The following is a 70,412-nucleotide window of genomic DNA, read 5'->3' as shown; positions in this document are numbered from 1 at the left end:
TTTTTTCACAGCACAACAGAAGCAGCTTTTTTTCAAAGCACAGCAATACCAAACCAGCCCTAAGAGTTCTTACCTGTTTAAATCCGCCACCCTTCTTGCTATTTCCTTTGGATTCATGTACAAGGTTCACTGCTTCAATTTCCTTGCCCTTGTCTTGCTTCAGTCTTTTCTCTTCTTGAACGCATTGAACAATGAGCTCATCAAGTGTCCAGAGATTCCCTTGAGTGTTGTATGAGACTTTCAGTTGACAATACTTAACATGGAGTGCTTGAAGCACCATAAAGACCAATTGTGTCTTTGAAATATGTACATCCATTGAGTTGAGTTTCTCGGTAGCATCTGAGTGTTTTAAAATGTGATCCCTAATTGAGCCATTACTCCCACACTTGTATGTTGTCAAGAGTGGCATGTAATGCCCAATTTCAACCTTCTGTGGTACCTGGAACTTTTCCTCAATAGCCTTGAAGTAATCAACAATAAGGTCATGTTGTTTGATATCTCCTCTAAAATGATTAGTCATGGCAGCCTCCAAAAATTGACAATGTCAATTTATTTGATCTCCACAACCTCTCATGCTCTGCTTTCTCAGCCTTGGAACTCTTGTCAGTCAATGATGAGGGTTGTGGATTGTCAATTGCAATGTCAAATTTATTGAGTATCAGTAGGAACTTGATCTTGCATCTCCAATTCTTGAAATTACTTCCACCGGTGAGAATCGGAGCGCTTGCCAAATTCAAGGTTTTTAGTGAAACTGTAGTAGATCATAAGGAAATCAGTAAACGTGAACCAATTGGTTCCTGATTTCTCTACTATTAGTTAAACTTTACAGAACAAAATTTGAACCAATTTGACCATATATGTAGTCCCAATGATAAAGGATACACATAGATCAAACAATTCAAAAACTGTCCACTTTTCGGAATATGTATCAATAGATAGTTCAATACTCATCACACATAATCTTCAATAAACAAAAACCAAAACTGCAGTATATAACATGCATACATTTTTGATATTGAACTGTAGAGTTTTTGACCCATCAAGCAAAACCAATCAATTATTGGAGATGTCTAGATACAATAATTTAAGTCATGTTAATTAAAACTAGATAATTAAGATTTCAACTTTTAGCAAGATCTTATAAAAATAAAGAATCATAATTAACATGTATGCATTTTTAATTATTTTTTTTATTCGAGTTTTTTTTAACTAAAACTTAGGCTTTGATGCCACGTATAAGAATAATTAAAGTTTCCTAGAGATCTTAGTCAAGTTAAATAAGTCATGAATAACCAAATCGATAAATATACTGCAAGTATGAAATATAAACTAACCAGCAGCAGTGGTAGAAGATGAAGCCATAATCAAACAATTAGCAGGCCTTCTCCTCTCTATCAAAACCAATAATACTCAAAGTAACAATAGGTCTTAGTTGAATATTGAGCGTGTTTTGTGAGAGCAGAAACTACTATTTATACGCAATCAATCCACGTAATTCTCCTCTTAGAATCCTTATTCAATATTGAAAAAGTTACCTTAGTGCATACGAAGTGTTAAAACCAGTTTTCATACTTTCATTCAATCCTTCACAAATAGCAGGCTTTAGGACTTATGATCATGATCATATTCTAACAAAGTCATCATCGATGCGTACACTGAAGCTGGGCTTGTTCTAGAGAAAGATGCTACTCAGAATTTAAAGGTATTGATTGCCATCTTTAACTTTCTGCTGTGATTGATTTGCACTCTTTTACTTTTGATGTTTTACTTATATCTCACCGTAAGAGTCAATTAGGGATTCTTGTTTTTGTGATTGCAGTTGCATGCAACCGTGATGAATGCAAGGCACAGGAAAAGATCTACCGCCACCATATCGTCATCACCCACGACCAACCTACCTCACCGAATCGCCATCAATCCCCACCTAACAGCCCGGTAGCCACCGAATCGTCATCACCCACGACCAACCCAGTACGATTGCAGGCTGCGAATTAATTAGATTTCGATTATCGACTCCGTCTCAATTTCATTTCTAAAACGTTTGAATTCTGCATCGCAGCTCTCGATTTTTCTCATCTTGATTTTGTCCAGGTACAGGCGTGCACATAATTTTGTGAATTGAGGTTGTGTTTATTGCATTGGCTGGAAGATTGGATTATAATATTAATGGGAGATAAGAAGGAGGAAAGCAGAGAAAAATGGAGAGAAAGAAGAGGTTTTTTTTTTTTTTTTTTTCTTTTTCCGGCGACTACCAGATGGGGTCTTGTCTGCCGTGTTGATCTGGGTTGATATGGGTGTGCCCAAAGGATTTTTGGAACTCTATTTTAATAATACAAAATAGTAAAAGTTAACCGTGTTAATTCTACGTTAAATTAAAGAACACGTGTCAAGCAATTAAAAATGAGACACATAAGAGACTCGAAGTTAGGAGACAGCAGACCTGCAGCCCCATCTGATTGTTCTCCGGAATACCAAACCGCCGTTGATGCCAATTAAAGGAAAATGAAACATGGCCATTGAATTTCTGAAAGAAAATGGTTTAAATATTGCAATATTAATGTACCTTATTAATTTTCGATCATCGGATCGATGAATTGAAGAAGATCAAAAACATAAATTAATAAGATGTGTGAAAAGTAAAATAAGCCTCTACAACTTATACCGCAAGTCATTAAATGGGGTAGATGGGTTGACAATAAACTCATTGACACCCCAAACAAAAACAAATCTGGAACCATTGCTACTGGTTTGGTTTTGGTAAACCTAATTCTGAGCTGGTAGCTATAATTTAATGATTATGTATCTAAACTTGGCCGCATTTGTCACAAAAATGTGGTTTCTTTAGAAGAAAAAGAACTTCAACTCCCCAATTTTGTTTTCTAACAATTTGAACAACTAGTTTTGGACTTGATAGCACCAAAAAGAGGTCGAAATGTGAGTTGAAATCTTGTATCCTCGTCGAAACTAGATCCTGCTTCTTATCTCAATCTCACTAGGCTTTACTTCGAAATAGGTTGTAATTTGCACACCATTGTTTATTTTTGGCCTTTAAATTGAATAAATTAAGGGATGTGCTATTCACACATCCTATTTTACTTCTCACAGACCCCTTGATAATTTTTGTCCGTTGATCTTCTTCAATTTATCCGATCCGATGGCCGAAAATTAAAAAGGTGTGTGAGAAGTAAAATAGGGTGTGTGGATATCGCATCCCTAAATTAAAAGATAATTAAATGACAAAGATAAACAGAGTGCAAAAATCATTTCCCGTTCCAAATCATTCAAAAGACAGTTTTCTAAATTTTTGGGAAAAAATGGAGGTTGCTACTTAAGCAAGATCAAAGCTTACTTGTCCTAGCTTATTTGCTCCTACTGAAAATAGTTGCCTTGAAGCTTTTTCTCCACCCATGAAGGTGACAACACAGGGCTTGTCTCACACTCCACAATCTCTCTCTGTGGGTCTTTGGCAGCAGCAGTTTCATCCACCAAGTTTACCTTCTCAGCAGGAAAAACTTTAACCCTCCAAACCTTAAAAGTTTGATCCAAACTTGCACTGTAAACCAACAAACCTTTCACCCTTACCAAATTCTCCGTCTCCAAAGCCACTGCCAAGCATCTCACCGGTCCGTGATGCCCTTCTATCACGGAGAGACATGAGTGGAAGCAGTTCCCTTCCTCTCTTCTCCAAACCCTAATCGTTGAGTCCTCGGAGCCACTGAAAACTAGGTCTCCTAACGCTACCAAGCAAAGGACGGCAAAATGATGACCTTGCAGAAACCCTCCGTGGTTGTACCTCCCGGACATCTTCTCCTTTTCCCAAAAGTTTATTAGCCCGTCTGACGAGCCGGAGTAGAGGAGGGTGGTCGTGGATGACAAGCTCAACGCCAAGGCGTTCACCGGCGAAAGTTGGAACTTGAGAGTCATGGTTAGGATGTGAGAACTTTCACCGAACACCCTTCTCCAAATCTTGACTGAGCCGTCCGAGGAGCAAGTGAACACGCAGCCGTCTTCTTGGTTGATCGCGATTCCATTTACGTGGCCTTCGTGAGCTACAAACGAATCCACGCAGCGCCTTTCGTTGATCTTCCATGCCTTGACTGTTTTGTCCCATGAGCCTGTGTACAAGAGCTTGTCTTCCTTGTTGTAAGCTAGGCAAGAGATGCGATCGTTGTGCTGCTGGCTGCTCCTTTTTGAAAACAGCGAAAACCGGCCTCTTTGAGGAAGCGTTGTGATCTTCTTCGGTCGAAAATTCTCTGCATTCGACGCATTCCATATGCGAATTTTGCAGTCGCCGTGTGCGGTGAATAAGATTTTCCCGGAGGCCAAGATAGCTCGAATTTGACCTGAAGTAGCCTTTATGCAACCGATTTCAGTGCAATCTGGTTGCTTCCAAACATGAATCCGGCTACTCTCCGAGCTCGTGAATATAAAATCTCTTGACAATGTGATCGAGAAAATGTTGCCTTCATGGCGGTGAAGGGAGGCAATGCAGTGGTAAAGAAGGGATTGGGAGGGAGAGGTGCGCACCGGGGAGAGTGTCCACGGTGTCCCAGGGCTCATAGGCCTCGGAGGTATTGTTGGTTCGGACGCAGCTATGTCCGGTCTTGCTGCAGAAGCCGAACGAATGTTTTCGGGTTCTGATGAACTTAGTTGCTGGTCACCATCACCAAAAGAAAGTCTCCGAGGTAACTTGATGCTCTTTCGCTCTTCGTCCATGAAGCTCCATAGATTTCTTTCGCCATGAAACTCCATGGCATAGTTGAACAAGCAAACAAGGACGGAGTCAGAAATTTTCAATGAAGTACGTGACAGCAGAAAAATGGTATGAAAAACTAAGTTTTTAAAAGGGTGCTTGTTAGAAAAGTGCTTAAACTTACGATGTCAGATTTGGAGTTGGGGAGGTCGTTGAATTGTGGAGAAATTGGACAGGGGACCATTTTATACAAGGAATTGAATATGCCTATATATCTATATATATATATATATATATATATATGGTGTATATATACCTATTGGGATAGATTCGGGTCATCACTTTTTTACACAATTTTTCATGGTGCTTACACCGTAAGGTATTTCAACGATCCGAATTATCTATCTTTTAAAACATTACTCAAAATCATTTAAAACATCATTCAAAGATCATGTCTACCAAGAATTATCCAAATCTGAAAACCATATGGTTGTTGGATTAAGGGTTTAGGGTTCTTTGTATAAATGTATTTGTTCATTTTCTTTAATACAAATAAATGTTTTAATGGTTTTGGATTTGTTAATTTTTTGTAAGAATTATCTATGAAGGATGTTCTAAAAAATAAACAGTTCGAATCATTAAAATACATTAAAGAATGGGCTCCATAAAAACTTGTGTATTATAAATAGTGTTACGAATCCTCTCCATACATACATACATACATACATATATATATATATATATATATATATATATGTATTAGAATTTTTTGTGGATTTTATCGATAATATCAATGGTGTCTTGATAACACGTGGATACGTTTATAAATATTGGGACGATCTCTCCTTATATAGAGAATAGTTGTTCTATCTAGAAGAGGAGAACTGTACTACAGGTGTCATGTGTACGCACGCACAATGTCATTTGCTGGATTCAAGTACTATTTGGGTTCATTTGGGCCTCAGAACATAAGATTCAACGTATCTCAAAGTAAGAAACGAAGATATAAAGTGAAAGATTTTTCATCACTAATCCTCCTCTATTTTTAATTAGACAAAATTTGTTTATTTCTTCCTCCAAAATATCTTAAAACAAGTGGTTTAGCCAATCTAATCGTATGTAACGACTTAGGAATTATTGTCTGGAATTTTACTGATTGTGATAGTCAAATTTTTAACTGAAATGACTGTAGGAAATGAATTAATGATGGACCTTTTAAGTCCATCTAACGGAATTATTGATCTAAATAAAATAGACCCACTAATTTGATGGAGCAACAACAACTAAATATAAAAGCCTCTTCCTACCTCCCCATTTTATTAGCTACAACAATAACTCTTACTTGATGATATGAGGAAATGACAGCTGCCAAACATAAATTTTTTCTTTTTTTTAACAAACAATACTATTTAGACTAAAGGGGAGGGAGGTAACTTAGCCTCATAATGAGCTAACAATAATGTAGTTCAAATTCACATAATCAAATATAAGGCCTCTCACTTTGAAGTGAATAAGAATACTACTAGATCATTTCGTTTTTTATGCAAGCAATATTCTATTCTAAATCCATCTAAACTATAAAGAGAGATTCGAACTTGAGTGTAAATTGTAAAAAGAAGTACAATATTCTAACCAACTTGCCTAAATCCAGAAAAAAGGTAAATTACACAGAACTACCTCAATTATTGGGTCATTAACAGTTTCGTACCTCGTCTTTAAAAAGTTTCAATGTCATATCGTATCTTCGAATTTGTTGCAATGTTATACCTTCCATCAGTTGTTTGTCAATTCCTCTATTAAATATTGACGTTGCACACTTTCTATTAAAAAACTAATAAAATATTATTAAAAACAAAAAAATAAATCATTTAATATTTTTTAAATATTAAAATAATAATTAATTAAAGAAAAGTTATTTATAATTTAAAAAAAAAAAAAAAAAAAAAAAAAAAAAAAAAAAACCCCCAAGTTCGTCTTCCCCTTGCAACCCAAAAAGAAAGAAGGAAGGGATAAAAAAAATAAATAAAAAAAAAACCCATTTTCATCTTCCCTGACCCCTCTTCCCTGCAACCCACCCCTTTCTTCCTCCTCCTGTCTTCCCCTTCCCTCCCCCTCCGCACCCACCCTCGCACCCACTACCTATAACCCAAAAAAAAAAAAAAAAAAAAAAAAAAAAAAAAACCATCTTCTTCTTCCCCGATCCCCCTTTCCCTGCAACCTAGATCCCGTCTTTCGCCGATTCCGCGGGTGGAGAAATTGAACACTGAGAAAATTGGGGGAATGGGTGTGGATTTAAGGAGTGAGGTGTGTAGAGGAGGGAAGAGGGTGGGTGTGGAGGCTGGGTGCAAGGGTGGGTGGGGAGGAGGAGGGAAAGGGAAGACGGGAGAGGGAAGAAAGAGGTGGGTTGCAGGGAAATGGGGGTCAGGGAAGATGAAGATGGTTTTTTCTTCTTCTTTCTTTCTGGGTTGCATGGGGTTGGGGGGTCGGGGAAGATGAAGATGGTTTCTTCTTCTTCTTCTTTCTTTCTGGGTTGCATGTGGTTGGGGAGGGGGGGGGGAGGAAGACGAATTGGGGTTTTTTTTTTTAATTTATAAATAACTTCTTTAATTAATTATTATTTTAATTTTTTTTAAATATTAAAGGATTTTTTTTAGTTTTTAATAATATGTTATTAGTTTTTTAAGAGAAAGTGTGTCACGTCAACATTTAACAGATGAATTGACAGACAACTGACGGAAGGTATGACATTGCAACAAATTCGAAGATACGGTATGACATTGAAACTTTTTAAAGACAATGTATGAAACTGTTAATGACCCAATAGTAAAGGTAGTTTTATGTAATTTACTAAAAAAAAAAAAAACACAAAATTTTATCACAGACCACATTTTCTTACAAAGAATGAGTTTCAGGTGGGATTACTCGAACAAGTGAATCTTTTTTTTTTTTAACCAAGGGATGTGGCCAATAATAAGGTAAGGGATATTCTCCAGATCCCTTCCACCAAATTCATCAAAACAGATCCTTGAAATTTAATCAAACGACTAAAGTTATTATAACTTTTAAAATAGCCCTTGTTTTTAGCTGTTTGATCAAATTTCAATGACCCGGATTGGTAGATTTGGGGAAAGGGATCCGGAGACCCTAGCAATAAATCTTACTTTCGGCTTCCACGAATGCCCAAAAGTAATGAAAAAAATGCTACGTAATGCTTTCTTCCTCACAAACCAAAGGGTGGCGGATGCTGCCACAAACCCATACGGACGGTGGCTGCCATTCAGTTTTAATAGAACTGTTTAGTTTTGGTTGGCCAGCCTATTTAATTTATGCATTTAAGCTTCATCTAATATGACAATTTATGATTAGCTTAGGATGATGCCCCAATGGCATCATTGTTTACATATAAATTCTCGTTTTGTTAGGATACATGCCTTATTTAGGAGAGAGACTTTTACGAAACGTTTTGTCTGCCACCGTGGTGTCTCATACCATTAATATTGAGAGAGTTTTATAAACACATGGTCTGGTATTAGTAGCTTTAAATGCCATGATGGCGGAACTCCTCCTCTCACCCAAGTCTTTCTCCTAAATTTGGTTCAAATGAGTCTGGTTATGAATGATTGTAGACCTCGTTTGATATACTTGATTTGATTAGAATGGATAAACTACTATTTTCAAGGTCTATTGAAAGAAGAAGTGAACGAACAAATTGAAGGTAGGACATGAATAACTCAAAGAAGAAAAGTTATCCATTTTAGTCTTCCCCAAAATAAGAGAATTAATAGAAAAAAGGTTTCTTCATGTCTAATCCTCTACTAATCCCCTCAAAACGAAAATTCAGTCTCATGTCTCATCTATCCTTTTACCAAACAAGTCCTTTGTCTGATATTTTATGCTACTTGACAATCCTTATTACTGCACCAAACAAGGCCTATTTTGAAGCCCAAAATGGAATGCCTAACTAAGCCTCGTCCTATATGAGCTGCAAACAAGGCCCAACTTGAGTTTACCTAGTCATGGACAATGTTTGGGTTTTTAATTTGAATAATGTTAGGTAAACAAATTTTTTAAAATCAAATTTACAAATTAAATAATGTGATGGTAGATAATTAGATTATTAATTAAGTGTTGATTAATTTGCTTGTTTCTTATTGGTGACATATCATTTGGTTTTTACCCTATCTAGTAGTTTTTCCACCAAAAGCCATCTGGTTCTAATTTTTCATTATCACTTTTTGTATTATAGATAGAGTACAAGTATGTGGTACAAAGGAAAAATGAACAAGGGTAAGGAATGATGGTGGATGAAATGTGTATAGAATGATGCACAAAATGAAAACTAAAAACCAAAAACAAATGTTAAGATGTTTTCACTTTCAATTCTAGGTTTTATTTTCGTACAATCTTATGATTTCTCATGTCTCTTGCCCCCATTATTAAACCGTAGGAACTATATGATATATTCCACTGGTCATTGAAAGGTACAAAATCAAATCTTTAGGATCTGTTTGGTATTTTATGTGAATATAACTTTTTAAATTAAAAAATACTTTTCAAGTTTTAAGTGTTAAAAACTTGTTTGGTTGGACTTTTTTAAAAACTGAACTCAAAACTAACTTAAGAATTAGTCTATTTCTTAAAAACACCGGAAGTGTGTTTTTAGAGTTTTTAAATTTAAAGCTCACTCATTCTCTCTTCCCCTTCCTCTCACACCTAATCTCCTCATTTATCTCTATCATCTGTCTCACTCCTCCAATTTTCTCTCATTCGATCCTCTCTTATTTCCTCTCCTCACTCTCCTCCGATCCATTCTCCTATTTCTTTCTCATCTCTCTCTCATTCTCTCTTCTCTTCTTCTCTGCCCTCTTTCCTCTTCCTCTCTGTTGAATTTAGAAGTTCCCATTGTAGGATGGTTTTTTGTTTCTTTACAAACAATTGTGAATTTCATATCAAACAAGTTTTTGAATTCTTAAAAAATTGTTCTTAAGAGATGTTCTTAAGAAATATTTTGCAAAATAATGAATTTTTTTATTTTTTATAATAAGAATACCAAATAGCCCTTAGCTTTTCGTTTGACTCTTTGTATTTGGCCGTTCACTGCAATTATGATAAAAGAACTAACGACATAGATTTTTCATATATAAGAATCTTGTTCACCAAAAAAAAAGAATCTTTGTGCATCACTGATTCACTGTATAGGAACCTGGTGTAAAAGAGAACTATTGCAGATATTTTTCACGCATGGATGTTACATATTCTATCCCAGGTTTTCTACGGTTGTAATAGTTTAAATTTTTGGAGCATCAAAATGTAATTTACTCGAAAAGTTTTGTATGAATCCTGATACTTATTGTCAAGTAAGCATGCTAAAACATTGGTAAATAATCTACAAGTTAGCACTTTAAATCTCAATATATTTGTTGAAAGATATTTTAAGTTTGAATATTTATTCATTAATATTGTATATATTTATTAAAGGATATTATAAGTTCGAATTTGGACAAAAAATACTGCCTCTAACTCAAAAAACAATGCATGCTGGTGCAGCAGGTCATATGCATAATGCATGTCATGTGCACAGAGAGAACTACTATTTTTTTTTTTCTGCCAAATAAATGATATAATAAGGTAGTGGTATCCACACACATTTTTTTACATCTCACACACTTTTTTCAATTTTCAGCCGTCGGCTTGAATGAATTGAAGAAGATTAAATGACAAAAATTATCAAATGGTGTGTGAGAAGTAAAAAGTGGTGTGTGGATAGCATCACCTTATATATAATAGGATAGTCATATTCACATACCTTTTTTTACATCTTACACATCCTTATTAATTTTTGTAATTGATTTTTTACAATTCATGCGATCTAACCATCGAAAAAATGTGAGAAGTGTGTGAGACGTAAAAATAAGTGTATGAATCACACTATACCACATAATATTCTTCAACCTTATCCAAATAGATGCAGTAGTTCATTATAGGGTAAAGTACAAAAAACTACCTCAACTATTGGGATCACGACAGTTTCATACCTCATCTTTTAAAATTGACAATGTCATACCGCATCTTACGAATTTGTGACAATGTCATACATCCGTCAATTTTTCTGTTAGATTTTCTGTTAAGTGCTAACGTTGCTTGATTCGGGACTTACTTTCTATTAAAAAATTATTAAAAACTAAAAAATAATTTTTTAATATTTTTTAAAATATTAAAAATAAAAAATAAAAAAAAAACCCTCATTTCGTCTCCCCCCTCCCCCTCCTCTCTCCTCTCCCCATCTTCATCTTCTTCCCCACCTGCAAATCCCAACAAAAAAAAAAATATCCAATTTGTCTTCCCCCCACACCCACACTCTTCTCCCTCCTGCAACCCAAAAAAAAAAAAAAAAAAAAAACCCAGATCCTATCAGTGGGAAGATGGGTGCACAGAGAAGGTGGAGGATGGGTGCGGAAGAGAATGTGGAGAATGGATGAAAGTGGTGGATTTGGGGTTTGATGGGTTTTCAAAATTTTTTTTTTTTTCCTTCTTTTTTTCCTCTTCTTCTTCTTCTTCTTCTTCTTCTTCTTCTTCTTCCGCAGGGGAGTTGATGATTTAAAAAAAAATAATAATAATTTCCTTCCTCCTTTTTTATCTCTTCTTCTTCTTCTTCCTCCTTCTCCTTCTTCTTCTTCCGGAGGGGGGGTGTTGATGGGTTTTCAAATTTTTTTTTTTTTTTTCTTCCTCTTCTTCTTCCTCCTCCTTTTCTTCCTCTTCTTCTTCTTCCTCCTTCTCCTTCTCCCTTCTTCTTCTTCCGCGCCGACAGGGGGAATTTTTTTTTTTTTTTCCTTCCTCCTTTTTTTTCCTCTTCTTCTTCTTCTTCCTCCTCCTCCTCCTCCTCCTCCTTCTTGTTCTTCCGTAGGGGGTTGTTGGGTTTTCAAATTTTTTTTTACTTTTTAATTTTTTTGGGTTTGCAGGTGGGGGAAAGAAAATGAAGATGGGGAGAAAAGAGAGAAGGGGGGAGGGGGAGGGGAGGGACAAACGGATGGTTTTTTTTTTTTTTTCCTCTCTGCTTTTTATTATTATTTTAATATTTAAAAAATATTAAATAATTGTGTTTTAGTTTTTAATAATTTTTTAATAGAAAGTATGTCCCGAATCAAGTCACGTCAGCACTTAACAGAAAAACTAACAGAAAAATTGATGGAGGTATGACATTGTCACAAATTCGTAAGATGCGGTATGACATTGTCAATTTTAAAAGATGAGGTATGAAACTGTGGCGATCCCAACAGTTGAGGTAGTTTTTTGTACTTTATCCTTTTTTTTTTAATTTTACTTTTATTTATTATTTTAATATTTAAAAAATATTAAATATTTTTTTTTAGTTTTTAATAATTTTTTATTAATTTTTTAATAGAAAGTGGTCTCCGTCTCTTGCCACGTCAGCATTTAACAGAAAAACTAACAAAAATTTTGACGGAGGTATGACATTGTCATAAATTCGTAAGATGAGGTATGACATTGTCAATTTTAAAAAAATGAGGTATGAAACTGTCGTGACCCCAATAGTTGAGGTAGTTTTTTGTACTTTACCCTTCATTATAATTAGTAAGTTCAAAATTTCTCAGCATTTAATCTAAGAATTGATGTCTAGGCCAGCAATTTACTGAATAGTTGTAAGAGCAAAACTCAAGTGCGACTATGTTTTTTTTTCTTTCTGCTACGCTCTTCCCTTCATTAGAAGAGCGTAGAAGAGATAAGCAGCAAGAAAATACATCTCAAGTTATCAGCAAAAATCTTCCCCAGTATCTTTCACCCGTAACTCTCTTCAGTCTCTCCGAGAGTACCAGGATCCATTGAGGATTTCCAAAACCCCACCTTAGGTATCCACAAAAAAGGGGATAAAAATAAAAAAGACAATGAATAATTTTTTCTTTTTGAAAAACTTTTATCTCCGCTACTCAATACTACGATTCACAAATTCAAGAGAAAAGGTTCAGGAGGGGGCAAAGCTGCGAGAGACACAAGGTCGAAGATAGGCTTTCACATCCAAAGCCAATTCCGGAAGCAGTAGAAATTGCCTTCTTCTTTGCTGCTACAGCAGAACCTTTAAATTCAGAAGAAATTTATGTGGTATTCCTTTTTATTTGAAAGTGAGAGGTGTTAAATTAATTTTTGTGGTATTCCTCTTCATTTGAAAGTGAGAGGTGTTAGGTTCGATTTTCGTGGATGACGAATTTGATATCAAATTAGGCTGCCTATTGTGTGGCTTAACCGAACTCTCCCTCATTTTAATGTAAAAATATCCATGTGCTGGAAAAAAAAACTTTTATCTCCAAAATTAAACCAGTGAATAGGAGTAGGACATACACTTGAGATTCCTCTCTATCCTCCAATTAGGCAGCCAATTATTCACAATCTAATTAAAACCTAAAATACAAGTTAAATGATATTCCAAATATCTCCATAATATAATCCTCTCCACCCATTTTCAAACCTCACAAACCCTAATTGCCTATTTTTGAAATGAGATTCTCTTCTGATTTTCTTTGTGAGAATATTGGGAATTTTCAAATTAAGTCTGTTCATCGTATATCTTGTTGTCAATTTTCATCAGGTATATTTATATACAATTTTAAGTAAAAGTATCGTGGGTGCAGTGGCCCAATGTTTGTCCTGCCGTCCATCACTTCCTCTTATATATCATTATTATTTTTTTGGAGAACTATCATTATTTTCTTTGACCACCAAACTCACATACTTTTTCTTAGATTTAATTTCTACACCAATTTTAATTTCCAACACACTGTTTTTTATTTCAGTCATTATATGAAATAAATATAATAAAAACAACGAACTAATTAAATATGAAAAGATAAACAAGTGGGTTTATCATTTTCCTATTTTTTTCTCCATTAGACAGAAGAATAGTTGGTCACATGGTAGAGTCATTGATGTGCTACCAGACACATCTATTAAAGCATGTTAGTGACAGCTATGACTGCCAAAGAGACTTGATTGGATGTGCATCGCATTGGACATGGTTTGGCTCTACTCTTTCAGATATTCCTTTTTATCTTCTGAACATATCAAACATTTGCTGTGCAGCTCGTGCACTCGTAGAATTTAATAAAGAAAAATTAATGGAAAAAATTTGAAAATTTTGAATTTTAATGATAAGGATAAAATAAAGAATAAAGTGAATAGTACCATGATTGACATTTTAATGTAAAAATATAGTTTTTCGTTAAAATGAACAGTACCGCGAACTTTTTGTTAAAACTTCCATTTAATAAACCTTAAATATTTATAGGTTTAACTTGCTGTCTTGTTACTATATATACGTGACCTTGGCTACCTATCTTTCTACAGCCTTATATCCTCTCCTCCTTCGCAATCTTCAGTAGTAGCAAAGTGTTGCAATTTTCGAAAGATGGCTGGAATAGCATTTGGGAGATGTGACGATTCTTTCAGTTTGGGGTCGTTGAAGGCCTACCTTGCTGAGTTCATCTCTACTTTGCTATTTGTTTTTGCAGGACTTGGTTCAGCCATAGCTTACAGTAATTTGTTTGCCCTCATTACAGCTGTTTTTTCTTATTTATTCTTTTTATCAACTGCATCATCAGCTAGCTAGCCTTTTAAATTATCAAAATGATACGACAAATTCACGACTAACTTGAGTTATGATTAAAATAGGCTATGAGTTTGGTTTCATCTAACGTGGTTGAAAAAAAAAATCCATTCTAAGTGATTTTTGCAAACAGTTTTTCTCAACTTGAACACCAGGTTCTTGTTTTACTTTTGAACTGAATAAATTAAAGGAGAACTAAAAAATAAAAATAAACAAAAGTACGCAAAAGCAGAAAAAAGAGTGGACGAAACTCATTTATATAAACCCTAGCAGTTGATTTGTTGATTTTTCTATTTTAAGAATTTGGGATTTCGTTTTGTGTGTACAGACAAGTTGACATCCGATGCTACACTTGATCCTGCTGGGTTAGTAGCCATTGCCATTGCCCATGGCTTTGCTCTCTTTGTTGCAGTTTCAATTGGCGCCAACATCTCTGGAGGCCATGTAAACCCAGCTGTCACATTCGGATTGGCTCTTGGTGGACAAATCACCATCCTCACTGGCATCTTCTACTGGGTTGCCCAGCTTCTTGGTGCCATTGTTGCAGCCTTCATCCTCAAGTTCGTCACTGGAGGCTTGGTAAGATATTTTTCAACGTACCGAATGCAATGACAGTTTTGTCCATCTTAAACAAAGAATTCATGCACAAAACAAGGGAGAATTATGTTATTTTGGTGTTATTAATTTAACAGAGAGACTAGTCTAATGGAGGTCTAGGCTTAATTGGTTGTGTTGACATTCGTGCTAGATCACTTACTTAGTATGGCAGTCAGAGTTTGGTTCTCGCCTTATTCATCTCTAGACGAAGTAACGGATTTAATTGGTGGATTTATTAGCATTTTCTCCAATACAGTAGAGATTGTCAATAACTTTTCTAGTTTATGTAATGAACACTGCTAGAACACTAAAGTTACACAAACTAATGTTGATTGGTTCAAATCTAGTGCACTTTAAAATTTATTTATAACAAGTGTAAGGTAATGACATTATTTGGGTAATCAATTTGATGAATCTAGTATCATCGTTATTGTTTTGAAAAGATGGTTAAACTCCAATTATAAAATATTTTGGTAGTTTACATGTACAAAGGTACATTGAATTGTTTAAATTTTTGTGGAATTTTTGGCAACTTGCAACTAACTATGAAATCCATTTAATTTCAGACAATCCCCACCCACAGTCTAGCTGCTGGTGTTGGAGCCATTGAAGGAGTAGTCTTTGAGATCATCATCACCTTTGCATTGGTTTACACTGTCTATGCAACAGCAGCTGACCCCAAGAAGGGCTCATTGGGCACCATTGCCCCCATCGCCATTGGTTTCATAGTCGGGGCCAACATCTTGGCTGCCGGACCATTCTCCGGTGGATCAATGAACCCGGCCCGCTCTTTTGGTCCTGCCGTTGCTAGCGGTGACTTCCACAACAACTGGATCTACTGGGTTGGACCCCTCGTTGGTGGTGGACTTGCTGGCCTTGTTTATGGGAACCTATTTATGTACAGAGAACATGAACCCTTAGTAAGTGAGTACTGATTAATTTGATTGAGATTTGAGCATCGTTGCAAATGTCTTCCAATGTATCCTTTGTAATAACAGCAGGAGGAAGAGCAATTGTTTTTGTTCTTTACTTCTTTTTGTCGTCAAGTTTTCAATTATTTATTCTCACTTTCTCAGCTTGGAACCTCCATTTTCTTGTGCTGTTTGTAAAGCTCTTTTGTAGGTCACTTTTTCTTTGTGAAAAATGAATGATGTTGTTGAAGCACAGCTAATTTTTCTTAATTTTGGAGAAGGAGAAATTTCAGTAGATTCCTAACAATACAACTGATGAGCTTTTGTGTACATATGCATATTGAGTTTATAGAAATGTATTGTTCGACTGAGGAACAAACGTTCTGTCGATACGGCTCGAGAATATAAACATAATATCGAGGCATGTTCATTCTTTCTTGGCAATAGTTTCCTAAATTGTACAATTCTTTGATAACGATATAGAATTTAGAGAATTGGATATTAGGACTGACTATAATACTTATAAGCAATCACTTCTCAACAGTCAAATCTTAATAATGTCAATATATATGTTTAATACAATCATCATCTCACCGTTGAGATGATAATTTTATTAAATACATGTAAGTATTGTAACTAAATTCTTATTTTATAGCAAGTTAGTGAGTACAAGTAAGGTACATGATTTACAAGAATATAAAAACAATTAAAAGATGTAATGTTAACCTAATCCCTAAGACCAACTCCAATGGTTGGGCTAAAACCCAAATTTTTTAGCCCGAAAAATTTAGCTTTTAGCCCAGAAACAGTTTTTCTGCTCCAACCCTTCTGGCCTAAAATTTTAGCCCTGGATTATTAAAGAATGAACTTAGGCTATTTTTTTTTCTTAAATTAATTTAAAAAAAAATAAATATGTAGACTATCATAAATTAATTTTATGAACATTTTAATCTAAATTATTTAATTCCGATAAATATTGAAAAATCACTAAATTTTCCACAAAGCAAGCCTTCAACTTAATACAACCAATAATTCATAAACCACATAATTAATAAACTACATAAACTTAATACAAACGACAATTGATAAACTTAATTAATAAAACACATAATTCATACACTACATAAACTTAATAAATCATATCCACCATCTTCACTTGGTGATGGACTTCGTGATTGAATTGGGATATAGGGTTTAGAGGATTCATCATCTTGAAACATACTTCTTGAGGTAGACTTTCACAAAATTTCCTTTTACTTACCACGTAAGAACTTCTTCCTCTCTAAAATGTATTTGTTGAGGTCCTCCATCATCAAATTAACTTCAAACCTCTCTCGCTCCCTATCTGAGATTTCCTTCATTTACAAATGCATTCTGGCGAGCGCTATGGGTTTCATTCAATTTTGCAATTCTGGTAGCTTTGCTTCCTTTTGCTTATCTCTTCCCGAGTGCCTTGCAAAAGAAGGAGATGGGGTCATTTCATAGACACCTTCATCTCCAGCATTTGTCTATGCAACTTCACATTGAAATAATCTTCCCCATCGTTGGTCCGCATCGCGGTTCTCCACCTCGGACAATCCTTGAGGATGTCCCAAGCATATTGCAACTTAAAAACTTGATTTTTTGGTATTACTCTTGTCTTGTAAATTTCCATTGCTTTGTCACCCTATGCAAAAAATACATAAAAATAATTAGTTGCAAACTAATATTATGTACATGACAACTAAAATATCAAGAACAAAACTCACAATTTCTATAGTGCTCCTTCCACTAGGCATGCCAACCACAACTCTCTCCAAGCTTCCCTTCCATAAAGTGCATGTTTTGTTGATAGTCTTCCATCCATCATAAACACCACCACCGTCCCGCCCGCCGCCGTTGCAATTTTCTTGAAACTTTGCAATGATTTTATCCCACAAAACTTTTTATTTTGATTTGTGCCAACTGCACCATCTTCGCTAACAGAAACCCATGCCAAGCATAAAACAACATCTTTCTCACAGGTCCAATTACGACCTCTAATATGCTCTCTTGCCATGTTGAACAATTTGGAAATGGTAGAGAGATAAATTGGAAGAATTGTAGGAGAAAATTGAGTTTTGTGTGGATGTTTGAACAGATACATTGGCATTTATAAAGTTTTTGGGTGAATTTTGAGTTAGATAATTTTTTTTAATTATTTTAGTAATTGGATTTAAATTTGGGCCGTTAGATTTTATTTTTTATTTTTTTTACCATTAGATTTTATTATATTCGATCTTAACCGTTGGATTCAATAATATATAAATATAAAAACAAAAACAAAATTTGAATATAGGTCGTTGGATTAACCAACGGCCTGATGATCACAACCGTTGGATGGAAGGAGCCGTTGGGCTCATGCGGAACGTGGCCGACAGGCCCACATGGGTGGGTCCCCGGCGGTCGGAAGCTTCGCTCATTAGGCGCGTTGGGCGATTTAGTGGGCTAAATTTTGGGTGGAATTTGGCCTTAGTTCCCCATTTAACTTTTAGCCCAAAGTTTCCCTTTGGGTTGGATTGGGTTTGGAGGGAAATTTTGAGGGGGGAATTTAGCATTTAGCCCACCATTAGAGATGGTCTAAGAGGTAACAAAATCTTTATCAGATTTCTCTATCTCTAACACTTATCAACGCATAATATAAATTGAGATCCATATATATGTGTTTTTTTATTTTTTTTGTTTGATACATGATCCAATTTATGACAAAACTTAAATAAGCAGTTAACATGTTCCTATAGCAATTAAAGCATTATTTATGGGGACAAGTGGACAACAACTATACTGAAGGAATAATTTTATCCTGTAATAACTAATTACACTGATGATGCATCTCCATTTAAATAAATGAGTTAAGTACAAAAAACTACCTCAACTATGGGTCAAATGACACTTTCATACCTCATCTTTTAAAATTGACAATGTTATACCTCATCTTACGAATTTGTGTCAATGTTATACCTTCCGTTAGCTTGGCAGTTTATTTCTCAGTTAAATGCTAACGTGGCTTGATCCGGGACCCATTTTTAATAAAAAAATTATTAAAAAAAAATCATTTAATATTATTTAAATATTAAAATAGTAAAGAAAAGTTATTAAAAAAAAAAAAAAAAAAAAAACAACCAACATCAATTCGTCCCTTCCCCCCCTCTCTCCCTTCTCCCCATCTTCATCTTCTTCCCCTTTCTGCAACTGCAACCCAGAAAAACAGAAGAGAAGGAAAAAAAAAAAAAAAACCAACATCAATTCGTCCCTTCCCCCCTCTCTCCCTTCTCCCTATCTTCATCTTCTTCCCCTTTCTGCAACTGCAACCCAGAAAAACAGAAGAGAAAAAACAAAAAAAAAAAAACCAATTTGTTTTCCCTGCTCCTCACCCCCTCTTCTCCCCACACCCACGCACCCAACCTCCCCACCTACGCACCCCACCCTCTGCACCCAACCTCGCACCCACTACCTACAACCCCAAAAAAAAAAAAAAAAAAAAAAAAAAAAAACCAGAAAAAAAATCCATTCTCCTGGGCGAGGAGAAAATGGGCGGCGGGGGCGCGGGGGGGGGGGGGGGTGGTGGGGGGTGGTGTGGGGTGGGGGAATGGGTGTGGAGGGGAGAGGGTGGGTGCGAGGGGGGCGGAAGAACTGGGTTTTTTTTTTCCTTCTCTCTTCTTCTACTTCCCTCTTCTTCTTCTTCTTTTGCAGGTTGGGTGGGTGGAGAGGACGGGTTTGCTGTTGTTCTTTTTTTTTTTTTTTTTTTGGCTTCTCTCTTCTTCTGCTTCCCTCTTCTTCTTCTTCTGCGGGTTGGGTTGGGGTTTTTTTTTTTTTTTTTTTTTTTTGTTTTTCTTCTCTTCTCTTCTTCTTCTTCTTCTTCTTCTTTTGCAGGGGGGACGAACTGGGTTTCCCATTGTTTTTTTTTTTTTTTCCTTCTTCTTCCTCCTCCTTTCTAGGTTGCAGGGAGTTGGGTTTGTGGTGGGGGGAGGGGGGATGAACTGGGTTTGGTTTGGTTTGGTTTGGGTTTTTTTTTTTTTTTTTTTTCTTTTTTTCTCTTCTTCTTCTTCTTCTTCTTCTTTCTCCTTCTTCTTTTCTGGGTTGCAGGAAGATGATGGGGAAGAGAGAGAGGGGAGATGTACGAAAAGGAGAGGTTTGGTTTTTTTTTTTTTTTTTTTTTTTTTTAAAATAACTTTTTTTTTTATTTTAATATTTAAATAATATTAAATGATTTTTTTTGTTTTTAATAATTTTTTTATTAATTTTTTTTAATAAAAATTGGTCTCAGATCAAGCCACGTCAGCATTTAACTGAGAAATAAATGATCAAATCTAACAGAAGGTATAACATTGACACAAATTCGTAAGATGAGGTATGACATTGTCAATTTTAAAAGATGAGGTATGAAAGTGTCATTTAACCCATAATTAAGGTAGTTTTTTTGTACTTAACTCTAAATAAATTCTCTATAATTTTAAACTGGATTAATTTATTTATTTTTTTGTTTTTGTTGAAATTTATAATGGTAGGCAAAAATATCTTATGAAGACTGTGAAGGGTCTACTAGGACTTCTTCATATTTCCATTCATGTGCTTTCCATTCTGGCAGCTGTTGGACAACAACCTGAAATTAATCCAATCAGAAAACAATTACTAAAACATTTTCTCTAATTATTTGTTAAAACATGCGTGTTTTATACACAAGCGATAGTTTTAATATACAGAAAGAAAGATCCGATTCCAAACTCAATGCAAGAGGACGAGCAGACGATCCTAGTATCCTAACTCATATTTGCGACTTTTTCAAAACATAAAAGAATAGTGAAAGAGAGAAACCACAAACCAGCCCTCTGGAGTCAGGTTTCCCAACTGTGGTTTGGCAAGCAAGTCTCCAATTTTTTGGTTTCTGCAAGAATCCATTAATCAACAGGAATGTCAGCCTTCATTACAATTTTTTTTTTTTTTTTTAAATCCCCACCTCCCAAAATTACATTGGCTTAAGTTTAATTAATTAGTGATTTAAGTGATCTACTTAACTAGAAACAGTATGATACCTTTTTAAGATGTTCCTTTTCTTTGTCTGTGCGAGGGGTTAACAGCTCTTTTCCTTGAACAATCTACCAGCAAAATAGAACAAAATTGAAATTAAAATTCTATATTAATTAATAATAACAAGAAATTTATGCTCTCTCAGTGAGGCATATATTTGTTTAAAATTTTCAAATATATCACATGCTATATATATAAAAAAAAAGGGGGAGAATTAAAGAAATTGTAAAATCATCACCTCCACCATACATGTCCCGCAGGTTCCTCCTCCTGCACAATTCAACAGAACTCTACTCTGAACATTTACATACAACATAAACTTCATTATTTTTTTTACGAAAAAAAAATTTTTAGTAAGAATGATAAGAATTAAGTGGGAGGCATACTTACGTATGGTCCATACAAATTGATATTTGAATCCAGCATTATATTCCTAAGTTTCTGCCCTCCACAGGCTTGACGAAGATGCACATCTGGTGTTTGGTCAGGAAGTAAAACCGACTGAAAACCACAAAATACACAATTAAACAAGATACCCCAAAACAAAGTTTTAAGTGATGAGACTTCCTGCACAGAGAATTTCTATTGACATTTATATGTAGCTTACATTAACGAATGCGAAATCCACGGAAGGGGGTTGCTGGGGTTGAACGGCTTTGGATTGGCTCTCTTGGGATGTGCTAACTGCTCTAATTTTTGCTCTGGAGAAACTGATGAGGGGCTTGGAAGGTCTGAGAGTTGAATGGGAGCTGGTAATGTTGGAGTTGGATCAAGTTAAATGGGAGGAAGCAAAAAGATGAACCACAAGAGCTCAGTTGGAGAGTAACCATTTTTGAGATATTTTGAATTGATAAAAGTTGTGGAGTTGTTAGTGCTGGTTGAATTAATTGGATGGATGATTTGTATCATTGTATGGGGTTTAGGTTGCAGCATCATGTGTGGTGGATCATGCTAATTACCTTATCCAATCGAAATTTAAGTTGGGTTGGGGTGGACCAGCATGGACTAGAAGTCTAGACCCCAATTAAAATTGAAATTCATATTTTGACCCAGCAAAAATTAAAAACGCTAGAAGGAGGGTTCGAACCTCCGACCTTGTGGTTAACAGCCACACGCTCTAACCAGCTGAGCTATTCCAGCTTGTTGACATTCGGTGTAAAGGCCGATTCTTTACATAAAAAGAAAAACCATCTGAGTAAGAAGGCGTTATTATGTCTGGAAACCTGTCTAGGGACAATGAAAGAGGGAGAGGGTGAGATCCCAGAGAACCAGGTCCCAGAAACCAGTTCTCCCACTCTTGATTCCAGGTCCCAGACCATCATCGATATTTTATGTTATTTTACTATTGTTTTTAATATTTTAATATATTTTAGTTGTATAGACAGTAATGTTACCAATGTATGATGCAACTTTCAAGGTATGAAAACATGTCGAAGATAGAACTCGTGATATTCCTCCATCCCTCCCTCCCTCTATTGATATTATTAAGAATCTGTCGTTTTATTCTTGTTTATATGATTTTCTATTTGATTTTTGTTTTCTAAATTTTTCAGAATGGTGTGAGGGACAACACCGTCGTCACCCATCACCGCCGGCGATAACACTACCACCATCATCCTGCCAATTTCTACCGAGTTTTGTACTGAATAAAGAGTTCCTGAAAACCAAAAAGTTTGTTTGCGTCGTAATTCTAGAAAGAAGTGTTTGGTCCTATAATTCTTTTCTTTCCATTTCATTTTCAAGGTATTATATTTCTTATTTATGGTCTAATAATTTGCCCATGCAAACTCATTGCAGAGACTAGGGACTGGAGTAGATACTACATCTCCTTCGGTGTTGCTATTCTTTGACAAACAAAGATTTATATTTAATACTGCAGAGGTAAGTGTCAGGTACCATGATAGTTGCATTAGGAACTCAATCATATACATTTACTTCTGGTTAGTTTTGTAATATTAAAAAGGCCCTGATTCTATCATTATCTCTATAAAATAGTAATTACAAATCAATGATAAACCCTTTGTGGAGTAAATTGTCTCTTACTATATAACTCTCACTGCAGGGTTTGCAAAGGTTCTGCACAGAGCATAAGATTAAGTTGTCAAAGGTATACGATATCTGAAATCGTTACCCATTTTCTGCTGTTGGAACTTGGAATAAATGTATAAAGTGCTCTCCGTCTTCATTCATGAGGCTCCTTCCTATTGTTGAGATGCCTTATTGATGTTCGTGATGCCTTTTCAGCTTGATCACATTTTTTTCTCTCGCGTCTGCTCGGAGACCGCAGGGACCTACAGGTTTGTTTCTTGATAGATTAACTATTATGTTGCACACTTGCACTTGCAGTTAAAGATTGTTTATTTTGTTTTCTGTTATCACCAGTAAAATGTTTAGTAAGTCTGTGATGAAGTTTTTAAGCATTATTATTGTGCTTTCAGTATCTGCATTGGTTACTCAAGAGGTTGTTCTCGCCAATCCCGAATTGCTCAACTTTTACTTGATCACACTGGTTTGCTGTTAACTTTGGCTGGCATGGATGAAGAAGGAACGTCTGTGAGTATCAGATTAACTTCCTATTCATTGTCTTCCTTTCATTTAGATCCAATCTTCTTGATATGAGCTTAAATCACATTTTCTGTTGTTTTGACGGTCAATGTACGGGGTCCGTTAGGTCTCAAGTATTTGGTTGATGCGACATGAGGTGTTTCATCCCAAATGCTGCTATGGTTCACACTCAGAGCTTTGGGCCGACACTCGGTTCTGTGGGAGGTTCTATGGATGATCAAATTAAGTTTAAAGCGCCGATTGTTCTTGTTGATGATGAGATTGTCAAAATATAAGCCATTCTTCTACTTCCAAATTTCTCAAAAGGGACTAGGCTCCCAAATGAATGAGTAATGTTTTATTACGTGGAATGGACTCATGACAAATTGTTCTCTCAGAATATATAGAAGTTTCTAGCATTAGTAAATACATGATGATATCATGTTAATTTTCTTCGATTGTTTTATCACACTTTTGGCATTTAAAAGGTATAAAATTATAAATACATGGTAAGGCCTTACACAATGACACACCCAACCCTGATATTCTCCAAACACCAGGGTAGGCACGTGCTGGCCGACACCCGAAGGTGACGAAGCCATATTAGGATGCATGAGAACTAGAAACAACAAACTGACATAACTAAAAATTGTAAATTTAATTATAATGAATATGCATTTATGGAACATATTCAAAGTATACAACTAATTCGAGACCAAAAAAAAAGAATAATATAAATTTGAATGAACAAAGAGATGGATCCTAACCGAAAGGACTCGAAGATGCCGATGTGGGAGTGCCTTGACGTTGGAATTGTATGCCTCGAATCTAAGTCTTGAGGGGGCCGCAAAACAAAACATGAGTGGACCAAGTTGATATATAAGTAATACTAAAACAGTTAATCTTTAACGTACTAACCCCCAGGTTTAGAAAACTTGTATAGCATAATAAGTAATAAGTTTTTCCGAAAACCCTAGCATGCCATAAAACCTTTCATAAAACATACATCGTATATAGGTTGCTTAGTAGTGGTAGCACAAGGCATAAATATATATATATATATATAAACATATATCTTCATTCGCCTGAAGGCACTACATCTCCCGACCGAAGCCAATATAAATATCTTGCGGTCGAAGCCACCAACCTACGCCCGACTGAAGCCAATATAAACATCTTTCACCTGTAGGCACCAACCAAACGCTTGGTCGTAGCCAATATAAATATCTTCCTCCCATAGGCACCAACCAAACGCCCGGCCGTATCCAATATAAATATCTTCTGCCCATAGGCACCAACCAAACGCCCTGCCGAAGCCAATATAAATATCAATCGCCCGTAGGCTTCTACACCACCTGACTCGCCCGACTGAAGCTAATATAAATATCTTCCACCCGTAGGCACCAACCAAATGCCCGACCGTAGCCAATATAAATATCTTCCGCCTATAGGCACCAACCAAACGCCTGGCCGAAGCCAATATAAATATCAATTGCCCATAGGCTCCTACACAACCCGACTTCTACAGCACCCAACCAAAGCCAATATAAAAGTATCATTCACTCGTAGGTAGATCATTCACTCGTAGGCAGATCGTATGAATAACCACTAAATAAGTACATAAAAATATTAACATAATATTCCTAATATATATATCTTAATCGAAGTTCAGTAGCTAAAACGTCATATTGTAAAACCATGTTCATAAGTGGGTATATAGTCATCAATCATATATACCACAAAGAACGTAAAGTCGATAAAGCATGATAATTCATAAAGCGTGAAGCTAATTTACTCATAAATGTAGCCATGAAATCATGTTTTTCATGTATGTATTTCTAATAGTAAAATCATGCATTTTAGAAGGGATCCACTCACAGATACTTCGCCGTCGAAGTGCCATGCAAAAAAGAGAGGACAGAAACACCATACACAATTGCACCTAAGCACATAAGGGTACTAATTAGTAAAACTATACTAAAACGGTTGAATTTCAGGAAACGGACGTCATAAACAGATTCAGGACGTCCAAAAACATAAAAAATGATCTCAAGTACCCCCATGCATCGCCAAAAGGCGACGGCCAGGACGGCCATACGCCAGCCAAAACAGACGCCCACGCGCCAACCCACACGTCAACTAGGTTTTGGTTTGGGCCGGTTCAATTCTGGGTTTTAAGATTGAGTTATTTAGGTCTGGGCTTAGAGTTTGGGTCGAGTTCCATGGCCCAAAAGCCTGGTTTAAGTTTTAGGGTTAATGGGTTTGGGCCTTAGGCTACCGGGTCGGGTCGACCTGGTTTTCATAGGGACAAAAGTCCATTCCCATCATCATATTGATGATAAATCACCTCGTGCTCTGCCATTAAGAACTTGGAGTCTGTATCATGGTGAAGGTAAGGTAACGCTGTGATTCTTGCTAAAAAAACAGACCAAACGCGTTCGAGTTATTGGCTCATCTAACCCGGCTGCATTCATGAATCGCCTGTTCAACTGTCCCTCGGAGACACGGTCGAGAAATACCATGTATGGTTGCCCCCCGTCCTTTCTTTATCTTGGTCCCACCCAGCAAGATACGGCTCAGCCAAAAAACGGCCCCTGCGCGAGCCTTTTTTTTTTAGCTAAGCCCCAATCAACCTCGATTCTCTACCATAACCTACGATCTACCCACCAAATTGAAGACAAATAAGAGTAGATTAGGATTATACCTTTGGTTTCCCAAGTAGTGGCCAGAGTTGGCTAGAGAATGACCTGGAACTCACGGCATTCTCGTTGGAAATCTGGGGAAGTCTCCCTGAGTATTTTTCTATCACAAACGTCCCCTAAACAACTTAAATCATCTCAAACTCGCATACAAAACACTATCCAAGGGATACTAGGGGCTTACTTACGTCAAGGGTTAGTCGGAGGAGGAGGTGCACAATGGTAGCGCCACGGTGCCACAAGACGCAGAGAGGTTTGAGTGTTCCTCCCTTGCTTCAAGGTTCGCAAAGCTTGTATGGCTAAAGGGTGAAGGTGGTAAGTGATGCACGAGGGAAGGAAATGATGCAACGATGGAGAGAAAGAGGTCAGAGAAGGAAATAGACATAAATGGAACAGAGAGAGACAGAAAGGAAGAGATGACCTTACGGGGAGAGAAAAGAGAAGAGATATTTTGGGGGGAGGGGTTGTGCCATGTGGCATACAAAGAAGGAGAGGCGCCGGGGGACCAAAAAGTAAGTGGGCCCCACCCGACTCACCATTTAAGACCTAAAAGCAAACCTATTTCAAAATAAATATCCCAATCTTAGTGAAGTTACAAAAATGCCTTTTCATTCGTTAAATTCCTGGATGGGTTGTTACAATCTACCCCGTCTCGAAATTTGAAATAGCGTACTGATAGGAGCATATTTAGGCGACTTACTTAGCTTGTTTTCGTGCATCTATGTTGTTAATTCATAATTGTTTTAGTAGTTTAAGCCATTTTCGTGTGTTTTTAGGTTCATATGGCTAAGGAAGCAAAAAGATGCATTTTGGAGCATTTTGGAGCAAAATTGGGCTTGGAATGGATAGCATTTGCTTGGAGCCAAAGTGTTGGACGAATTTGAAAGCCTTGTATGCACTTTGGACATAAAACAAAGGGCCTAGCCCAATCAAACAATCCTTTGAGCCATGCAAAACCTCTAGCCCAATCAACAACCCTTAGCCACATGCATTCACATGCATCACAACCCCAAAACCATCAAGAAACACCATTCACACACACATGCACTTATTCTTTCATCATTGCACCACCATTCACACACACATGCACTTATTCTTTCATCATTGCACCACCATTCACACACACATGCACTTACTCTTTCACTTATTCTTTCATCATTGCACCACCATTCACACACACATGCACTTACTCTTTCATCATTGCACCACCATTCACACACACATGCACTTACTCTTTCATCATTGCACCACCAATTCAACACATGCATTCACACACCAACAACCTAGCTCTTTTTCCATCATTATTTCATCCACATGCACTCTCAATCATAACAACCACATTCACTCTTAAACAATCACCCACATATTCTCCCATTCCCCCTATAAAAACCCATGCATTCATACACAAAAATCACATCTCATTTTCATACACAACACACCACAAACACATCCAATCTTCCCTTATAATCCAAACACCACTCCTCATCCATTTCCATAATTCCCCAATCCATTCAACACACCAACAATATCCCTTAGACCTTGTGCTACGACGAAGAGGAAGATAAGAGGGCCTAAACGTTCATACAATTCAAGTTTGAGTTGTTGGAATGTTTAGGTGTTTCTTTGATTCTCTTTGTTTTGTACCATGAGGAACTTCCTCTTTCGACATCAGTTTTGCTTCAAGGGTTCTTTCTTCTTAATCCTATGTTCACTCATGTTATATATTTTTATGTCAAACCTTTTGTAAACATGAAGTGTAACTAATCTCTCTCTAGGGATTCGATGTAGCCTTGCAAGAGTGCCATGTAGTTAATTCAGAATTCTCATTTAATCTATCTATTTCTTGTTTCATTCTCCGATTTAATTGTGACTTAGTGTGTTGATTTTAGTGCTTGATCATCATTTGAATTAACCACAGGTTGTTTAGCCAAGATTAAAGCACACATCATGCATAATCTTGGTGGATATGTGAATGAATGAAGGGAATGTTTTGCAAACATCCTGCCGAGTGTTCCCTTTGGTTTTGTGAAAGTTTCTTATGCACTACATATTCTTGATTAGGAACCAAAGTTGCACATCACAATTAGGTTCATGATTAGGGACATTTGATCAAGTCCACACATCATATGGCTGATCATATCTAAGTGAAACAAACCCAAGAAATAAGTAGAGGGATGAGTATAATCTGACTTAACAAGCATGGACTTGGCTTAGCAATGGTGAAATCGAATCTCTAGCTACATCTCTATTTGTGCTATCTCATTTCATTAGTTGTTGATTCATTTATTTGTGTCTACTTCATTTTCTTGTGCTTTCAAGTTACAACAACAAATCTGCCTAAATTGATTAGTTTTATTTCTCTTATAGAGTTTTTGCAAAACAAGTAGTTGTTTAGGTCCAATTAGTCCCTGTGGATTCGACACCCTTATTTGTGCCATTATACTAAAAATATTCTAGCACGAAGAAGGAAAACTTCAACACCATTTCATCAATTTCATATTTACATTCTGTCTTAGTGTTTTAACATTTAGTTTCGCATTCTTTGAGTCTAGTTTAGTGTTTTATATTGTTTTTACGTTTTTGAGTCAGTTTCCAAGTGATTAACAATCCCTCCTAATCCCCGGTCCAGAACGATCTCTACTTATACTTATACTACAATTGATAAAAAGAGGGTTTAATTTGTGTGCGTATAAATAACCGCATCAAATTTTGGCGCCGTTGCCGGGGATTAGCAACTTTGCTAATCCCTTGGATTGTTTTATTTTCGTTTGTTTTTATTTTTCCAGAGTCTTAATTTTGTTTTGTTTCTTGTTTTAGGTACTAGTTCATGACTAGGAGTTCTCATCCGATTCGTGAACATATCCTGGAGTGATTGGGTTCTTCGTCCGGCTGCAAGACGTAAAAGAAAGCGCTACTTGGGAGGCAACCCAATGCATTGAATAAAACAAAGCATGTTCATAATAATAAAAAAAAAAGAGATACTAAACATGGAGAAAGGTGGAGCTTCACAAAGGTTGTTTACGTGAAGCCCCACTACGAGGCGTCGGAGCGGAAGGCATAGAAGCGGAAGGCATAGAAGCAGGAGGCATCGGAGCGGGAGGCATCGGAGCTAGAGCATTCCAGGCCTCAATACTTGGCCAAGCGCTGGATGACCCAGGAAAAAGGTGCCTCTGGAGATAAGCAGCAAGCTTTTGACGGTCACTTTGAATCCGACCTTCAGATTCTTGCAGCTCATCAAGCTTCCTCTTCATACCCGCCGAATAGTTATTTGCAAGCACATGCAAACTTCTATTCTCGTACTTAAGCTGTTTGATCTCCTGCTTAAGACTTTCCACCTCTCCCATCAACGATTCCACTTGGCGGGACCGAGCAAGCAGGCGTTGGCCCATGTTGGACACAGAGCTCGCACACTGAACACTAAGTGCGAGGGACTCTTGAACGACCAACTCATCGGACCGTCCTGACAGCAGCCTACTATCTTTTGGAGTGAGGAGGTTCCTAGCTACTATTGTAGCTGTTGTGGCGTCCTGCATCACGGAGTCTTCACCTGTAAGAAGACCGTTAGAAGATAAAAAAGAAGGGCGCCATACATTACTTTGACGGGGCGCAACCGGATCGCTGCTGAGACTCAAATCTAAGCTAAGGTTCGATGAGTTTGCCATTTTTTCAAAAGTGTTCAAAGAGATGGGGTGGATGGAGTTAATTCTCAAAGGGCCGGAGTCGATTTTCAGGAATGGGAAATCTTCAGAGTGTGTTTGTTGTGGTGATCAATAGCTCTATAAAAAGTCAAGGCGACGCGTCCACCGATTCAAAAAGCCGGAATTTCCGGCGTAATTTTGGCGACGCTTTCTCGGCTTTTCAGAAGACGTGTTCAACTTTGTCAAAAGATTTCTTATTTTCAGAAAACACGTGGAGGCCATCATCGCAACTACACATCTTTTGCTGACAAGCGCAAAGTCCGGCGACGCTTTCTCTGCTTTTCAGAAAACGCGTGCAGCTTTGTCAAAAGGAGCCGCATCCGCACTACTACGTGTCGTTCAGAACGAAAAAGGGCGTCGTTCAGAAATCGAAGGGGCGCCCGCTCAGAAATCGAAGAGACGTCTTCAAAGATCGAAAAGGCGCCACTATTTCAAAAAGCCGGATTTGCGGGATCAAAACGTTTGTCGACAAGGGTAAAAGTAGAGTATCACCACTTGATATTATCTCTATATATGTCGACCTTCGTCTTTTATGGCAAGGAAAACCTGAAGAAAATGCCCAACTCTCCCTCACCTCTGAGGGCGCACTCCCAACAAAGCCTTTCGAAATACTCTAATTCTTCTTCTTCCCCAAAGATGATACCAGATGCCTGGAGTACAGATGACCCAGGAGGAAACGCTGGATTGAAGTGTGCTGATTCATTCACCGCTTCTTCAAAAGCAAAGGTATCTCATATCATCAAGGTCAAAAGCAAAAGTATCTCATATCATGCTCTTTCCCTGTCCTTTTCTTTGTCCTTGTTCTTACTCGCATGGCAAAGTGAAAGAAGCAATCAGCCGGCACTTGGAGTCAGTCTTCCGATCTGGTTCCGACTGCCTGGAATTTATTCCTGGTTGCTTACCTAGCGTTGCTCTCGAGTAGTCATCTTCAACGGTTGATACACTTCCGGAGAAGGGACCACTCCTGCAAAGATTGAACAAAGAAACAGATAACAGGGGTAAGCTCAAACCTTCGGGGAAGACCAAAAGAATCCTGCTGCCCAGTTCAAGAGTAGCACAAAGGAAAATCAACGAGTTGGAGGAGACCAAAAGAATCCTCCAGCCCAGTTCAAGAGTAAGCCTGTGGAATCACCATGATCAAAGCCTCAATGCAATCACCAAGGAGAAGAGGGAATTTACACTCCATAACCAGATTTGCGTCCCTAAACTCTTCTCTTTGTTAATTACATTCTGCCATGTTTAGTAGGTTTAGTTGCTTTTTGTGTGTTTACTTATGTTTTGTGTGAATCTATGCTTAAAACATTGAGGGCAATGTTTGATTTAAGTGTGGGGGGGTAACTAAGTATATTTGATGCAAATTCGTGGGATTTTATCACCCATAACTTCAAATGTTGTTCCTTGCTGTTTTAAGGTGTTTTTTTTTAAGTTGTTTTAGAGTGTTTTAGTATGTTTTGTTTTTATAACTCCGAAAATCACATAAAAATTTGAAAAACATGTTTTAAAAAGCCTAAAAAGAGTGTTTTGAGTCGTTTTTGTGTGTTTATGTCTTAGGGTACCTTCCAACACAATGACATGGATTTGGTTTGTAATTGCATGACGGTTAAAAAGAGTTATAAACATAGAGAAAAGTTGGATTTACTCTTCGTATATGCTTGGTTATGGTTATAATGTATGACTTCACATGCAATCATAAAAGAAAAATTCGTTTTTGTAACATGCTTGAAGGAAGGAACTCAAACAAACGCTACAACCCTGTGAGACTTGAGCCTAAATGTTCTTTGGAGAGTATATTCTGTGATTCTTTGTTTTCTAAAGTTGTTGCATGATCTCATTATTCCTTGCTTGGTTGCTACTTAGAATGCAATTGTATCATGATAGAACTAAATGCTAGAACTTATATCCGTTTCATTCAAAGCATGACATTGAATTGCATAACTTATATCAAGATAAAGTTGTGTAGTTGCCACCAAAGCCAAATAGCCTTACTTCCCATATTTCGTATTTGTTGTAAGTTTTAACCCCTTTGAGCCTTGTTTAACCTATGTTCTTTGTTAACCCATGTTATCCTTACCTAGCCTAGAATAGGACCATCCATGCCTTTGTTCTTAAAGCATAGTAAGCATGACGGAAAATGAATTCCTTTTAGATTAATATGTTGCTGAAAATAAGTGTGGGGGAAGGATTATTGATGAGAGTTGTTGTGCCATAGGCACGGCTAAAAAAAAAAAAAAAAAAAAAAAAAAATTTGAAAAAAAAAAAAAAATGAAAAAGAAAAGAAAAATAAGAGTTGTTTGAATTTCCCCTATTAGTCTAAAAGTTGTTTTCCGCGCTCTAAAGGGAATTCTAAGTGCCTAATTCAATACTTTGCTCACTTTTTCTTTAAGAATGTTTGTTTATCCTTCACCTTTCATTGTTAACCAGTACCCTAGCCCCGTTACACCCCTTTGACTTCTATCTTGATCGTTATGTGTTCAATAATGTGGAGTTTGGATTTGATATGAGCTTATGGAATCACTGGTTCTCATTCTAAGTAGTAGCATTCCATTCATGAGATCATATTCATGTCATTATCGTAAATCCAGAAAATGCTTTCTTTGTTATAACATATGTGAGATACTAGTCTTTCATGTTTACATCAATCTCTCACATATAACTAGTGTAGGGTGTGTAGTCAGAAAATCTGTGTGAAAATAGAGTGCATTCTAGTAAGGAATTGAGTAAATTCTCTAAAGCATGTTACTACATTTGAAATGTGTTTTAATTGCTTAATTGTGAACTAGTATGTGGTGACTATGATTAAGAATGTACTTAAGTGTAAAGATGGCTAAAATCTGTGAGAATAATGATTTTTAACTTGTCATGTGCATTGGAAATCCCTAAGACGGTTGTTGGAAGGTTTAGGTTGTGTTTTACTTGTTTAGTGTCGTTTTGTTTATTTGTTATTATTTTGTTTTGCTCGAGGACTAGCAAAAGCTAAGTGTGGGGGAATTTGATAGGAGCATATTTAGGCGACTTACTTAGCTTGTTTTCGTGCATCTATGTTGTTAATTCATAATTGTTTTAGTAGTTTAAGCCATTTTCGTGTGTTTTTAGGTTCATATGGCTAAGGAAGCAAAAAGATGCATTTTGGAGCATTTTGGAGCAAAATTGGGCTTGGAATGGATAGCATTTGCTTGGAGCCAAAGTGTTGGACGAATTTGAAAGCCTTGTATGCACTTTGGACATAAAACAAAGGGCCTAGCCCAATCAAACAATCCTTTGAGCCATGCAAAACCTCTAGCCCAATCAACAACCCTTAGCCACATACATTCACATGCATCACAACCCCAAAACCATCAAGAAACACCATTCACACACACATGCACTTACTCTTTCATCATTGCACCACCATGCACTTACTCTTTCACTTATTCTTTCATCATTGCACCACCATTCACACACACATGCACTTACTCTTTCATCATTGCACCACCATTCACACACACATGCACTTACTCTTTCATCATTGCACCACCAATTCAACACATGCATTCACACACCAACAACCTAGCTCTTTTTCCATCATTATTTCATCCACATGCACTCTCAATCATAACAACCACATTCACTCTTAAACAATCACCCACATATTCTCCCATTCCCCCTATAAAAACCCATGCATTCATACACAAAAATCACATCTCATTTTCATACACAACACACCACAAACACATCCAATCTTCCCTTATAATCCAAACACCACTCCTCATCCATTTCCATAATTCCCCAATCCATTCAACACACCAACAACATCCCTTAGACCTTGTGCTACGACGAAGAGGAAGATAAGAGGGCCTAAACGTTCATACAATTCAAGTTTGAGTTGTTAGAATGTTTAGGTGTTTCTTTGATTCTCTTTGTTTTGTACCATGAGGAACTTCCTCTTTCGACATCAGTTTTGCTTCAAGGGTTCTTTCTTCTTAATCCTATGTTCACTCATGTTATATATTTTTATGTCAAACCTTTTGTAAACATGAAGTGTAACTAATCTCTCTCTAGGGATTCGATGTAGCCTTGCAAGAGTGCCATGTAGTTAATTCAGAATTCTCATTTAATCTATCTATTTCTTGTTTCATTCTCCGATTTAATTGTGACTTAGTGTGTTGATTTTAGTGCTTGATCATCATTTGAATTAACCACAGGTTGTTTAGCCAAGATTAAAGCACACATCATGCATAATCTTGGTGGATATGTGAATGAATGAAGGGAATGTTTTGCAAACATCCTGCCGAGTGTTCCCTTTGGTTTTGTGAAAGTTTCTTATGCACTACATATTCTTGATTAGGAACCAAAGTTGCACATCACAATTAGGTTCATGATTAGGGACATTTGATCAAGTCCACACATCATATGGCTGATCATATCTAAGTGAAACAAACCCAAGAAATAAGTAGAGGGATGAGTATAATCTGACTTAACAAGCATGGACTTGGCTTAGCAATGGTGAAATCGAATCTCTAGCTACATCTCTATTTGTGCTATCTCATTTCATTAGTTGTTGATTCATTTATTTGTGTCTACTTCATTTTCTTGTGCTTTCAAGTTACAACAACAAATCTGCCTAAATTGATTAGTTTTATTTCTCTTATAGAGTTTTTGCAAAACAAGTAGTTGTTTAGGTCCAATTAGTCCCTGTGGATTCGACACCCTTATTTGTGCCATTATACTAAAAATATTCTAGCACGAAGAAGGAAAACTTCAACACCATTTCATCAATTTCATATTTACATTCTGTCTTAGTGTTTTAACGTTTAGTTTCGCATTCTTTGAGTCTAGTTTAGTGTTTTATATTGTTTTTACGTTTTTGAGTCAGTTTCCAAGTGATTAACAATCCCTCCTAATCCCCGGTCCAGAACGATCCCTACTTATACTTATACTACAATTGATAAAAAGAGGGTTTAATTTGTGTGCGTATAAATAACCGCATCACGTACTGTACATAAATACTTGAAGATAGGAAATAATATATGTATAAAGAAGAAATCAAGTCAGAGTGGTTGCATCAGAGAGAATATGCCACACCGTCACGAACGGGTTGCCAAATCCTTTTTCATGCCTTCAAGCTCCTACTTTCTTCCCCCATCAACATAATAGTAGAAATATACTTTAAAAAGATATGAAGTTGTAATATATAATAATGTAAGATTAAAAGTATGTACGTATAATACGATAACATCAAAATAGATATGTACTAACATAGAGGTCGAAAAACTACTGAACTTAAAACTGAAAGTGGAAAAGATTCAACCAAACATTTGTAACATCAAAAATACAAATATATTACTATAATAAGGAAAGTTAAAATACTGTACTGAAAATCAAAATAAAAAATGAAAGTGGGTCTCGCCCAAGCATTCATAACGTCACGTACTTTGAAAGCAGATGTGTCTTTGGGTCGAGCCCCAAAAATAACTAAATAATAACAACTATCGTACGTGGGTCTACCTCCCCACTTGCTTAATGAACTCAACGAATATGCCATCGATATTACAGTCGGCCGTCCGTGATATCGACAACACATTGTTGTCTCGATAAGTAAGTAGTAAGTTCCCAAAGGTGCAAACATACTAATTTGTCCAACCCCAAGTCCACAACAACACAAGCCACTGTCCAACCAATGCTGCCAATAAAATCTATCAAACCAAGTCTCAAATAGTGTCATACACAAACTGAAAATAAAACTATCGTTGTAACTACTCCAAAAAGATTAGTGCAAACTCTAATCATTCAGAAACCACAAATTGAAAGAACGCAACATGTCATTCAAGATCTAGATAGTTCGTTCAGACTGTCCCACAGTCTGCAAAAAAAAATACGATATAGGACAAACAACTTAGTACTCAAGACTTTCACAAAAACTTCACAAAACTTAGAAGTGAAACATGCATCACGATGAGGTACAAAAGTGACGATACACCGAAAACTAGAACAATGTGATTCGCAATGCCTAAGTAAGTTGATTCATTGAAACTTTTTCTCGGATTTCACGAATAGCTATGCTGAGAAGGCTAAGTGAACACTCACGAATTTAAGGGTCAAAACAAGTCCAACAAATGTAAACTAAATGATAACTGGAGTGAATGTGTAGCTTAGATGCAAGAATAAGTGTAAATAACTTGATTCTTTGGTGGTAAGTCGAGATGGTTGAGTTCGAACTCGACTCGGTGGTAATCTAAAGTAATATGATAGACGGGAACTCAAACTTTTTCTCCATTCCAACATTCACAACAACTTGTTACAATGATAAACTCAGGGATATTCAATCACCATTGTAATGATTCGCTCGTTAGGATGATAATAGGTGATTGAATGACTAGCGGTCCTAGCTAAAACTTTTGGATTTGAGTGGTTCTCCTGAATAATCTCTCTGCTATAGAAGAGATACAAAGTGAAATGATACGAAGTGTCGTAGGGTGAGCACAAACCCAAAGTTGACTAAAATGCCTTCTAGTACCCGAAGGTGAAACAGAGATTTTGATCGAAACCAATGTCACTCAAGACGTCAGTCCAACGAAGTCTAGAATGAAGATTTTGCCAAGTGGTCGAATATGTAGTCCTCTCGGACTGGTAGATAATACGACAAGTGAGTTGATCAACAATTACCAAAACGTCATCATAGACTCCACGTGTACAAGGTGGTTTGTACCGGAAATATATGGTGACATTCACCCATTTCCATTCACATCCTTAATGGGTCCCTAACAACCTAAGACGGACAATTATGGGAAATGGATGAAAACAATGGTACAATGGTACAATTTAATACTGCCAGCATGCATGGCATACATTGAAATGTAAGCCTTTCCTTTTTCCAACTTCATCACCTTTAGGCAAAAGCAACTTGCTTCGTATCAATAGAGTTCTAACTCCACAAAGAGAAAATGATAGTGGGACATGGATAACTCGGATAAAGGTAAGCTTTCTATGGGGTTTTCTAACTAAAGTATTAGCTATGACAGTTACTTGACCATGATGGTACTTAAAGGTGCAATTAACTCACCGATGAGTTCCATCCACCTTTTCTCCAACTCAACTATTGCTGTGTGAAAACACACCACAACTTCTTTGGTAAAAAAGGACGTAACATTTCTCATTTTAGAGAAAATGTCACCAGATTTTACAGCAAGGAAAATCGTTATCAACTTTAGGTTAAAGATAAGATGATTCACATCTAGCGGTTCTAATCGTCGAAAGGCACACATGTTACTTGATCGTGCTGCATCAACATGCGGCCAAACATTTAATAATATACCACCACAGAATTCGAAACGTGTAAAAGCTACGATCAGATGAGACAAACCCCTGTTGTCAGAAACTTCGTTCATCATCAGCCTCACAACAAAATTGACTGGTTCCTTAGCCAAAAAGGAAATAGGACTAAACTCAAAGAATAGTTAAAAACTGTTGATAGGATTTGACAAAACCAATGACATTTTGTATTTCACAACACCATGTGAGGATTTTCAATTTCCGATGGTCGTAACCTTTTTTGGAAATTGAGGAAAATCGCGTCTGCTGCCAAATAATCCCTCAAGAAGAGTATTTACTCTAAACAAAAACAACGTTCGAAAAATTTGATGTACAACTGACTATCGATTTTTAGTGAACTTGACCTCGTGGTTGGAGTAAGCAAAAAGGTTATCGATAGAACAATCATCGAGAATTGTTCTAAAGATCCACACGAAATTTCTAAGCGGGAGCGAGTCCAAGAACATTGATTCGATCCCACTAACTAACACTTATGAATCTCCCGGCCGAAGCCAATATAAACATCTTCCGCAAGTAGGCACCAACCAAATGCCTGACTGTAGCCAATAAAAATGTTAAATATCTTCCACCCGTAAGCACCAACTAAACGCCCGGTTGAAGCCAATATAAATATTAATCGCATGTAGGCTCCTACAGCACCTGACCGAAGCCAATATAAATATCAATCACTCGTAGCTCCAACAACACCCGATCGAATCTAATACAAAAGTATCATTTGCCCGTAGGCAGATCATTCACCTGTCAGCAGGACATTCGCCCGTAGGCAGATTGTATAAATAACCACTAAGTAAGTACATAAAAATATTAACATAATATTCCTAATATATATATATATATATATATATATATCTCTCTCTCTCTCTCTCTTAATTGGAGTTCAATAGCTAAAACGTCATATCGTAAAACCATGTTCATAAGTGGGTATATGATCAATTATATATACCACAAAGAACATAAAGTCGACAAAGCATGATAATTCATAAAGTGTGAAGCTAATTTACTCATAAACGATTCATAAAACTTAGCCATTAAATCATTCTTTTCATGTATGCATTTCTAATAATAAAATCATGCATTTTAGAAAGGGTCCACTCACAGATACTTCATCATTGAAGGGCCATGCAAACAAGAGAGGATGAAAACGCCATACATAATTGCACCTAAGCACATACCAATTAATAAAACCATATAGAAACGGTTGGATTTCAAGAAACAGATGTCATAAATGGATTCAGGACGTCGAAAAACATAAGGGGGTACCTCGGGTACCCCTACACGTCGCCGCACGTGCCTCCACACGCTAGCCAAGACAGACGCCCACACGTGCCATGTGCAGGCCCGTGTGGGAACCCATACGCTAGCTGGGTTCGGGGTTTGGGCCGGTTCAATTTTGGGTTTTGAGCTTGGGCTATTTAGGTCTAGGCCTAGAGTTTGGGCCAGGTTCCATGGCCCAAGGGCCTAGTTTGAGTTTTAGGGTTAATGGGTTTGGACTTTGGGCTAATAGGTTTGGACTTTGGGCTACCGAGTCATGTCGACCCAGTTCTCACGGAGACGAGAAGCTCTGGTCAACCTCGATTCTCTACCATAACCTACGATCTACCCACCAAATTGAAGACAAACAAGAGTAGATTAGGATTATACCTTTGGTTTCCTAAGTAGTGGCCAGAGTTAGCTGGAGAAAGACCTGGAACTCACGGCATTATTGTCGGAAATCTGGGGAAGTCTCCCTGAGTAGTTTTCTATCACAAACGTCCCCAAAAGAACTCAAAATCGTCCTAAACTCGCATGAAAACACTATCCAAGGGATTCTATGGGCTTACCTACATTGAGGGTTAGTCAGAGGAGGAGGTGCACAGTGGCAGCACCACAGTGCCACGAGACACGGGGAGGTTTGAGTGTTTTTCCCTTGCTCCAGGGTTTGTGGAGCTCGCAATGCTAAAGGGTGAAGGTGGTGAGTGGTGCACGGGGGACCAAAAAGATGCATCAATTGAGAGAAAGAGAGGGAGAGAGACAGAAATGGAACATAGAGAGAGAGAGAGAGAGGAAGAGATGACCTTACGGGGAGAGAATAAAGGAGAGATATTTGGGGGGAGGGAGGTTGTGCCACGTGGCAGACAAAGAAAGAGAGAGGTCGGGCAACCAAAACGTAAGTGGCCCCTACCCGGCTCACCATTTAAGACCTAAAAGCAAACCCATTTCAAAATAAATACCCTAATCTTAGTGAAGTTACAAAAATGCCATTTTGTTCCGTAAATTCAAGGACGGTTTATTACACACAGTGCGGCCAAAAATTGATTTTGACACTAATAATATAATAATTAAACTCTTACGGTGCGTTTGTTGCGCTGGACTATTTCGGACTGGACTAGCTTCAGGAACTAATTTATATTGGTTTAGACTAGACTAAGCTGGACTGACTTAGTGAAGCGTTTGGTGCAATGTCGGACTAAGAAGCAGGATAATGAAAATAGTATTATCGCTAGTTTATTAGTGTTTACTCGGACTGAGACTAAATTATTGTTTTATTTTAATTTCTTTTCTATTAAACATATTATTATAATTAAAATTATTGGATAAGAGTGATAATAAAAAATATAAACCAAAATTTTAGCCAACGAAAGAAATACATGATTCAAGAGTAGAATCAAATTGTAGGGTCAAGAGCAAGAAGAGATCCATTAGAAGGAATTACACCATCCTCACAGCCCAAAATCAAAAGAAAAATGAAAAGCAAAATAAGAAACTACTAGCTTGCAAAGCAATGCTAAACTACCTGATTGCTTTCAAAATTGAAGTCAGAATTCACATTTGCTTATTCTGGTTTTGTTTCAATTTTTACAAATCAACAATATGCTGTGAAATTTGTGCAGTTGCAGGCTAGGGAGGCTCGCTTAATCAGTATTTTCTTCCTTAATTGCAACTTTTTTTCCCTTTGCACTTTGTGCCGTTCTTCGTTTGGCTTGGTTTAGCGTATGCATTTTGCTTTTACGACATGGAACATTGGAGCAAACTTACTTGATAAGGTATTATTAAGGCCTACCTTCTTCAAGGCCTTCCTGATATTCTTCCGATTCATTTGGAAGTGAGAAGTACAAAGAGAAGGAACAATAGATCTTAGTATTGGCTTCCCACAGGTTATTGCCTGAGCACTACAAATTAGCAAATTAATTAACAAATCTGGTAGTTGAATGTTCAGTCATTTCCAAACCAATTAATTTTCAGTTGAAGAATCAATCTCTGTCATGAATATACACAAGGTAAAAGAACAAAAAGAACCAATCAATGCTTCATGTATCATAATAGGCATAATAATTTGAGACGAATCATCATGGGACAACTACAAAGGAGATGCCTTGTATTTCCTAAAACAAAAATATCCCAGTACCACAAAATAACATATATCCTTATACGGACACGGGACACCTCGACTTAGATGAACTTGATTTAAAAAAAATTCACATCAAAGATGCACAATCAATTAGGATCTCTTTGATCTATTCCTGTCATTTATCAAGTTTGGATTAGAACAAAATTCCCAAGTTAACTGGAGTAAATGAGAGCTATAGCAGCAAAGAAGTAGCACCTACTAGTTCTTAAATGTAATTAAACATTTACCCACCTACTTGAAAACATTATGATAGTGCTAATATTTCGTCAAACACCTTTTGGGCACTTTCTAAATCACCTTTGTACACATACCCATTGATCAAAAGATTGAATTCACAATCATAAAGATGAAAATATTTCACTCATTTGGTAATGAATTTCTTTCTCATTGGTCATGAATTCACAATTATAGCATAACAAAATCAAATTCAATTTGAAAAATTGAAAATTGTATGCTAAAAAAGAGAAGCTTTCACTAGGTTTTGGCAATGGCAGTGGACTTGACGAGCTTGTACTGGTTTAGACATGATGGGGAATGAGAATCAAGGTTTAGCAGCGGTTGAGCCGGAACGGCAGAGATTGCTCTGCAAATGCTCAAGAGTTGTGGGCTGAGATTGCAGTGAAGGATTGTGGAGCTGGTGTGCGATGGTCAAAGTTGCTTCAGGAGATTCAAAGCCACAACCATGGCAATTTTGTTAAGAGAAAGAAAGAATGAAATTAGAACAAGAAGAAGGGAAGGGAATCGGTGGACTCTTTATCAGTTTTTGTTAAAGATCTGGGTTTAGCTTTTAGGTAGGATGGTGAAGGTGAAGGCCCAAGGTAAAGGGTGCGAAGTCGTGAAGGGGAAGGGAGATGGGGAAGGTGCGAAGGAGAAGAAGACAGATGGATCATCTGCGAGAGAGAACAGGATTAGAAGTCCGCTCGAAATCGAGGGCTTTCACTAAGAACGACTCGCGAGGTGTTCAGTCGGGGCGAGTCCCCTTTAGTCTCATTAACTCTTGTCCGTGTAAATAACAAACACCAGATTGCACTATCATTTAGTCTAGTCCAGTCCAGTCCAATGAATGCTAGTGAAGGTAAACAAACATACCCTTATAGTCTTAGTCGGTAGGAACATTTGAGAATTAAGAGAATGATAAAAAGAAAAAAGGTAACCAATTATATATATATATATATATATATATATATAAGTAGATGGATACCACATTTAATATATTATACTCACATCTATCAAACTCCCACCACCGTGGCAATATGGCAATAACGTAATACGAATCAAATCACGTTACATGATTCTTGTATATAGACATCACACTCATCCAAATTACCCTAAAAGTCATAAATGATCAATAAATAAAAATAATTTTTTTTTTTATCACAATGGTCCCTGAAGTTGACCTAATCGAGAAGTGGTGGGAATGGTAGAACCTATGAATGCATAAGATTCTATTGAAAATGAATCCTAATGATTTATTGAGCAGGATGGCAGAACAAACTAGAAGCCTATTCATTTGATCCCTCAATTTGAAAATTGATTAATGTCATCTTTAATTTCACAACTACGCATCAATGTAGTACTTCCCGTCAAAATTCTTTAAATTTTCTATTAATTTGATGACATGGCATACATAGAGTCTATACAGCCAAATATTGAAGACTAATACATGGAGCCTAAAATATATAAAAACCAACAATATCTTTTCTCTCTGAGTGAGAGAGCTTTTCTTACTGTGTGTAAGTACTTCCAAATCCAATTTCCAGTAGAGCCGTCGACCTTAGCTTCGGCCTAGGTTAGTGGCAGCCCATTTTCCTTGGGTTTTTCTTTTGTTTTTTTTCTTGGTTTTTCCTCTCTGTTTCCTAGCCCTTAACTGTTCCTTGCCCTGATAAAAAATTTTCCTTTTTCCAATCTCCCTTTTTCTTCTTCACTCCACTGCCTTTCCCCCTCTATGCGTTCACTCTTTTCCTATTCTTTCTCTCCCACTTGGGTTCGGCCTCACTCAATTTCACTTTCGATCCAATTTGCCTCCATCTTGTTCCTCCATATTCAACGGCTTTATAGGAAGTTGCGTAGAGTTTCAGCTTGGGTGTTCACACCACCACCTTTCACCTATGTGTCGGTTTAGGCACTGTTGTCAGTAGTTCCACTTACTTCCTCCCTGATTTTCTACCATTGATGGTGGAGGATAGGTTATTTGTGGAGTTTGATTGAGGACGACGACTTCTTTTTTTACTGTTGGGGCTTAGTTGGGTTTCATTTCTGACGTTGGATGGGAAACTGGTTTATGGTCGTCGAGGCATGCTTCGGTGGCAGGGAAACCAAGCGGCTAAGGTTTGATCTGTACAGTGTTATGTGCTTTTCTTTTTCGGGCTCAACATTCGGGTTTGGTTGTCTAATTGTTTTGGAAGCCCATCTTTTGTTTGTGTTAGTTGTGTTTATGGGCCTTTGTTATGTATTGCTAATGAAATTTACCTTTTATCAAAAAAAAAAAAAAAAAAAATTAAAAAAAAAAAAATAAATAAAATAAAAAAAAAATCTTCAACCTAATACTTATTAGCAAACCAATGATGAGGTCCAGCGAGAGTATTTGTGTTTGTGCGTAGGGCTGGGCCCATGCCAGGCTGGCCCTAAAATGAGAGGAATCAGATCGGCCTTGTTTGAAAATAAAATGGGGCAAGGCAGAATAGAAACAATCTGATTGAGCTTCAAAATTAGTTGGGTTTCATATGCATAGCCTAATCTCTCTTAAAAAAAATAATCTAACAATCATGATGAATAAAGAAAATAATAGATCTAGAAGAGGGGTTTCGAGTTAATTTAGGTGGAGATGTAGTGTAGTACGTTAAATTTAGTGCTGATTTGTACTGCTACTATGATATTGATAAAAATTTGCATAAACCCAGAAAGCATTTCGCATAAAACAATTGACATAAAACCCAGAAAGCATTTCGCATAAAACAATTGACATAAAACCCAGAAAGCATTCCTTTGGAAGAATCAATTGTGGAGATGTCTCATAGAAAGTATTTTGCATAAAATCCAGAAAGAGTTTCACATCTACAAAATCCCATAGAGAAGCAATTCCCAACCAGGCAGAGAAGCAAACCCAGATTCTAGTTGAGTTGAGAGGCGATGAGGGAAGGAATCGACAATGAATGGTGGACGGTGTGTGAATTATGGAGAGAGAGAGAGAGAAAGAGAGAGGAACTGAGAGAGTGTGAATTGTGATTTGTGATATGTGTGGAAAATATGAGTGTGGACAGTTAAGATTTATCAATAAAAAATTGAACTATTGATACGATCCAAGCTGGGGGCCTGTGCCCTCAATATTTGAACCCGCCCACCTCGTCCCACCCGCCCCGCCCGTTTTGTATATAAAATGTATGGACCCATCTCTAATCCGCCTCGAACCTCTTGGACCCGCCCCGACTGCAAGTCCAGGGCCCGTTTGCCCATCCCTATTGAGCGTGCCAATTTTAGGAGCAATTAGCGATAGCGCGCATCAAATTTGCGCAACGTTAGAAGCGGACAGGTGGAGGCGAGTCAGTCTCCCCCTCGTAACTCCTCGCCGCTTTCCTAAAATTAGCTGTTTTCTTCTTATCCTTCCTCCTCCATTTTCCACATCACCTTCCAACATCTCTCTCTAAAACCCTAATTCTGTTCCAAATCAAATCCAATTCTTCGATTTCTCAACGCCAATCTAAACAATCCATCAGTCTACCGATTCAATCCAATCCAATCCAATTCATGCATATCTGACCCCAAATTTCTGTTTTCTCCGGGGCTGCGATCCAATTCGAGTGTAACGTCGATCCAAGGACGCACCTTACTCGGATTTGATCGGGATTCGATTGGATCGGATCTTTTCGAGCCCAATTAGGAATCATGGATTCGAGTCGAAGAGCTGTGGAGTCGTACTGGAGGTCCCTGATGATCGATGGGGCGACTTCCAACGAAGACAAGGTCGCACCTGTTTACAAATTGGAAGAGATTTGCCAGCTTTTGCGATCATCGCATGTCAGTATTGTCAAGGAGGTTTCTGAGTTTGTATTGAAGCGTTTGGACCATAAAAGTCCAATTGTTAAGCAGAAGGTATACAAATAATTCTTCTTATATAGTAAAATTTTGTTGCGAAATTATGGTTTTTTATTTTATTTTTTTTGTATCTGTTAAAATGCTTGTAAGAAGTTGATTAATTGGTTAATTTGATTTTATTCTATACTAAAAAAGTGTATCGGGTGTTCGGTTTAACCTGAATGTATATTCTTTGGTGATGCTAATAGTTTGTTATCAACACACACTGAGAATTGAAGATTAAGATGGTGACTTTTGATTCGATAACTTTGATAGTAGTAATGGCTTCCATTCATCAATGGTGTGATCGAAGTGGAGAAGTGTAATAGTGTGTTTATAAGTTTTCTTTATGAGAGAGAGGCTTGGCACTAATTCTATGTAGATTGCAGTGGTTTGGTTTCTATAACAGAGGCATATAGAAGTGAGACTTGACGAATGTCAGGATATTTTTTCGAGAATTTACTTAGAATTGTGATTATTATGCCCAAATGTTCTGCAGGCTCTGAGATTAATAAAGTATGCCGTGGGAAAGTCTGGTTTGGAGTTCAGGAGGGAAATGCAAAGAAATTCAGTTGCAGTGCGCCAGTTATTTCACTATAAGGGACACCCGGATCCTTTGAAAGGAGATGCACTTAATAAGGCTGTGCGGGATACTGCTCATGAGGCTATTTCTGCTATCTTTCAAGAGGAAAGTAATGCAGCACCTGCAGATGATCTTAACAGAAGAATACAAGGTTTTGGGAATACAAACTTTGAGATGTCATCAGATGAAAAAAAGTCTTTCATTAGTGAGGTTGTTGGTCTTGGAAGTGCATCTATCAAGCAGGGACTTAGTAATTTCACCCAGAGTCACTCATTTAAAAAGAATGACAATGGAAACTACAAGAGTCCTAATCTTCATAGATCTTTGACCATTGAAAGCGAGCAGGCTGATAGATATGAACCTGCTCAATATCGCAATGAGGCTCAAAGTAGTTTTGGGTTGTCAAAGAATGTGACTAGTGGACCATGGAATGAGGATTCAAGGGTAACCAAGACTGCAATAACCAATGGAGATTCCAGTTCAAATTACAGAGAGAGTAAAACTTGCGAGGAGATATTGTTGGAGACCATTGTGACGTCAGGTGGTGTACGTTTACAACCCACTCGAGATGCTATTCAGATTTTCCTTACGGAGGCAAAGAAGTTGGATGCTGTAGCTTTGAGTCATGCCCTAGATGTAAAACTACAATCTCCATTGTGGCAGGCAAGTTGCTCATACTAATGTGTTAGCGAAAATTCTTCCACATACTTATATGCAAAATTGCCAAATAATTGAACACTTGAACATTCGTAAGAATTATATTATTCTTGATTATAAGAATTTTATCAAAAGATGAACGAATTGTTTATTTTTATTGTATTTTCATTGTAATAAGATTAATTGTTCAATCAGTATTGGTTAAGAAAAAAATTGGGTGGAATTTTTGTTGTATTTATAGATCTATTTCTTTGTCTAACTTTCTTTTATGCGATTATTTGTGTGTCAGGTACGCATGAAAGCTATTTGTGTTCTTGAGTCAATTTTGAGGAGAAAGGATGATGAGCATTTTGCAATCATAGAATCATATTTTATTGACAACAGAGATCTTGTAGTGAGATGTTCTGACTCTCCCCAAGCTTCTTTGAGGGAAAAGGCTAACAAGGTATTCATTTATTTCCTCATACTTAAGAATATATGTGAGATTCATCCATTTATTTGTTTCTTAAAATACGTATATTGGTGATGAACAAGTAGTGATTGTTTCTGTTTGCTTAATCAACACTTCAACTCTTCCACGTCATTTCCAGGCAGTCATTGCTGCTCAAGTCTAGAATTGATTTTAAATGTAAAAAGAACTTGGGAGCATCACATTCTTTGCCATAGTAGGATCAAAGGATTTTTTTTTCTTTTTGTCATAGTTCTTGGCTATTTCATATTGAACGAAGAATTAAAAGAGGACTAACAAAAGTAATACATTGTTACGTGATTGTCATGAAGGGAATGTGGAAAAGAATCTGTACTTGCCCATCGTGACTTTTTCTAGATTTGATTCTTCTTATTCTTTCGTATTACATAATCTGAATGTATATATCTTGATGAAATCATGCTTTATAATGTTAGGAAAATGTAACCTCTCTAAGAAATTACATTTCATGTCATCAAGCACAAATTCATCAAGAAATATGCATTCAAACTGTGTGCGCGCACACTTTTTTCCTTGAAAAGATACAGTAGGTCATGCAGCTGAATAGACACTGTTCTCGTAATGAGCAGGTTTTAAGCCTCTTGGGTGGAGAACAAACAGGCAGTGTGACAAGTAATTCAGAACAGACTGTGAAGTCTCAGACTGCTACTTTTGTTCAGATGCCTGACCTTATAGACACCGTTGATTTAGATGATTATGATTACCACGTGACCAATGCTGCAACTGACAACCCAAGTGATCAAGTCATCACAAACTTAACAGCACCAGCACCCCAACTAATTGATGATTTATTTGGAGATGGCCCAGGGACTGCCGGAAGCACCAGTGAACTAAAAAATGATGATGACCCTTTTGCAGATGTCTCGTTTCACACTAATGACAGTAAAGAACCAGCAGATGATCTCTTCTCTGGGCTTACCATTGATAATAAACTAGATCCTCATGAGAATTTCGTGGCAGAAGAGAAAAGTGGAACTGAAATGTTTGATATATTTGGGCCCAATTCTGAACTTCTGCAGGAACAAGATCATAAAAATGATTTAAGCAATTTAATGGGTGGTTTATCCATTGATAAAAATGTCCCAAAGATGGAGCAGAAAGGAACCCCTCCTGGACAACTATCCGAACTTTTGTCGGATTCAACTAGTCATCCCAGCCGTCAGGCCTCCAGCAATGATTGGAGTGGCATTCTTAATTCTCAAACAGCCCTGCCGAATGGAAATGCAGTGTTACCTCCTGGTGGTATGCCTTACAATATACCTCCTGGAGTTATGTTCAATCCAGCCTTTCCTTCTCAGCCAATAAATTATGGTGCCATGGGAAATCTTCTTGCTCAGCAGCAATTCCTAGCGACAATGTCTGGCCTTCAACACTTTGGAAACCTCAGTGCGCAAAATATGAATTTAAGTAATGTTGCTGGAACAAATGGAGGATATGCTTCTGCACTTCCGGATATTTTCCATGCAAATCAACCAAATCCAGCTCCCGGTGCGGTGGTGAACAGTTCAAAGAAAGAGGATACCAAAGCATTTGATTTTATCTCAGTAAGTTTGATTTCCGAAAGCTGATGTCTTACGCAGTTTCATTGATTAATGTTTCCTTCATTCCGATTTTGCATGGTTATATCAACTTTGAACCTGTATAGAACATATGGATGATGTATTGAAGGCTGATGACACCTAAACCTGTATGGATCAGATATCCAGAAAGAGAAACAAGAAAAATTTCTGTCTTGTATTTTTTGCTAGTATTAAGTTGTTGAATCCTTTATCTTACGGATTGTTTTGCAGGACCATATTGCTGCAGCCCGTGATCCAAAGAGGGTAGTTTAAGGCTGTCATCTTGTGTTTCAAGACCAAGGACCACCCTGCAGCACTCCGATAGCAATTACAAAGCAGGTCCATCTCTTAGAACAACAAAGCTAATATTTTGTTGTGAAAAGAATGAAATTTGCATATATTGCTGAGACGTTTCCATGATAAAATCAATTCAAAGGGATAAAAACCAAATCATCTCGGAACCGGGATGAAAAGAGTAAAGAACATATTTGTGCTCGTTTTCGGTATTGGAGATTGAAGAGAATGAATGTTGTGTAGTTAGCTTTGCTAGTTTTACAAGTATGTAATGTAATGCAGGCGAAGATTTTCCCAGCCCTTCCTCTTGTAATGAATTTGTAGAGTGCCTCTTTAGCCCCCCTTCTTTCTTCTCTCCTGTTTTTTTGGTTTTTTTTTTTTTTTCTGTTTATTTATTTTTCTCTCAGAAAATAAATTGTGCTACATGCATATTTGATTTGGTCATTGTAAACCAATAATAGAACATTCGACTGTTTATCTTTATCGATCTAACAGTTACACTCCCACGCGAACGATTGTCAATTCGAGTTTTTACAACTCACATATATGCTTGTTATTGTCACGACGATGATCGAGTTCCTCGTATCAGAATAGAAACGCGTAAAGGATGAGTTTTCTCTCCGTTTCGTGTCTATTCGTGTCTTTCACTACCCTACCGAAATTGACCCTAAAGATACCTACGGCAACAACCCCAAGCCCTTCCCAATTCTATGAACGAAAATCTCCTCCCACCCTTTTCCCTCAACTCCTTGGTGCCTTTGCTCTCTAACACACATGCCTGAGCGGCTAAGCAAAATTGTTGTCATGGGTTCTGTTTCGAAAGTTCGTAATGCATTTCAAAAGTTATTTATGTTTGCATACCTTATCGAGGCATGCGATTATACGTCACGTCACATTAATTCGTGATATTTATTCGTTTTTAACTATTTACAAACACTAGTTTCATATTATAGGACAGTTTATTCCGACTCGGGTTGAAGTGACAAGCAATAACCTAGGTTATTCTAGAGGATGGATCTTCAAGGTTGTTCCATCTCCTAATTACTTCCATCTTCTTGCTTCTCTTTAGTTGTTTCACAACATCCAGCCGCTCCGAAGAATATGACGACGGGATCTACGTGCGGTAAATCAACGAATGATTTCGCCAAATCGAGACACATAAAAACTACGATAATAAATTACAAAATACACTTTTCTTTAGAAGAAAGATGCATCAACTGCAGAGGTAAGTTTAAGTTACCAGGCCCGGCATGTACTTGTTGATTGCTGCTAGCATGGCAGCATGACCTACGGCAGATACCTTGTCACAGAAAAGGAAGAAAACGGTTAACTTCTGTATAATTCGCTTACTAATCGCCTGGGATAAAATCTGATTCTCGTCTACAAAACGTAAATAGAGTACAGTCGCAAGCATATGAACACATCACAGAGAACAGCATGAGCTAGCTCGAAATGCAACTGCGGTGAATGCAACCAATAGTTTTAAGTAGCAGCTATTCCATCGATGTTTTTTTTTCTTTTGGTAAATCTATATCGTGCAAGTAAATGAAAATACTAGGCAATCTTATGAAAGAAAAGACGGTCAAATTATTGCTTACGGGAAGTAACATGAGAATTGTTACTGGTACAAGTGAAGCTATGTCGTTTAGCGTTCTTTTTAACTTATTTCCTTCCCTCCTTGTAACCTTGTGGCCGCGCAATTGTTTAGCATCGAGTTAAACATGTATTCAGCAAGACATAGAATATACATCCATCTCTAAGAAGCAGGGGATTATTAGACTTACGGAGCTTGCAGATACCAGCTTGTTGCTATACATCTTAACTAAACTTCGCTGATGATATTTTGATCTCTTGGCACTACCCTCCTCCATGGAGCTTATAGATTCCGCCCCGGGAAAGGGGGAATCCTTCCACTTAAAGAAACAAACGGTCACAACAATGTAATAAACAGTTAGACTATATGCAACGGTTCAAACCAAGTAGAGAGTCTAGAGACCATGCAACATTTTTGCTCAATTAACTTATATTTCTCCGAGATTAATAGCCTCTGGTAAAATTATCATTATAAATGAAGCCCTTTTATTCTTAATTTATTTATTTCATTTGATTATTTTAGTAAGATTACAGTAGTAGTTGTTTTGTGAAAGTAAATACCTTTCTGAGGTTAAGCCTGCGTTCAGGCTCATAATTTTGACAATCTTCTGATGTTGTTAAGGTACTTGGCTCTTGTTGTGCCTCCATTGTTACCGATAACTTGGATGCAACTATAGATCCTACAAATGATGCTCGACGAGCACCAGGTTCTGTGACCTTTAGTAACTCACTGCTTGAAGAAAGGAAAAATGAGAACGAAAAACAAGCACATTTATCTCCTTCCTCTCAGTAGCTGGAAAATAAAACGTAACAACCCAGCAGAGAGATAATATCTTGATTTATCATAAGCAGCCCAGTAGTCTTCCAAACAAACAGTTAGCAAGCTCTGGCTGAAAAATTAATGTTTTTGAAAACCTTATTGACCACTTTAGCAAATAGAAAACTTACGGAAGCAATCCTCAACGACAAAAGATGGGAATGTTTTACCTGTGGAGCAAGAAGTCTAGCAAATGAGTGTCTAAGGACTGTTGAGTTGAACGACTGAAGTGAGCAAATCCCGAGAAAACATCATAGCATACAGTAAACACAGCAGATAGAGCAATCTCCTTCTCTGCCTGGATGGCATGCAGTTTACTTTTTTGTCTCTCTTGACTTCTTTTTGGAGGACATGCAGCGTAGAAATCAAGCCATGCAATTTCATCAGTCACCACCTGTAAACTTAAACTTCTCAGATTAGCAAGATTTGCGCTTTTCACTTGCAACAAAAGAAAGTTGGGAACAGACCTCCATGAAGTGTTGATAAACTGCTACGGAAGAAAACTCTGGGTGAATGAAAAGGCTACCACACTCCAAGTAGCTGCAGACAAACAATTTAACCTCTTATGTCCTCGGTACTTTTGGATTAAATCATTACTGTGAAGTTGTTTACCTGAGGAAGTCCTTAACTAGCTCATCAAGATCCTTTATGCCCATTCTTGACAAGAATAATCTAGTCCTTCTCCCAAGATATGCAAAAAGTCCTAAGGTAGCCAAAATATCCGCCTGAACCTGTCAAAACTTTATAAAAACAAGCAATAATTAAAAGTTCCAGGCAAGTAATATAAAATAAAATAGAAATAAAAAAAAAGGCCGAATTAGCAATAGAGTAATGCATCTGAGACCCTGGACTCTGAGAAAGAACATCATGAATTATAAAATTGACCTTGTCATGAAAATTCTGCTTGCCTGGGATCACACTTTCTTTGCTGAAAGCCGTTGAGAGTTTTTTATGAGCCAACCCAATCCAAAATTCTACCTCTTCACTTTTGTTGCTCAGCAGAACCTTTCTACCAAAATGAGACAGGAAATCCACTTCAAATCCTGCCTCGGTAGCTAAGTTATGTAATCTTTCCACTGACACAAGACTGTGTGAGTGATCCATGAGCTCTACCATTACATCTTCAATTGAAAATGAAAAATAAGGGCACTTAACACGACCGTTACCCAATTTAGCCACTGCAGCACAGCAGCTTATAGCCACAACCATCCCTGCAACACCACTGTAGATTTCTTTGTTTAGGGCTACATGCTTAATTACTGGTTAATGTCACTGCATATGCATAAACTAGTGCACAAGAATCCGTCATATATTGAAACATATATGTACTGATTTTTGAGTCAAATGATAACACAAGACGCTTCATATATTAGGTTAGGAGGCCAAAGTTATTTGAGCAAACCTTCCTGCATATTCCATAGACCACTTCCTCAACAAGGGAATGAAAAATCCTGCCATACGCGGCAGTTCCACCACTCTAAACCATTCTACTAATTCTGAGTGCCCCATGTTCATTTGACTCTCAATGTATTCGCCAATCAAATCAATCTTTCGGGTCAAGCTGAAAAAGATAAAATACTGAATTAAGCAATGTTTAGAAATTCAAATATTTGCATCCAAGATGGAAAAGGCATAGTAATACTTTAGCTAATTCAAACAACCGACGTTAATTCAAAATATTAAGGCTTTAACAGAAAGAAAACTTACATGTCACTAACTGGAGAAGAGTCGCTGCTGTGACATTCACTGGAAAGCAAAATTTCTACTTCAATTGCTGTTTTCAACAAAGCGTAAACTGCAACCTGCACGGCCAGCCATGGTAGTCAATTATAAACTTCATTTGTACCAACTAGTAACGTAACAAGGATTTCATCTAACTTGAGAAAGTTTACATCTTGCTCAATTCAGTGACCAAAATAAATAATAGAGATGCTGAAAAATGCAAAAGCACCTTCAACTATGGGCACCAATGATGTTAACACAATTCAACAGCCAAAACAATTTGTTCTAAAGTTAGAAAATGTTTGGAACATGCTTTGAGGAAAGCAGAACATATGTTATACCTGATAAGAAATCCGTTTATGCCATTGATGGACATCCTTCCCAGACCATGCCATTGCAAGCTTTGGACCACTTCCTGGCAATTCAAGTGACTCAACTGCAACAGAGAAGCTCCTAGCCGATTCATGCAATACCCATTCAAGGCAATTGACCCGATTAAATTCGTTTTCATGATTACAAGTTCTAGCCACTGAGGCACCATTCACACAAGTTGTTTGACCAGAATAAGCTGTACACGCTGTCGATGATGAGGTCCAAGATGAAGACCACCTCGACGAATTGTAACACCTAACCAATAAATCGAGCAAGTGATTTTTCGTCGAAAAGCCATAGATTCCTTGTTCATTTGTGCTGCACCTTGAAGGCTTATGCACATTCACAATCGCCCTTTGTCGGTTTTCTGATCTTACAGATCTTCTTCTGTCCCAAGAAGTGAAGTTGCTATCAGAATTTATGATTGAAGGAGTGCAAATGGTATCAACTATCACCACTACCACACACCACCCCCCCCCCCTCCCCCCCCCCCCCCCCCCCCCTCTCTTCCCTCGTCCCTCCCCTCTCCTAAGTTGTTCTGATTCTTGAATTTCAGCTATTGGATAACGGATTTAAGAGAACCTGAGGATTCCAAATATCTTAGTGAATATCGGCAAAGTTACAAAATTGGAATGATTCCAATTCCCATATTTTAGTAAACGCATGGAAGTCAAGAATCGAAATGATTCCAATTCTTATTCCATGACAGTTAAGATCCCAATGCTGCTACTACATAATTTGTGATATCGTTTGAGTCTTCTTCTTCTCTAGTGTGTGTTTCGCCTATATACGAAAAGAAGTGAAATTGAACCAAAGCTATCAACTTCACAGAATTTGGACCAATTCTAAACAAGCACTATTGTTTTTATAATTTCAAAGCAATTTGAAGTATGTAAAGAAGAGAACTTGAAACCCCCATTTTGGATACAGAATCTGGATAAGAATATAACTAGCAGAAGCTGAGAGCTACATCCAATTAATCTAAACTATGAGCCTGAGCCATCAATAACCCAGATAATCAAATTTCTAATTACACCCAGATAACGGAATTTTAAAAGCAATAAATCCACTAAAATAAATCATGGATTATTAAGAAGGTCTTAAAAATATAGTGTGCATCTGTGAGAGAGAGAGAGCTTACGAATGGTAAAAGAGGTGAGGTTCGAGGGGAGACAAACGGAGAGCCATGGAAATCCGAAACAGAGAAAAGGGAAGCAAAATGGATCCATGTATTTCATAAAAACAGAGGCTTTCTGCAGCGTGGCCATCGAGGCATAGAGAGAGAGAGAGAGCAGAAACACCCAAGAAATATTTTATGTTTTCTCTGTCATAGTGTTTATCTCCCGCCAGCCGTTCTGTTTTTTTAAAGGTTTTGGACTCTTGTTTCTGCAATGCTCTTGTCCTCAAGAACAAAGTCTATTGAGCCACCTACTTTTGCAACCGCAGTAAGTAACAGGTTTTAGGTTCGATTTTTGCCAAAAACAAATTTAGACCACTTTACTGCTAGATCTTTGTAAGATTTAGTACACTCTCCCACCACTAGGGTAGGTAATATCATTTTGTTGAAAAAAGAAAAAATTCAATCCTAATGTGAAAACAATGACACCGAAGTCAAATTACTATTGACGGTGTTTCAAATTAATTACGTACTTGCTTATCGCATGAATGTATTTTTACATGATTAAGTTGTCGTACCAGCATCATCTATGAACACTGCGTGATTGACTTAAAATGATATGCTCGTCGCACGGAAGTCTTTCCCCTTCACCATTTTTTTTGGGAAACCCGACTGCAAGGCTAGGGTAAACAATCATTAACATCTCTTGAAGAAACCAAAACACTAATGGTTTTCGATCCTTTACAAGTAGTTCTTCCACGACCAAAATTCAGTGTCGATCGTATTAGCCCTATCAGTAAAACTCTCCCAACTACTATAGTCTCAAAAGTTATCATCCGATCTAATTAGCAATCCGCTCGGAAACCTTCTCTCCAGAAGCGTCCGAGTTACCTTCCTTAACAAATCCAAGTTCTGACATGTCTTGTTTTGCCATCAAGTTCCTGCAAGATGTGTACATAAGGTCACTGTAATCAATATTTCATAACAAATCTGTGCGTCAAAACAAAAGAACGAAAATTATAAGGAATGAGGGTTCAAATGGCTATGACACAAATGAGAGAAAAGGATAAGTGACATATTTCATAATATTTCGGCCAATTTTCAATTACCACTAAATTCTTCTCCTCGGATTTTAATTCAAGACCATCATCATATTTAAACACCCAAAACGATTTCATCCTTGAAATAGGACAGCTAAATCTGCCAAATTGAATTTATGGTTCCTCCAAATACAAATGATTTCATTTTACATTCGCGAACAAACCTATAACAGCACAAATCTACGGCCAGAAGTGAGGGAAAGACGAGAAGAGCTTATACGCATGGAAATTAGTACTTTATGCTATCTTCATCCGACATACATCGCTATACTACAAGCTTTTCAGAGCCATGCAGTTGTTAATTGTTTTGGTTTTGAATCATATGCAGAAGAAAGTCGCATTCTTAACAAATTCCAGATCAAAGCAGCACGTTTTATACAAAACAAAAATACTCACTTTTCCATTCGGCATTCCAGGTACTTTTTAGAGAAGAGCCTACATTTTTCAGATTGGTGGCCTGAAGTTTTGAGGCAACTGAGGTATTCTTTTTTCTCCTGTAATAAAGCCAAGGAACTAAGAACTTCCAGCACCACAAAGAAACGAAATAAAAAAAGTTTCACATTTAGCCACCATACTGAACCCCCTCCATCATTTCCAACTTTTGACAAACTTGATTCTACAGAGAACAAATTTGAAAAATAATGTTCATTAATGGAATAAAGTGACGTTACCAGGTCACACAAATGCATATGATCCAAAGGGAAGACACCTTTCTCCGGAGGAACTGGGCTCAACCCTCTATTACCACCAAAAGCACCACCTACAAGAAATAATAACCCTTTTAAACAAAAATGAGATAGAGATACATATATATTACTGCAAGGATGATGGTATCTATTCGTGGTTAGGGGTGACCAAGATTTTCATCTCTCTTTATATACAAATAACACTGAACGTCATGCAGGCAAAAGGCCAATTCTAACATCGCAGGGGAACTGTCAGCACAAGCACATTAAGTATGATACTACGATCTTATTCACAGGGTGGGTTCAACAAAGCACCACAACTATCAAATCATAAACAATAATTAGTAGCAATAATGAGAGGTTTTAGGTTTATACTCGACTCCTCATCCACCATTTCGTTTACTGTCACTCCATCACCTTAGAATCTTTACCTCAAACTCTTGGGGATCCTATAAGTTTATAGTTATACTCAACTAAAATTCCAAAGAACTAACAACATTTGAGTTGGGCAACACATTTTTTTCGGTTTCAGGCAAAAAGAAGCTACTTTTACGTTAAAATACAATCATAAAGTATCAATCCAAACCCATCATACTCAAATTTCACAACTTCATAATACGAAAACTCGAAAAGCCATCGGTTAGAACATTTAAAATGTGCCACAACTTTGGCCTAAGAAGAGCTAATTTCACCGGCATCCTTGAAGTCAAATAACCAAACATGATATGGCATTAATGTGTTCATTTCCCAAAAGGGCAATCAGTTAAACACAAACAATGTCCAACTAAATCATTAAAGAGACCCTCTCTTTTTTTTTCTGCATTCATACAAGTTTCAACAAATTCCTATTAATTATCACTTCCAGCCAAAACATAATAATCAAAATCAAATCTTCCAACTGGGTTTTCCATTATCTTTCAATAATCTAATCACAGCCAGTAAATATCAATTTTAGAGAGAGAGAGAGAGAGAACCTGCACTCATTGCGAAAGCTGGAGGGTGAAAATTCCAATCTTGGTGGTAGAGTCGAAAAGGGATGTTACGCAAACAGAGATGGATTTTGAACCATTTCTCAAACGAACCCAATCAACCACTCTCTCTTTGGTCTCTCTGTGTTACAGTGCTAGCGTCTAAGAGATTTACAGAGCCGCAGAGGGTTGAAGTCTTGAAGATGGAGAAAGAGAACTGCGAGTTGTCGTTTAAAATAAAAAACGACAAGTCGTTTGGAATAAAATAGCAACATAATTCGACCAATAAACAAAAACAGAAGGAAAATCAACATAAATAAAGATTACCAAAAAAATAAAATTTGTAACATAAAGGATCCACATAAGCAACTAAAATGTAAAAAAATGTAAAATAAAAAAATAATGATAGTAAATATGTCATATCACCAGTTGTATACAATCATGTGTCTATCTCTCTCATCACATGATATATAAACAATGACATTTTAAAAGTCTCCTCCAACCACGACATAATATATACCGGGTTTGTGTCACGTCCAACCCCACATTAATCAGGATGAGTAGTGACTTGGCACGTCTCAAAATTGCCAAAATCTAATCCTCCTCACAAGGAGGGAAAGCATACAAATAGCAAGGCAATAGAAATGAATGAAAGAGTAAACAAGATACAATTTGTTTTCTAATTTTTGGCCGATTTATACAATTTTTGATTCGTTGGTTGTATTTATTTACAAGTATACGTTGGCTGCTGCCCCCCTTCCAATCAGACTTTTCTACACAAAATAGCTGTTGCCTCAAATCACCAACAAACACAGCTAAAGCGACAAGGAGCTGATGTTTGAACAGTTTGAACTACTCTATCAGTTACTTGCATGTCAAGGAAGCAGTTATGGCATCTGTAGTCGAAACGGTGAAGTGCTACACTGGCTTCTGGTCTTGGCTTTGAGAGGATTCTCCGGCTGCAGTCGTTCTATGTGCGTGAGGATGCTGAATTATTACCAAGACAGAATCCTTAGTGCTTTGGGCACAAGAAGGTGAAGTTGGCTGCAGTAGTTCAAACATTTTTAGTTAGATGATTTGATCAATGAACACGTTTGTAATGCGTAAAGTATGATTTCAAATAAGACTGATCGGGGACGAGCAAGTTTCCAGAAAACTAAGGCCCTTATACGAAGAATTAACAGGCATCGGCTGTTGTGTAAAATTAGTTTGTGCTCCTATTGCTCACCAGTCCGATGTGCCATTCATGCTTAGTGAAATCTCTGAAAGTTTCTGCATCCATTTCCTGCATTGGCACGAGTAGGGCATGTCAGAAAAGAGGGGAAAGTAAATATGGAAATTCTACTTCTACTTCTTAGTTTCTTGTTTCCTTCCTCATTGGATACTAATTTCTGAACCATGGGTGTCGGAGCAAACCGTAACTTTTTTAGAGGGACAGTATGCATATGTTGACACAAATTCTTCAACATTAATTTTACGCAGTGTGCAATTACGGAAAATAACTTACGATGCTATAAATGGGAGGCACCACTAGTTCCCCTTTAGATTTCAGTGCCGGCATAATAGAAAATCGCGGTGCCAAGTCCCTTGACCTGAAAGTCCACCTGCAAGATACAGTCGTGGAGTTACAACAACAACCAGGGGGAAGGCGAACGAAGTAAAAGCAAAGGTCTTCTTGTATGATGAACTTAGCTATTTTAATGAATCCAATAAAAATCCATAACCATGTCTGTTCCCGTGAAAGGAACATTCACAGAACCAAGAAGGTAAACATACCCGATGTAAACAAAGATGCAGAACTGTGCCCATTCTCGAACTAACAAGCGAATCCAGTAATTTTCTGATGAGTCGTCCATGTTAATGTATATCTGAGAACCAGAATGTTAGTTCTCTCAACTACTGTCTATATATTGCTGTTTGTATATGCAATTATAATCAATAAAGTCAGGATATACCATACCACAGTCTCTGCCATGGCTACTATCTGCATTGCACCTTGAAACTTTCTGCATCGACATCAGAATATACAGCATATGAGGTTCAAAAATGTGATGTCATCTCTTTTAAGGTCACCGTATGTTAGAACAAGGTTATAAAATGAGAGAATGAACGTAAAAATGTGAAACACATACTTGAACATGATGTACTTCGTATAGACTGCATCATGCATTGCACGAACATTCTCGTCATCTATGAAGCTTAACTGGTGGCGCAATACTAAAAGATTTTGCGATATATGGTGAAATATCACATAGAATGAGATGAAATAGTTAAGCAGCAGCAAGACCTGAATCAAGGCAGTAACTGAAAATTAGTACGCACGGGTTAAGTAACTAAAAACTTTTAAAAAGAAAGGTAATAGTTCCTGCCTATTTACCACTGTAATGCTTTTTAGCTAGTCAAAGAAAGAAACTTACAGAGAAATAAGGTACAGAAGCCCTGTATCCGACAAGAGTCAAGTAAATGAAACAGCCAAGGGAAGCAGTAGTACGCCGCTCAGTCACTGAAAGACGCTCACACATAATGCAGTAACCATGAGAGATGAGTAAAAAGGACACAAAAGAAGCTGTCTGAAATATCACTCCGGTAACATACACCCCAAATGACATCCACAGGGAGCATATTTGAAGATGAAAACACGAATACCTAAAATGTGATTCTTCAAAATTAGTATGTTTGATCGAGGAAACAGCGGTAGAATATTCATGACAAAGAAGACCAAATGTGCTCGACTTCCTCACCAATACACGTAACAAAAGCATATGAGACGTACAATTTCCTATAGAGCTCTCTAATAAATTGGCCTCAGAAATTTAAGCGTCGACAAATAAGTAACATCATTTTAGGTTCTGAGATTATGAAGAGTTGCGGAATTCTTCGATTGATTGTTTGAATCCCCTTACAATGAACAGAATCTACATTCCATTTCCTAAAGATAAAAGAACTTACCAAAAGAGGAAAGACAATGTGAGTTGCAAGGCTTTAATCAACGGAACAGATGCGAGCGTCCATTGCAAATTATTCGTCTGCTCTAGTTGAACAACAAAGGAAACACAACAGTTATAACAAATACAAACAAACGAATAAATAAGTATAGATATACACATATATAAGTACCTGCTTCTCTTCATGATCATACACAAAAATTTCTCAGCAACCAAACAGAAGAAAGAGAAACACTGAAACCGATTGCCAAATAGAAAAATAGAAATACCCATTGTTTTGTTGCCTGGAAACTCACCCATTGAGATAAATTAAACGTCTTTCACAAACAACGTGAAATAAATTTTGAAATGTGATTGTTTATTTATTTTTTAGACCAAACAGAGCACAGTAGAAAACACGTTCAAATATTCTCCTAAAACCCAAATTATACATTCAAATTACCAACATTGCCAGATAAAATAACCCAGAAAACAAATTCACATTACATTTAAAAAACAATGGGAATGGATATGGAGGAAAAAGGGACCTGGAGATGGCGGTTTTTGTAGGTGTTGAAGGTCCAGGAGCAGGCCGAGACGAACCAGATAGTCAAGAAGGCTAAGTAGACCGACGGGAGATACCGATACGACTCGTCGAGTCCGATACGATACTCTCCGACGCTCTCCAATTCGGCCATTCTGCGAATCGGGATCTTAATCATGAAAATCACAAAGCTTGAATTTTATTTTTCGTTTTTCCGTTATGTTTTCGCTCCCTCCGATTCTGTGCCTTTTATACATCCGCTTTTGCTGACACCTTCAGAAAGGTGCCTTTTTTTGGTGTTTGTATTTTAATACTATTTTTTTTTAAAATAAACAAAAATTGGGAATTTATGTACTTTAGGCCACAATTTATGTACGTATATATAAGTTTACATCTTCAGCGAAAATATCAAATAAAAATGTCTGAGATCATTTTGTTTTGAGATGAATGATAAATGTACCCCTTTTTGAGAATTATTTTTTAGTTTTCGCCTCTTTTTTTGTGTAATTAGAGGAATTAGAAAAGCTTAAATTAATTTGATCCTGCCTTAACAAATCGGCCTATGACGCCTATAATTTGTTTTTAGATTAGTGGAGTAAAGTGGAAGAAGATTTATTAGTAAGAATGTAAAGGTGATGAGCCCTAATGAAGGAAAATGAAGTTGGTGATCCTCTCGTAGTTCATAGAGTCATACAACAAACCCACTCCCTCAAAAGTCTCCTCATTAGTAGGCCTAATTATTGGGATCAACTAAATCCACCAAAACCAAATTTTGTGCCCCATCAAAATCTTCTGTTACTATTTTTAAGGGACGTTGAGGATTTTAGAAGGAGCCTACCCTAGCCTGCATGGTCCCATGGCACTTCAAACAAACAAAGGAATTAACGACTATTTTCATTAAACATCTTGTATATAACATATATGTTGTTTGATTAATGCCGATTAAATTCCGCCATGCAAAATATAATTTATATCAGAATGATTCTGATTAACAGTCTGACAAACGAAAATGATTGTAAGATGTATAATTTGTGAGGGACTTGTCGTAGCATTTAGCAACTCGTAAATATGATAAACTGTATATGGTCAACTACTATGCAAGTAGATGCGCAACTGATGTTGACTATATTGATTGCTTCCAACAAGCTCTTACGAGTAAAAGATGGTTTGCCATATGTATTGGATTATATGAGATTTAATTTAGTTTGGTCATTTTACGTAAGCATTAGTTGAACAAACTCAAAAATAAAATTATTCTCTTATAATCCTACTCCATTGATATCAATATAATCTGTCCCATATTCGCCAATGTTAGGTGGTTTTAGTTAAATCTCATATATTGTTGTAACTTATTTTATCTGACAGGAAGAAAGAGGTCTGGCAGTATAGAGAGAGATGTTTTTGTAAGATTGTGTAGACGATGTGTTACTCCCTATCTACACAGTGCCTTTATTTATAGTAATAAGGGAGAGAAGAATCCTTCTCCTCCAAGGAATACAAGTCCTAATAGGGAATAATAACTAAAATCAAATCTAATCTAGGATTTACACAATCACACTTAAATACAAAGTTTATAGCACTCCCCCTTGAGTGTATAAATATTCAAGTAGATCCGACATCATGTAAAGTTGAGGAAGTCGACTCATCGGCACTGATTCTGGGAACACGCTAGTCTCAAAGTAAAGTAGCAACTTGCATATGGAACTAAGTCTCACAAAAAACCCAATGGCTATGGTAAAACCCAAGTAGGAACAAAACCAATAGTATAAGGAAAAATGTGTGAGAAAATGCAAATGAAACATCTACAGGACGTCATCAGCGATATGATCAACCCAAGGTGGGTTCCTTATCAAAACCTCGTTAGATAGCAAAAACTCAAAGGGAAAAATGCTCCTAATCGTAGGGAAAAAGATGACATTAAGAACAAGCAAGTATACTTCAGAATACTCCCCCTGAGTTTGACATAATTCCAAAGAGAACTAACAATGTTACAATTCAGAAAATTTACGCAGACCTATATTCCTTGAACAAACTTGTAACATCGCATTTGGTAGTGATTTGGTGAAGAGGTCAACCAGATTGTCTTGTGAACGGATTTGTGTGACTTCAATCTTCTAATGCTTTTGCTGTTGATGTGAGAAGAAGAACTTCAGCGCAATGTGCTTAGTGTTATCTCCTTTGATGTAACCCTTCTTAAGTTATTCGATGCATGCTGTTTTATCTTTATAAATCGTCATCAGAATGTCAAGGACAAGGTAAAGATCACAGGAGCTTCGAATATAGCCCACAACTGCTCTCAACCAGAAGCATTCCCGAGTTGCTTCGTGTAAGGCGAGAATTTCAGCATGGTTAGATGAAATGGCAAATAAGGTCTGTTTAGTTAACCTCTAAGAGATTGCAGTGCCTTCAATGGTAAAGACATAACCCGTTTGAGAACGCGACTTATGCAGGTCAGATAAGTAACTTGTGTTGGCATAACCAACAAGGCGAGAATCGACTCGAGATAAGGGGGTGCGACATCACTTAAGGATTCGTAAGGATAAAACAAGCCCAGATCCGCAATACCCTTAAGGTAATGGAAGATGTATTTAACACTAGTCCAATGTCTGCGTGTCGGTGCATTACTGTATCTTGCTAAAAGATTAACAGTGAAGGAGATGTCGAGTCTAGTGCATTGAGCTAAGTACAATAAAGCGCCTATTGCACTTAGATAAGGAACTTTAGGCTCCAAAATCTCTTCATCATCCTCTTTCGGATGAAAGGGATATCGTTTTGCATCTAGTGATCGAACGAACATAAAAGTACTCGAAGACTTCACTTTATCCTTGTTAAAGCGGCACAACACTTTCTGGGTATAGTTCGACTGATGTACTAAGATTCCATCTGAATGGTGCTCTTTCTCAAGACCGAGATAGTATTGAGTCTTTCCTAGATCTTTCATCTCAAATTCCGACTTTAGGTGCACGTCAGTTCTCTCGAGCTATTCACGAGTTCTGATAAGGTTCATGTCGTCGACATAAACTGCAACAATTGTAAAACCGGAATGTGACTTCTTAAAACACGTAAGGGCATAGTTCGTTGTTCACATATCCCTGACTAGTCAAATACCCACTCAAAAGGTTATACCACATTCTTCTGGATTGCTTCAAATTGTAGAGTGAAAACCTTAGCCGAATTGAGAGTGTGTTTCGGGGTTTGGAAATATTTGATCCAGTCAATGTAAGTCCTTCGGGAACATTCATATAAATTTCTGTATCAAGATCCCCATAGAGATACGCAGTAACTACGTTCATTAGCTGCATACTCAATTTTTCGGAAACTACCAAACTGATAAAGTAGCGAAAAGTAATTACATCTATAACGGGTGAATAAGTTTTGTCATAGTCAATCCCAAGGCGTTGTAAAAAGCCTTGCACAACAAGACAAGCTTTGTAATGTGCAATTTCGTTATCCTTATTACGTTTCCGAATGAAAACCAACTTGTAGCCAACGGGCTTCACATATGGAGAAGTAAGAGCTACAGGTCCAAACACCTTATGTTTCATAAGCGAATCGAGTTCGAGTTGGATTGCTTGTTTCTAATTTGACCAATCAGTTTTATATTGACATTTATTAACAGAACAAGGTTCAATGTCATCACTCAACATGATCACAGTAGCTACTGTATATGCTAATGCATCGTTAATGATCATCTCATTTCTACACCAAACATCATCTAAGCTAGCATAATGGTCTGAAATCTCTCGATTCTCGAGAGGTAGATTCGTCTCTTTAAGGACGCTTTCATAATCAGATTCACGGTGGGCTCAGGAAAAGCCTGTGTCGTGGGTTTCCTCTTCCGGGGCTGTGAATCCTTTGAACTAAGTGGTCTGCCATGCTTTTGTGTAGAGACAGAGGATTGACTAGTCGCTAATGTATATGGATTGGCCAAAGTGGCGTCCCGGGCTTCGAGGAGGGAAGTCCATCATACATTTGGTACATTTATCTTTGCAAGGACATTCGTACCTAGAATGTGTGATCTTGTCACTTGTGCTAGATCCGTGAAAACATCTGGCATGCTCTAAGCTAAGCTCTGGAGATCTAATATGCGCTGCACTTCAATTTCAGACCGAGCGATGCTGGGATCTAAATGAGACAAAGAAGGAGTTGTCCACAATAATTATCGTCGTTCTTATCTTCCCTAACAACGGGAAGATAATCTCATAGAAATGACAATCGGAAAAATGAGAGGTAAACAGATCGCCTGTCAAAGGTTCTAAGTAACGAATGATTGAAGGAGAATCATATCCAATATAGATTCTCATCCTTCGATGAGGTCTCATTTTTGTACGTAAGGGCGGTGAAATTGGCACATAGACCGCACAACTAAAAACGCGCAGATGCGATATGTCGGGTTCATATCTAGTAACCAACTGAAGGGCTCAATATGGTTGGGTTGCAACATGCCTTAGGCAGACCAACATGGCCCTAAGCAGCAATCAGAAGCTTAGTACATATGACTAACGATCGAGCAATCATTTGTAAGCACTTAATAAATGCCTCTGCCAGGCCGTTCTGGGTGTGAACATAAGGTACTGGATGTTCAACTTCAACCCTAACCGACATGCATCAAAAGTTTTAGATGTGAATTTTCCAGCATTATCCAATCAAATATATTTGATTGGATAATCAGGGTGGTGAGCCTTGAGCTTGATAACATAAGCCAACAGTTTGGAGAATGCAGCGTTCCTTGTGGACAACAAGCATACGTGCGACCAACCTGTGGAAGCGTTAACCAAAACCATAAAATATCTAAATGGTCCGCAAGAAGTATGAATCAATCCATAAATGTCCCCCTGAATCATTTGTAGAAAAATAGGAGGATTCGAACGAATCTTGTCATAAGAATGCCTAATAATAAGTTTTCCATGGAGTAGGTTTGACACGTAATTCTTTGAATCAAACCTAAACTTCGAGTTAATGGATGCCCGTGTGATGATTTGAGGATATGGCGTATCGTTGTTAGTCTAGGGTGTCCCAAACAATCATGCCAAAGTGTGATTTCCTGTGCAGTCCCTGAGGTAAGGCCAGCCACATAGTGGCTTTCTATAGGGCGTATGGTCATAGTAGACAGACCACTCGAGATACGCTCCATCTTCTCTAGAATACGCTTTGGCCACGTAGAAAGTGATGCACAGAAATTCAACTCCATTTTCTACATAAGTTTTAGCGTGGTAGTTATTGTTTAATAGTTGTCTCGAATATCTTTAATGCTTAACAACATTCTTTAGGAACATGGAGAATAAAGTGCCTCTTAAATGGTCAAAATAGTGATATTGGACAACAATATACAAGCCTTTTCGTATCCTTCGATCAGGTTGGACAGACCTGAGAGGGTTGTCAGAGTGCATTCTTAAGTACGAAGTTAGTGAAATGGATGCATTCATATAAAATGATGTGCGTGGTTGCACTATCTGGCAGACAACTAACTTTCCCACTTGTCATACCTATAATAAAATTAATTGAACCGATCACATGCATAAAAGTTCGAAAAACTTAAATCCATTCAATTAATTTTTTTGAGAAAAATTTATGAACTTCAAGTTCATAGTACCTGCAAACAAACTCATATATGTATATATAGACACACACACAGAATGCAACAAATATATACAAGTAGGGCTTTAGGGCCTATGATTATGATTGAATTAATTATTTGGACTTTGGGCAAAAAATAAAATTTGAGTGAAAAATTATAAAATCCAAATTGTCTAAAAATAATAAACAATTAAGCTCGGGGCCTAAAAACAAGGACCAAAGCCCATGGGTGGGCTGAGCAGATTGGATTGTGTGGCCCAGGCCCAAAAATTGAGATGCTCGGGCCTAACATGCAGGCAGGCCCAACATCACAAAATAAATGGGCTGCAGGCACAAGCCCAAAAACAGAGGCCCATAAAAGGCTCTGATCTGGTGCGTGCGTGCATGGGTACACCAGTGCGTGGGCTGGGATCCGGTGCAACGCGAAACGGGTGCATTAATGCACCAGCGGCATGCAGGGATTAGGTGCGACGTGGAGTATAGGAACAAGGACAGCCATGTGGGGCTGGGTTTTTCTATGGTACGAGACACGGGAACACTGTGGCCATAGATGGTCAGTGTTGGGTTGAGGGAAGCTCTAAAGCCCAAAGGGCTGATGCTTCACTAAGAACAAGCCAAGCCCAAGTAAGCTTGGGTTCGTGATCCAGACACCCCAACGTGAGCTAGGTAAATGTCATCGGAGACGAAGACTAGCGCCACCACTTCAGGCTATTATGTTGTGGCACAAAAATCACGGCAAAAGAACTGTGGGCTTGTCGGTGACCCATAAGGGTGAACGAAGTGGAAAAACTCTAAACGTTTTAGAAACCCTAAAAAAAAATTGAATCATAATTTTGAAAAATCTGATGAGATTCAAAGGAATCTCAATCAATCGAAGTTAGTGAACGAGCTTTAGGCCATTGTGGCAGTGATCCAAGGTCAAGGTTAGGTTGCAAGCCCACCTGCGAGGGAGAAGACGCCATGGAAGGCGTCGGGTGTTTTCTAGGTTTCAAACAAGAAGCCCATGGCTCTGGCTTCGTGGTCTTGGGGCTCAGCTCGGCCACACAGGTTGTGGGCCTGGTGTTGGTGGCTTGACGCAACGTGGCTTGGAAGCCAGCGGCTCGTAGTGTGGGATGGTGACGAGTTGGGTTTTGTGATAAACCTTAATTTAATTTTTTTTTTCTTAATTCCTAGATTCATTCAAGGGAACTTTAACGAAAAGCTCCCGGTACTATTCACTGTAACGAAAAACTACATTTTTACACTAAAAAGTCAATCTTGGTACCATTCACCTTACCCTTTATTTTGTCCTTATCGTTAAAACTCAAAGTTTTGAAGCCCTTTTCATTAGTTTTCCTATGCATATTCAATATATAATTTAATGCATGAGCATATATATGATGCAATTCATGGCAATATCAATTCATATAATTCAACAATTGTGGATATAATGCATACACAATTTATGTAGAATCTAAAATTTGAAAAACATAAAGTTGGGTCATGTATTATGGTGAATGTTCATGCTATCAGGGCTACAAAAATATCGAGATAAATACCGTTGTTTTGAAAGAACTTGATTGCGTGCTGATATTGATGAACTGGTTCGATGCAAAAAACTTCCACGTCAGATTCCTAGGCGCAGCGGTAAAAACGTGCTGATAACGTGTTATGGTTTATTTTATCTAACAATGAGAGAGAGGGCCGATGACATAGAGAGAGAATGTGGAGAGATGTGTTTGTAGGGTTGTGTAGACGATGTTCCCCCTACGCAATGCCTTTATTTATAGTAATAAGGGAGGGAAGAATCCTTCTCCACCAAGGAAAACAAGTCCTAATAAGGAAGAATGACTAGAATCAAATCTAATCTAGGATTTACACAATCACACTTAAATACAAACTTTATAACATATATTTATATATGGGATAGGATCAAGGGACAAAGATTTTGACAAATATTTTTACCCTCCTTTGTAGCCTTTAGATCTTATAACATCTAACGGTCTTGATTAAGAGGGATTTGGAAACTTTTAAACATTAAATGACATGGATCATGATGTGGATTATAACTAAAAAGGAAAACACTACTTTAAATTAAAAAGAAATATCAAATAACAATAAAATTGGAAAAAAAAAAGAAAAAAAAAAGAAGAAGGAAATAATCGAACTTTGAAATATCCAGGTTAAAAAAATTAAAAAAAATAGAAAAAAAAAAACATGAAAGCTTCATCTCCCTCTTTGCCGATGCGATCTGCAACTTCCAGATGAAAACTCTTCTTTCCTTTTACCGAACAATGAACCCTAATATAACAACAAAAAAAATAATACCAGGCAGAGAGAGTTTTTCTTTGAGAATAATTTACGATTTTGTTTTGCGTTTAAGAGCCATAGAACAACAAATACAATAAACTGGAAAAGAAAAGAAGAACATCAATCTAAACGTGGAAACCAAACGAGGGACTGACCAAGAACATGAGAAGGAGGCGGAGAGAAAATTCCAGCAAATTTCACCACATGCTTCTTTGATTTGATTGAAATAGAACTATTATAAGCTACAATTTGATTTTTCATTAAAATCAAACCTTAAACCTTAATCAACCACATTAGAATTGATCAAGAATCCAAACCATAAGAAAAATGACTAAAAATGGTTAACACTAGGATAGGCAAGCATTTGGCAGCATCATTGGTTTCAACCCCACATGATTTATATTTGATCGAATTTTCATCTAGATCTAGAGTTAGAGTTTGATGCAAACACAGAATGTCATTTTCCCCTTATTTGTAGTCTCAAATCATTTTTCTTGAACTTGAAATTGATGCTCGCTACTTTAACATCGTTGAGGTTGACAGTGTGAGTGATAGGAAGTCGAAATGTTGAGGATGGATGAAGCAATTGGATGGTTATGCTTCTACACTTGCACCAAAACATGCCATTTTTGTTCCTTTTTTAGGTTTTTTTTTAATAAAAAAAAATTCCTCTTAGTTTTTATGTTTTTCAGTTTTAATTGTATTTATTGTTAGTTGTAACATCCCACATCGTCCAGGGGAGTGATCCTTATATGTATATTCATATTCCTACCTAGAACGATGCATTTTGGGAGCTCACTGGCTTCGGGTTCCGTAGGAACTCCGAAGTTAAGCGAGTAGCGCGCGAGAGCACTCCAAGGATGGGTGACCCATTGGGAAGTTCTCGTGTGAGTTCCCACAAACAAAACCGTGAGGGTGTGGTCGGGGCCCAAAGCAGACAATATCGTTCTACGGTGGAGTCGGGCCCAGGATGTGACAATTTGGTATCAGAGCCTATCCCTGGCCGGAAGTGTGCCGACTAGGACGTTGGGCCCCTAAGGGGGGGGGTGGATTGTAACATCCCACATCGCCCAGGGGAGTGATCCTTATATGTATATTCCTATCCCTACCTAGAACAAGGCTTTTTGGGAGCTCACTGCCTTCGGGTTCCATGAGAACTCCGAAGTTAAGCGAGTAGCGCGCGAGAGCATTCCCAGGATGGGTGACCCATCGGGAAGTTCTCGTGTGAGTTCCTATAAACAAAACCGTGAGGGTGTGCTGGGGGCCCAAACCAGACAATATCGTGCTACGGTGGAGTTGGGCCCGGGAAGTGGTCCCGCTCGGGCCGGGAGTTTTTATGTTTTAAAACCGTGAGGGTGTGCTATGGGCCCAAAAAGGACAATATCGTGTTACGGTGGATTCGGGCCCGGGAAGTGGTCCCGCCCGGGCCCGGATGTGACAATTTGGTATCAGAGCCTATCCCTGGCTAGAAGTGTGCTGACGAGGACGTCGGACTCTTAAGGGGGGTGGATTGTAACATCCCACATCGCCTAAGGGAGTGATCCTTATATGTATATTCCTATCCCTACCTAGAACGAGGCCTTTTGGGAGCTCACTGGCTTGGGGTTCTATGGGAACTTCAAAGTTAAGCGAGTAGCGTGCGAGAGCATTCCCAGGATGGGTGACCCATCGGGAAGTTCTCGTGTGAGTTCCCAGAAACAAAACCGTGAGGGTGTGCTGAGGACCCAAAGCCAATAATATCGTGCTACGATGGAGTCGGGCCCGGGAAGTGGTCCCGCCCGGGCCGGGATGTGACATTAGTTCTATTCCACATCATCATCCAAGTAATTTAATGTATAAAAGTTTCCACTTCTCTCTTAATCAAAACCGTTATATATATAATGTTGACTCTAAAAACTATTTAGCTTATTTGGCGCACAGGCCAAGTAATTAATGAGCTAACTACGTTCTTCGATCGAATGCAGGGCGTGCCAACTTGTCAGCCAAGCTTGGCCGGGGAGTAAATAAATGTTGATGTGGCGTTGGGCGTGTTGCTGATTTCTTGATCTCGTGACAGCGATCAAGGAAGGAACACGTCTCGGCTTTCGAGTTCTAAAGCCTGAGGATAAGGCTGCTAGTTTTGTGAAGTTCAATAAGTATTCGGCTTTTAATGTGCCGAATGTCGTAACCTGGTAACACCTCACATTGCTAAGAAGGCTGATGAGATGACCTCTACCAACAAGGACTCGGAAACCCTTGCTAATCGAAACTTGGATAGATAACCAGTTGGTCTAGAAGCAGTGTTGTTTATCCAAACTGAAGGTGCTCATTGGTCAGCTGATTCTATGGCTCTAGTGTTGTTTATCCAAACTAAAGATGTTGCCGATTGCCATCACAGTGCTGTTTATCCAAACTGAAGGTGTGTTGCCAGGAAAAAGGAAAATAAAAATCTCAAGATCTTTGAGAAGTTGTTTGCACAGGGCAATTGTGTGTTGATTTGGAGGAGCTTGAATGACGCACTCCCTTCTCTATTTATAATAGAAATTTCCTCAATGGCCGAGGTAGAGTTTCAT

General features: G+C 37.6%; 6 protein-coding genes, 1 non-coding gene and 1 pseudogene across 8 annotated transcripts; 2 read left to right on the top strand and 6 right to left on the bottom strand.

The window, feature by feature from the left end:
• Positions 1-3,252: 3,252 nt before the first annotated feature.
• LOC137738869 (protein JINGUBANG-like) lies at positions 3,253-4,923 on the bottom strand. Its single transcript, XM_068478341.2, has one exon. The coding sequence runs from the start codon at positions 4,750-4,752 to the stop codon at positions 3,370-3,372; it is 1,383 nt and encodes a 460-aa protein (XP_068334442.2). The 5' UTR covers positions 4,753-4,923; the 3' UTR covers positions 3,253-3,369.
• A 9,111-nt stretch (positions 4,924-14,034) lies between these two features.
• Positions 14,035-16,087, top strand: LOC137739060 (aquaporin TIP2-1). The gene is made up of 3 exons (XM_068478539.2): positions 14,035-14,238; positions 14,638-14,888; positions 15,473-16,087. The coding sequence occupies exons 1-3, from the start codon at positions 14,112-14,114 to the stop codon at positions 15,839-15,841; spliced, it is 747 nt and encodes a 248-aa protein (XP_068334640.1). The 5' UTR covers positions 14,035-14,111; the 3' UTR covers positions 15,842-16,087.
• A 4,165-nt stretch (positions 16,088-20,252) lies between these two features.
• On the bottom strand, positions 20,253-21,784 carry LOC137738647 (photosynthetic NDH subunit of subcomplex B 3, chloroplastic-like; annotated as a pseudogene). Its single transcript, XR_015966871.1, has 6 exons — positions 21,471-21,784; positions 21,254-21,364; positions 21,102-21,158; positions 20,869-20,931; positions 20,658-20,720; positions 20,253-20,438 (listed from the first exon to the last, which is right to left on the bottom strand). The product of XR_015966871.1 is annotated as a photosynthetic NDH subunit of subcomplex B 3, chloroplastic-like (transcript).
• Positions 21,785-21,929: 145 nt separating this feature from the next.
• Positions 21,930-22,003, bottom strand: TRNAN-GUU (transfer RNA asparagine (anticodon GUU)). Its single transcript has one exon. It is a non-coding gene; the product is annotated as a tRNA-Asn (tRNA).
• Positions 22,004-43,990: 21,987 nt separating this feature from the next.
• Positions 43,991-48,632, top strand: LOC137739525 (protein MODIFIED TRANSPORT TO THE VACUOLE 1-like). The gene is made up of 5 exons (XM_068479120.2): positions 43,991-44,589; positions 45,071-45,817; positions 46,101-46,256; positions 46,868-47,842; positions 48,089-48,632. Exons 1-5 carry the CDS (start codon positions 44,383-44,385, stop codon positions 48,128-48,130), a joined length of 2,127 nt encoding a protein of 708 aa, XP_068335221.2. The 5' UTR covers positions 43,991-44,382; the 3' UTR covers positions 48,131-48,632.
• A 1,229-nt stretch (positions 48,633-49,861) lies between these two features.
• Positions 49,862-54,055, bottom strand: LOC137741024 (uncharacterized). The gene is made up of 11 exons (XM_088699915.1): positions 53,797-54,055; positions 52,625-53,042; positions 52,269-52,363; positions 51,964-52,122; positions 51,447-51,783; positions 51,174-51,292; positions 51,029-51,101; positions 50,732-50,955; positions 50,580-50,634; positions 50,306-50,476; positions 49,862-50,064 (listed from the first exon to the last, which is right to left on the bottom strand). Exons 1-11 carry the CDS (start codon positions 53,841-53,843, stop codon positions 49,879-49,881), a joined length of 1,884 nt encoding a protein of 627 aa, XP_088556041.1. The 5' UTR covers positions 53,844-54,055; the 3' UTR covers positions 49,862-49,878.
• Positions 54,056-54,458: 403 nt separating this feature from the next.
• LOC137741156 (uncharacterized) lies at positions 54,459-56,719 on the bottom strand. The gene is made up of 4 exons (XM_068480961.2): positions 56,533-56,719; positions 55,544-55,632; positions 55,269-55,366; positions 54,459-54,713 (listed from the first exon to the last, which is right to left on the bottom strand). Exons 1-4 carry the CDS (start codon positions 56,540-56,542, stop codon positions 54,614-54,616), a joined length of 297 nt encoding a protein of 98 aa, XP_068337062.1. The 5' UTR covers positions 56,543-56,719; the 3' UTR covers positions 54,459-54,613.
• Positions 56,720-57,154: 435 nt separating this feature from the next.
• Positions 57,155-60,219, bottom strand: LOC137738744 (uncharacterized). The gene is made up of 9 exons (XM_068478220.2): positions 59,999-60,219; positions 59,476-59,552; positions 58,944-59,172; positions 58,659-58,813; positions 58,487-58,532; positions 58,303-58,394; positions 58,034-58,130; positions 57,755-57,811; positions 57,155-57,570 (listed from the first exon to the last, which is right to left on the bottom strand). Exons 1-9 carry the CDS (start codon positions 60,170-60,172, stop codon positions 57,445-57,447), a joined length of 1,053 nt encoding a protein of 350 aa, XP_068334321.2. The 5' UTR covers positions 60,173-60,219; the 3' UTR covers positions 57,155-57,444.
• Between the last annotated feature and the right edge of the window lie 10,193 nt (positions 60,220-70,412).

This window comes from Pyrus communis, chromosome 9 (genome assembly GCF_041283825.1).
Source record: "Pyrus communis isolate YQ-2024b chromosome 9, ASM4128382v1, whole genome shotgun sequence".
NCBI lineage: Eukaryota > Viridiplantae > Streptophyta > Magnoliopsida > Rosales > Rosaceae > Pyrus > Pyrus communis.
Note: the sequence above shows the minus strand (reverse complement) of the source record. Positions and strands in the feature narration are given on the sequence as shown.

Excerpts from the sequence above, each read along its gene's own strand:
- LOC137738869 (XM_068478341.2), bottom strand. The coding sequence starts at position 4,752 with ATGGAGTTTCATGGCGAAAGAAATCTATGGAGCTTCATGGACGAAGAG.
- LOC137741156 (XM_068480961.2), bottom strand. Across the intron at positions 55,367-55,543 it reads ATATGCATTTGTGTGACCTG|GAGAAAAAAGAATACCTCAG; the intron begins GTAACGTCACTT and ends GCTTTATTACAG. Across the intron at positions 54,714-55,268 it reads CTGGAATGCCGAATGGAAAA|GAACTTGATGGCAAAACAAG; the intron begins GTGAGTATTTTT and ends CACATCTTGCAG.
- LOC137741024 (XM_088699915.1), bottom strand. The coding sequence starts at position 53,843 with ATGGCTCTCCGTTTGTCTCCCCTCGAACCTCACCTCTTTTACCATTC. Across the intron at positions 51,784-51,963 it reads TCTATGGAATATGCAGGAAG|TGGTGTTGCAGGGATGGTTG; the intron begins GTTTGCTCAAAT and ends AGAAATCTACAG. Across the intron at positions 50,477-50,579 it reads GGGCTGCTTATGATAAATCA|AGTGAGTTACTAAAGGTCAC; the intron begins AGATATTATCTC and ends CTTTCTTCAAGC.
- LOC137739525 (XM_068479120.2), top strand. The coding sequence starts at position 44,383 with ATGGATTCGAGTCGAAGAGCTGTGGAGTCGTACTGGAGGTCCCTGATG. Across the intron at positions 45,818-46,100 it reads TACAATCTCCATTGTGGCAG|GTACGCATGAAAGCTATTTG; the intron begins GCAAGTTGCTCA and ends TTTGTGTGTCAG. Across the intron at positions 46,257-46,867 it reads TGAGGGAAAAGGCTAACAAG|GTTTTAAGCCTCTTGGGTGG; the intron begins GTATTCATTTAT and ends CGTAATGAGCAG.
- LOC137738744 (XM_068478220.2), bottom strand. The coding sequence starts at position 60,172 with ATGATTAAGATCCCGATTCGCAGAATGGCCGAATTGGAGAGCGTCGGA. Across the intron at positions 59,173-59,475 it reads ACATTGTCTTTCCTCTTTTG|GTATTCGTGTTTTCATCTTC; the intron begins GTAAGTTCTTTT and ends ATCACATTTTAG. Across the intron at positions 58,814-58,943 it reads CTTCTGTACCTTATTTCTCT|GTCTTGCTGCTGCTTAACTA; the intron begins GTAAGTTTCTTT and ends GCCTTGATTCAG.
- LOC137739060 (XM_068478539.2), top strand. The coding sequence starts at position 14,112 with ATGGCTGGAATAGCATTTGGGAGATGTGACGATTCTTTCAGTTTGGGG. Across the intron at positions 14,239-14,637 it reads TGGTTCAGCCATAGCTTACA|ACAAGTTGACATCCGATGCT; the intron begins GTAATTTGTTTG and ends TTGTGTGTACAG. Across the intron at positions 14,889-15,472 it reads AGTTCGTCACTGGAGGCTTG|ACAATCCCCACCCACAGTCT; the intron begins GTAAGATATTTT and ends ATTTAATTTCAG.